Raw genomic sequence first — 72,089 nt, forward strand, 5'->3', positions numbered from 1 at the left:
GCGACATATCAGAATGTTTTAGAAATTGCGATTTCCTGATGTTTGCAGATGATTTGAAATTATTTAAATCCGTAGATTCAAATGTTGATATAACATTAATTCAAGAAGATTTAGACCGGTTGAGTACTTGGTGTGAGAATAATATTTTGCATTTAAATGTTGCTAAATGCTGTTATATAGGCTTTTTTAGAGGTAATAAAAAATATGATACTTCTTACACAATTAATGAAAATGAATTGTCTTATGTTAAAACAATAAAAGACTAAGGGCCGGTTGTTCGAACGCTAATCAACAATGATCATTATCAAATATTTAATTACTGTCACCAAAACTGTCAATGTCAACTTTGTTTGGGTTGCTGAAAACATAATTAATTACAATTATGAGATTTATTATTAATTATGTTAATAATTATTGTTATATTAATTGATTATAGTCTCAGAATTGTAATTAATTATGTTTTTAAAGTTGACATTGACAGTAATTTATTATTTGATAATGATCATTGTTGATTAGCGTTCGAACAACCGGCCCTTAGCAGTCACATTTGATGAGCAGTTGCGTTTTGTGCAATGGCAAAATTGTGCAAGCATAATGTACATTATGCTTTGGTTGTATCTAAAGTGGAATATGCATCTATTGTATGGTCTCCACAATACCAAGCTCATTCTACTACGTTAGAGAGATTGCAGAATAAATTTTTGAGATATTGTGCATACAAATGAAACATACGCATTACTAATCAAGATTATACCTATATCTTAAAAATACTCAACATGAATTTATTAAAAACTCGACGAGATAACTCTGATTTGGTATTTGTGTTTAAATTAATAAATGGTTTAATTTGTTGTTCTGAACTTCTTAAATCTATTAATTTATATTATGTTCCCTCCAGAAGTCTCAGACATGTTGTGTGTGTGTGAGATCCTGGCATCAGACAAAATCTATTTGCCACAAAACATGTAAATTCTTAATTACATTAAATGATTTCATATTGTCTATTTCTAAACTATACCGCTATTTTTGAATTTCTGATAAAATTAATGATGGAATCTAGTACCGCTTTATCTGAGGAAGAAAGGAGAGCTGTAATATTTAGTGGCAATGGACACTCGTGATCAATTAGTTCTTGATACAGAATTGAAGAAGATTGAGAGTTCAGAGAACATTCTAGAAATATATGGTTTAGATCACCAATGGATATATTGTCACAACTACAGACAGGGGAGTTAAGTATTCCAATTTTATATAAGTGAGATGGAAAGCGAGCATGGTTCAATTTTAAACGAGTCAATACTGACATGTGTGCTCTATTAAAGGTAATTAAAGGTGAAATGAGGAATGTTTTTTGGAAGTGTAGGGTGAATTCTGAAATAATGGTTTGTAGATTTACTTGCAATTCTTTTGTAATCAGTTTTCCATTTCCTTCTGATATTAGGTTTGAGAGCATTATTCAAATCTTTTAAATTAAATACTTTGTCAATATGGTGGCAACTGTGACTACTTTTTGCGGCTATATCCGCAATTTCATTACCTTCGACTCCGCAATGTCCTTTCGTCCAAATAAACGAAACAGTTACATTAAGATCCATAATTAATTTTTTAATGTTCAAAATTATTAAGGCATTTCGGAATTGGTTTATTGGGTGACCGCTAATAGCTTGTAATGCTGATTTTGAGTCTGAAATTATTGCCACATTCGTGCATGTTTGAGTTGCACACCATTTTAGTGCCTTTTCAATAGCAAAGGACTCGGCGGTAAAAATGGAACAATAATTTGAGATTCTGTACTTTTCAATATGATTTATGTTTGAAACAAAAAATGCCGAACCTGTATTTAGGTCCGTTTTTGACCCATCTGTATATATTTTAGTTAAGTTCGACCCGAGACCATTCACAATGGATTTTATCATGGCTTGGTTTAAGATATTACAATCTGAATACCGAGGGAATATGGTGATAGGTTTGTCAATTATAGAATCGAAACTGTGTGCATACAATGGTATTTTATTGTTTAACAATATCATTTTGAAATAAGTTTGTATCAATAAATGCATCTGCCAAAGGAGGAGAGTTTTCTTTTTCCAATAATGATTTGTCAAATTGTCAATTACAAGAAAGTTAATTTTTGCGATCAAATCACTGTTGTAACATCTATATTTTAACAGACTTTTATTTGCTAAAAACTGTCTTCGAAAACTAAGAGGAAGTTCTTGAGACTCTGCCAGAATGGCATGATTTGGTGAAGATGCCATGGCTCCCAAACATATTTTCAGAGCTCTATATTGTATTCGATCAAGAGTAAGTTGGTTCGTATTGGAGGTAGAACCATAGAGAGTACACCCATAATCCAAAATCGAGCAAATATAAGATTTGTAGAACATTAAGGAAATTTGTTAATCCGCGCCCCAGCTCTGTTTGGAGAGGAAGCGCAGAAGATTAATTCCCTTTTCACATCTTTGTTTGACATACTTAATGTGACTGGTCCATAGAAGTTTACTATCTATAATTATACCTAAATATTTATATTCTTTTACGATAGGAATAGTGTATTTACCTATAGAGAAATTATCGACTAACTGATATCTGTGCCTTGTGAAACACATCACAGCTGTCTTTTCTGGTGAAACACTAAAACCCATATCGTCGAACCAGTTTTGTAACCTGTCAAAAGTACGTCTTAAGTCTATCATGCAGCGATCGTAGGTATTATGGGTGACATAAATGCATAAATCGTCCGTGTATTGAATAATTTGTATGTCATCGCTCATCAAATCATGCAAGTCTGCAGGGTCATTTCATATCAAATCAACCAGGGGTTTGGCAGACACCCTCTCCGATTTTGATAATTTTTGGTACACTTATTTTATCCATAAAGTAGATGAAAAATCTAAATTTTCAAAATTTTTGGTCCAGTAGTTTTTTTGTTATTAATTTTTGAAAATGATAAAATTGACAAGTTTTGCCTTTACATAAGTATAGAAAAATAGGAATATCTCTAAAACTACTTATCAGAAATTCATTAGCGATACCTTGTTTAAAAGGTCTTTTAAAAACCTTTTAAATAATGTATAACATGGCAAATTTTAAAATTACATTTTTTTTTCAAAAAAATTGAAAAAAGTATTTTTTATTTTTTTTCAAAAACACCATATTTTATTTTTTTGAAAAAAATATACATTTTTTTTTCAATGTTTTACTAAGACACACACCAATTTTCAAGATGGAGAAATGATGGGTTCCATATGAAAAAAAAATAAAACAATATTCAAACATGTAAAAAATGGTAGCTTTTTTAAGTAAAACACATAAAAGTCAAAGATACATGCTATAATATAGAAAACAATAATTTTTTATAAGTAACACAAACGCTTCTCTAAATTTCAAATAAATTAAATATTTTTTAAAGTTATTTTTCTTTCCAAAATGTGGGTGGAATCTGACATTTCCTCCTTTGTCAGTGTGTAAGTCCGACCTGTAGCGGTAATGGGTTGAACTTTTCTTAAAATCATTTTTCTTTCAATAATTAGAATATCTGATTTAGGTTTGGGGTAATAAAAGGAGGGGGCTGGCCCGTTTGGATGCAAGAAACTAACTTTAATTTCATTTGTCTCATCATTTCTGCCTATAATACAAGCCACCCACCAAGCATTGTTATACTCTACCGTTACAAATCCAGATTCAATTAGTTTAAGTTCCATTTGATTTAATTCTGACAAATCTTTCTGAATTAGTTGTTTTTGTTGATCAGAACTTAATGAATAATTTTTGGTTATGATTTGTGTTTCTGAAAAAGGAATAACCGCATGCACTTTTTGTGTCCCTTGTATTGTTTGGGCTTTAGCAAATCTTGGTTCTAATTTTTGAGTATGTTCATTATATTCTTCAGTTGAACAGTACTTAAAAGTGATTCCGTGAATATTTTCGGTGGCAAATTGAAATAATTGCTCTGGTGTTAGTATCTGATTCTCGTAAGGCCTTTGCAAACTGGCCTTAGTGGCCAATCTTTTGACTGTGCCTCCTAGACCATCACAGGCACTTTTACCATGTGATGTGGCAAAAAAATGCCACTCAGCTGTAAGACCAAAATCTTTTTCGTGGTAGGACAGATTTAAAAATTTTTTTTTGTTCTTATATTGAGCGGCACATCCGTCAGAAAAGTAGAATATTTTTGATAGATTCATAATTTCATTTTTCAATTCCGGTATCAACACAGTTAGAAATAAATGAAAAGCTATTGTATTATGTATTAAACAATCAGATATGAAAACATAATTCATATGCTTTATTTCTCCTTGCTCATTTCTGTAGTAAATCACAAATGGGTGCAGGGTGGCTTGCGAATTATTCCAATGGTACGATTGTACCTCATCTTGTAAAACAAATGAGTAATTCTCTGCAAAATCTAACGTAATGAGCGCTTCTCCATTTTTTAAATTATTTTTGGTCTCATTATAAAATTCCTTTTGAATGTTTGAAATAAATGAGTGTGTTTTTAATTTTAAAAGGTTTTCACCAAAGTCTTCAACAAAATCTTCTGTAGATTTAATCACCGTTTCCATATTGCACCAGTCAACAGAAATCCACTTTTTGTAGGAAACATTATCAATGAAGGATTCATTGAACTTTTCCATAAGATGATTTTTCAAATTTTCTATGCCAGGACATGTTGAGCATCGGTCCAAATAACAATCAATATTTGGGGGATTACACATTATTTTGGTTAAGCAAGCATAGTAATCCGGATAGCTAGGTTTGTTATTTTCATTAACAATTATTTTATTCAGTTTTGAACCATTAATCATTAATTTAATGTTTTGATGAATAGTGCAAACACATACTGAGTGTGTTCCACTTTGTCCTGCTAATATGCAATTTTTTGGTTTTAACTCATAAAATTTTGTAAATCCAACTTTAACTTCAGAATTCTCTTGTTTAAATAGGGCATAAATTTCTTTTAAGTTGGCTAAAAGTAAGCGTTTTTGAACGTGTTCTTTCTGGTTTTCTTGCTTGACCACAACACAGTCTTTTTTCCTGGCATCATACGACTTATGTCATCTCTTAAATAAAATTCTGTAACTAACTTGACTATTTCAGGGGAAACCGTTTTTCCTGGCTTTGGATTTGGGGTGGACAGAATCCCTTTTTCTTTTACCATCTGCTTAACAGCCCTTGCCATATACTGACTGACTCCGAATTCTTTCACTATTTTTGATCTACTCCAACTAATAGGCAGGCAGGATAGCAAATGCATTTTCTCGCTCCTTTTTGTAAGTTCCCTAAATTTCTTCTTTAATTGCTGTACCATCTCGCATTCATGTTCTTTTACAGCTTCAACAGGTGGCTCTTCAGTTTCAGCTCGTCTTTCCTCTCTTAATTTTTTCTCAATAACAGTTTTAACCTTTTCCGCTTTCTGCATTGTCAATCTTTTCTGTTTAATTGGTGATTCTCCTAAAAGCTCAAGTGATTGGTTAAGTAGCTCTAAAGACAGGTCTGGTCCAACCTTAGGTTCGGCTTTAAAATTGGGGGATGGATTTTCTGTTGAAGGTCTGAAAAAAAAAGAGCTGAATAAGTGTTAAAGTTACAAAAAAATTATAAAATAAATAAAAAATATTTTTTTAATATAAATAAATAAAGTTCATGTCTATATAATAAAAAAATCCAATGTAGATGTTTACTTTTGTAAAAAAAATAATAAATTAAAACTTACCCGGCTTCAGGAGATTCAGCATTTTTTAAAGTCTTCATGTACTTTAGCCTACACCCATCACAAATCTTCATTCCTTTTTTTATGTCGACGCGATTGCACATGGCTTTAGTAACATTTCTAAGTTTTCCTGAATGTTTTCCAGTTTTAAATGGATCACAACACTTAGTTGAATACTTGTACCATTCTTTTGCCTGGTTTTCAGACATTGTTTTGCCGTAACCCCTAAATCACTATTTTTCAAAAAAACAACACTTGCAATTTTTTTACAGTTTTAAACACGTACTCTTACACCACAATAGATACGCCAACGTCTATTTGTTGAGCTCAAATAAATTAAAAATGAGTTTACCCCTGTGCTTCTTTTATGCAGGATTTTTCCTGCAAAAACATGCATTCTAATTTATTTCTAAGACTGACCAATCAGGGAAATTGAGGTGTGGCCTAGCTAAAACGTGAACATGCAAGTTTTTGTATCTAGTTTAAAAAGTGGTTCATAGAAACAAAATAAGTTTTACAAAAACCAAGAGAAACCAAATTAGCTTTAATAAAAAGTTAACTTTTTAAGGTAAAATCATGTGTATTGAAAACTTTATTTATTTTTTGTACCTAAACCCATGATTTCTCCATCTTAAAATTTGGTCAGTATCTCACTAAAATATTGGCAAAAAATATATATTTTTTTGAAAAAAAATAAAAATGGTGTTTTTGAAAAAAATAAAAAAAAAATTTTTTCAAAATTTTTTTCAATTTTTTTATTTTGAAAATGTGTCATGTGACACATCGTTTGAAAGGCCTTTAAAAGACCTTTTTAACAAGGTATCGCTCATGCATATCCAATAAGTAGTTTTACAGATATTCCTATTTTTCTATACCTATGTAAGAGCAAAATTTGGTAATTTTGTAATTTTCAAAAATTAATTACAAAAAAACTACTGGACCAAAAAATTTGAAAATTCAGATTTTTCATCTACTTTATAAGTAGAATAAGTGTACCAAAAATTATCAAAATCGGGAAGATGAAAATCCAAAGTCACCATTTTATTGGTTGATTTCATATGAAATGACCCTGCAGTGTATAAGTTAAACAAAAGGGGACTTAAAATAGAGCCTTGTGGAAGCCCGTTGTAAAGTACTCTTGGACCATGTAAACCGTTATGACTATCTCGCAAAAATATTTTTCTATTAGCAAACAAATTTAAAATATTTATAGAGACTCTTTTATTGATACCAAACGTTACCATTTTTGAATATAATATTTCCAAATCTACCACATCATAAGCCCCTTTAAGGTCCACAAAAATACACAACATGTAATTATTTTTTGATAGACACAATTGAGCATCTGTAACTAAATGGGAGATTGCATCAATTGTACCTATACCTCTACGAAATCCATACTGATTTTTTGGTAAAATTGATCCGTTTTCGACAAAATGTTCGAGTCTAAATTTTATAAGCCTTTCGAAAGTTTTTGTAATACACGATAACAATGAAATAGGTCGGTAGGACAAAGGTAAGTCAGGTGGTTTCTTAGGTTTCGCTAGAAGACACACAATTATATTTTTAAGACTATCTGAATACTTTTGTTTCAACCACCAATCATTAAAAATTTCTAATAGAAAAAGTTTACCACTTTCAGGCAATTTATTTATTATCGTATAAGTGAACCCGTCAAGTCCAGGTGCAGTATTTTTTGATTTTTTTAAGGCTAATTCTAATTCCGAAAAGCTAAAATTTTTTGAAAGGGTGTCTGAGTCTTGATGGAAGTGAAATTGATTAATGTTGTCGTTAAAAATTGGACCTGCAGCAGATGAAGGAGCCAATGTATCAAGAACTTTTTGAATAAGGCTTTCGTCTAATTGTGGTTTTCTTTTTTGATGGTGTTTATTGCAAATAGATCTTACAGTGTTCCATATCTCAGTCAGAGGAGTGTTTTTATTCAGTTTATTCAAAAACATTTTCCAACTGTTTTTTTGTTTAAGTTTAAACGTACGTTTGACATTAGCAGAAATGTTTTGATATTGTAGATAACTGATAAAATTACCTTGTTTTTTAAACTCGCTGAGAGCTTCTTTTCGTTTTTTAACAATCGCAGAACATTCCTCATCCCACCAATAAGGTCTTGGTACAGAAGGTGTGAAAGATTTATTAAAAGGCATAGATTTCGATGCTGCGATTGTGATTGCATTGAGGAAAAATTCGATTTTGTCTACAGAATTTGAATTCCGATCTAAATTATTGAGCTCACTAATTTCTAAATCAAAAATATTTCCAAAAACAGACCAGTCAGCACGAGAGTCATTCCATTTTGTTGATGGGTTGATGACAAAGGAGGAGGGATTGATTTGAATTTCTATATTGATTGGATAGTGATCTGAACCTAATGAATCTGAAGCTACTGACCAAGCTATACAGTCGGCTAAGAAGGGGGATGTTAGAGTTAAGTCAACGGCTGAATGATTACTAGTTGGGGATATTCTTGTTGGTGTTCCGTCATTTAATGTAATTATTTCACAATAATCCATGGCCTCCACTAATATTCTACCATTTCTGTCGTCTGCAATTGGCCCCCACATGCCGTGGTGAGCATTAAAATCTCCCAGAAAAATAGTTTTTGCAATATTAAACTGAAGGAATAAGTTGATCCAGTCATTTATTTCTATTCTAACATCTGATGATCTATAGATTGATACTAATGAGAGATTAATTTTGTTCAAAAAAACTGCGCATGCTTCTATACTGTCATCGAAATTATTATTAATTTCGGATTCTTGGTAATCTATTCCCTGTCTGATGAAAATACCTACGCCACCGTAACCATCTTCACGACATTTATTGATAAAGTTATATCCTTTAAGTCTAAAATGATGACCGGATGTGAGCCATATTTCTGATAGAACTATTACATCTGTATGGTAGTTGTTAATATGATGCATAAGACTGCCTTTGTTACTATAAATGGATCTACAATTCCATTGTAATATGGTTAGTTTTTCTGTTATATTTTTAATAGCCATTTTCACTATCTGTGAGAATGGATTCTAAATTATCTTCATTATTATCGAATATTGTAATGATATTGTCCCTGATCTTATTTAATTCAAATTTTCCTTGATTATTAATTATATTTGTAATTAATGAATATATCTGTGAGATAAGTTTATCTCGACAAAACATGAAATTATTCTGTTGTGGAGCGGGTGTATATGGGGGAAGAGAAATTTGTCTTTTTTGATGGGAATTTTCTAAATCTGAATTACTAGTGCTTGGAGTCTGAGAAGAAGTCTCAGTTCTTCGCCTTTTAATTGTTTTTGATTCTAATGCGGTTGAATTTGATTTTGGTTTATTTAAAGGAGCATAATAAATTGTTTTGTTTGCTGGTGCTAAATCGGGAAAGTTTTCAAGATTATTTAATATATCAAACCTATAGTTGGTATTAATTTTGGCATAAGCTGGATTGTTAATCGATAATTCGGCATCTTTAAAACTTTTATTTTCGAAAGCCATTACTTTTTTTATGTCTTGTTGTTTTTTATACATTGGACAGTCTCTTGAAATTGAAGGATGATCAGAAGATTTACAGTGAACGCACATTTGCAACTCGGAATTACATTCAGCGGAAGAATGCTCATTTGCACATCGAGAACAACGTGATTTGCCTTTACATTGAACGATATTGTGACCGTAACGTAAACATTTTACACATTGAACAACGGGATGGATGTATGGTTCTACAGGAAAATTAACCATATTTATATTAATAAAGGACGGAATTTTATTACCTTTAAAATTTATTACTACCAATTGTCTATTGACAAATTCTTCTTTTTTGGTTTCAGCGTTTATAATTTTTCGTTTCATTCTTCTCACTTCCGCCACTGGAACTATGGAATTAATTGCTTTTTTCAAGTATTCTTCAGTAAAACAGGTATCAACGCCGCGTATTATGCCTCGTTTATGCGTGAAAAATTTTGGAATATAAGCAATCAACTTATTTTTTGTTAATATTTCGTGATTAATTAATAAATTAGCGATTTTGTATGTTCTAAAAATTACCTTAACACGTTTTAAACCTACAGAATGAATATCAATAACATCATTTCTAAATTCAATTACTTGTTGTAAACAAAAGCCAATTCTGACAGGAAAAAGACGACCAAGATTCTTATCGGTATGTTCCAAAAATACCTGATACGGACCTGCATCCGTCGGTTGATATTTATTATCAAAGTCATATTTTTCGAAATTTGAGGATACTGTATCCATTGAAGAAACATTAATTTGACTATCATTATTATTCATTTGATTATTATTATTTAAATTAACCGAGGGCGGGCCAGGACCGCCCCCGTTACCTGACATTTTCTGTAAAACAAAGCGTCTTCTAGTTTTCCACAAAGTACCACAAAACAGAAACTATTGATAACACTCTGCACGTGGAAACAAGGCCGGAATGTACCAAAACACTGCCAAAATTAATAATTCTTTGGGACGAACTCCAAAAAACGAACACGACTTTGACAGTTATTTTGACGTTGCTCAGACATGTTGATTTGTTTTATATAACTTTTCATCGAACAAACTATGGTATGCATTTGCCCATTGAGCGAACACTAAAAATTATAAACAAGAATAACTTGGAAATGTTTGGTGTCTCCTTGGCTGCTTTTAAGAATCGGATTAAAAGAGCTTGACAGGTACTTTTTTGTTTTTTGTTTATTTTAACTGATTTGTGTAATAGATGTAATATGTGTAATGGATAACTATTAATATTTCGTTTTTGTTTAATGTGTAATTAAGATTTATTTTACTCTAGTTTAGTAGATATTACAGAGATTGATTTTTTACTGTATGTTTTGTAATGGGGGTGATCCCGTATATAAATAAATAAATAAATAAACATGTATAAAAGATAAAAAAGTTTTGTTTGACTTTCGTTTGGCTTTATATGTTTACATTCTTCCAACAAAGTAAACAGAATTTTAAATTAGACGTTATAAATGTCAGTAGAAAATACAGTTATGTGGCGTTACAAGTGTTTTTGATCATTTGAACTATTCATAGAAAACATGTACTTTTACAAAATGGTTTTATTGTCTGTAGTAAACCTTCTTTCCTTTCGTTCAATAACTATATCAAACACTAATGTCAACAAACTGGTATATATTATTACAATGACATAGGATAAATGTTAATAGAATATAAATATTTTTCTTTTATTGTGCGACGAGGTAAGTATACCCAAGTAGGCGGAGGCCAATAAACTAAAGAAGAAAAAGAATATACCTAATTATAACTATAAATGGAACCATATAGTTAAACTGTGTGACTTTACGGGTCATTTGAACTATTTTAAAATACAGAAGACTTTAAATTTGTACTTCTAAGTTATTATGAGTTTTTGAAAAATCGTAAAATTTTGGAAATCTCATTTTTATACAAAACTGAACTTTATTATGTAATAAAAAAATAATAAAAAAAATGTGCAAGTTGCCTATTGTGAAAGTTAGATATCAACATGTCTAGTTCTAGCAAAAATCTGAGTCAGAGCAAAAAAACTAAAGAGAAAAAGGGAGTCTCAAGAAAAAACAGTACCTACTTGTTGATGAAAAAACAAGTGAAGAGTGCTCTGAAAGTACAGAATTGGGCTTAACTAAACATAACAGCCTAACAATAACATAAGACAGGCACTGAAGATAGACATACATCTTGGCTGGCCAACGTTAAGAAGTGGACTGGTCTAAAGTCAACTGATCTATTTTGAGCTGCTGTGAATGCAATAAGAAAATGATTACAGATGATATAATTTTGAATTATAGATAGCGTACAAAATTAACCTGACATCATAAAATGAATAAGATTGGGCATTTACTGTAGATGGGCCTTGTAACTGTAGATGGGTTTTTAGATTAAAATAATAGCCTTAATTATTCCTTAATATCAATAATCATCAGTTTAAATAAAATTTGTAAACTAAAAAATTACCATGTAAATTGTTGAAACATAGCATAGCACGCGAACATAGGGGGGCCCGAGCCTGATCCTGGTTACAGGGCCCGCAATGGAATGTGGGGGCCATGGCCTTGTTCAATGGATGCAGAAGGAAACACCAAAGAAAATAATGTCTGCCATCAGTGGGAACACAAAAGAACCGAGGACACAAACTTAAGTGCATGGAACAAGAGTGAAAACCTTAAAAATTACAAATGGAAAAAGAAAACAACAGATCAGAATCAAGGAAAATCATGAAAGAAAACAAGGCTGATAAAGGATTACCCAGCTAATGATGATATGTGTATAATAAAACAGAATATGTAACAAATAAACTACTAAAAGAAACCTCATAAGTTTCTAATCTGGTCTGAAAAAATTAATGAAATCTTGCAAATACTTCACTCAGTGGTCATGTACAAAGAGTGAGGTTTATAATAGGAAACTTGCATAAAATTTTAAATTAAAAGAAAATGTTATAAATCACAACAGAACATAATTTAGAACCTGTATCAAAGATAAAAAAGTTTTGTTTGTCTTTCGTTTGGCCCCTAAAGATGACTAAAAATTCAACTTATACCAGCCACCCCAAAACGCGTCGTGACATCACAGGGTTGTATGTTTACATTCTACACCAATTGTATATATAATTTTAAATTAGACATATAAACGTCAGTAAAAAATACGGTTATGTGACCTTAAAAGTGTTTTTGATCGTTTGAACTATTCATAGAAAATTTGTACTTTTACAAAATGGTTTTATTTTCAATAGTAAACCTTCTTTCCTTTCCTTCAAAAACTGTATCAAACTCCAATCTCAACAAACTGGTATATATTATTACAACGACATACGATAAATGTCATTAGAATATAAATATTTTTCCTTTATTCTCCGACGATGAGCTGGCCAAATACCCAAGTAGGTGGAGGCCAATAAACTAAAGAAGGAGAAGAAGAATATACCTAAATATAACGCTGTGTCTATGTACACGCTAACGTGTACGGAAATTAAAAAATTAAACTGTCAGAGTGTTGGAATTTGTTTAATCTCGTTGTGTTTACACTTTAATTTTAATATTGATTAGTGAAGAGATTTCTTATTTTTTATTCGTTTAGGTTTGTTTTTAAATTAACTATGCAGTGTGTACAATTATTTAGTTGTTTTAATGAGTTTAACAATATTTTAAAACAGTATGAAAAAGTTAAGAGACTATAAATTAATATATATTTTTTTAGTTATAGTTTAAGTGAAATAGTATTACCATCCAAAATTAAAATAAAAGGAAGACCTAAAGCTTTCACAATAATAATTAACTTGTTCTGAAGCTATTTCCTTGTAGCATTTTTGTAATCAACTATTCTAAATGGGAACTAAGCCACAATTTAACTAAAAAAATGATTTTATTAACGTTTCGACATCTAAATCAGACATCGTTGTCAAAATACAAAATATTATTAAATTAAACAAAAATGTTGCTTAGTAAAAAATTTTTTCTAATAATTTATTTAATCTGACTAATTTTGGTATTTTGACAATGACATCCGATTTGGACGTCAAAACGTTAATAAAATCATTTTTTTAGTTAAATTGTGGCTTATTTCCCATTTAGAATAGTTGATTATAATAATTAACTTACGTATACAAATTATTTTAACAATATTTTGTACGTGTTATGTCAACTAAATACATATATTTATTTTGCTAACCTAAATATATTTATACTTTTATATATATTATATAATTGATTTATTACAATTAAGTTTGAAACATCTGAATAGTTCTGCTTTCCTTCCCTTAACAAATAATTTTCTATCAAACAAACACTAAACATATCTAAATAGCTTGTACCAAAATATACAGTCACTGCGCACGCTAAATAATGACGCCGCTGGCTTGATAAAGTTTAATTCGCGTGTACCTGACTTTTTTATTTGTGTACACGTTAGCGTGTACCTAGACACAGCGAAATATAACCATAATAAAAACTAATGTAAAACTATGTGACGTCACGGGTCATTTGAACTATTTTATACCGCAGAAGACTTTAAATATGTATTTCTAAGTTATTACGAGTTTTTGAAGCGTGAAATTTTGGAAATCTCATTATTAAACAACATTGAACATTATTATGTAATAAAAAAAATGTGCAAGTTCCCTATTATGTGAGATAAATTTTAATCACTAGGTCTCTTAGCTAGACAAGAGTCTGGATTAATTTACTCCAGCAACAAAATCCGGATTTAACAACAATATAGTAGGGCCTCCAAGTTTCATAGATTTATTTCCACAAACTAGTATGACAACCTTGTAGGCCTGGATCCTGCGTAAACAAAAAAGTGTTTATTAATAGCATGCTGAAAATTTGATAATAGCTAACAGTGTCTAGTCCGGACAAACTTTGATGTATGGGAACACTGGAACAGGGGAAGTTTTAATTGTGGAACTTGTCATCCTGATAAGTTTACGATTGTGGAAACTAGCAGGTAATTTTTAAGTTTATTCATTAGCAAACTTTATTATATGCGAAAAAATGTTTGTAGGACAAATATGTTGGGCATTTTAATAAGGCTGACACGTAGAACATGTCTAATGATACGAATTATGTTGGTGGTAAATAGCAGTCTGATTTTTGCATGAGAAGTTAATGAAATGGTAACAGATCAATTGGAAGTTCTGTCAGACAAAATACATGGGTAGTTTTCCTAGTCTGATGTTAGAAACCTGTAACCTGTTCCACAACTAAAACTTTCCCTGTTCCAGTGTTCCTGTACATCAAAGTTTGTCCGACTAGACACCGTTAAGCTATTTAGTAACAAATTTACAGCTTGCTATTAATAAACTTTTTTTTGGTACGCGGGATCCATCATAATTTGGTAAATACATGCGCGAGAGTGAACAGTGCATATAAGCTGAAATAAGCTTAAATATTTATTATGTATGACTTTTACTCACTTTATAATGCTCAAAAAATGTCTGCTTGTAGAATGTCTTGGGAGAATACATCTGCAGATGTAACATTTCCACTTTTAAACAGCTTATTATTATATTATCTTCTCTCATCAGTAGCATTCTAATCACGCCATTCTACACAAAAAGTAAAAACAAAACCAAAAACCGATTGGGAGTGCCCTAAATCCAAATAAAACAGTAAAAATAAAAAGACAAACAAAACATCATCATGGCCGTAGTGCCGTAGTTGTAGTTACATTTCCGGGACGCCACCTGTCAAGGATAGAATTATGGTACGATGTTGCCAAAACTATTTTTTTTAAGAAGGTCAGAAAGTTAGCTAAACGGTTTTTTCAAAGTCGTTATTTTGACTTCTACCATAGCTAAAATAATTCCACCTCGTGTGCGGATAATTGCACCATTTAAAATTTCATTTGCGGATTTTTCGTTTTCGAGATATAAGCAAATCAAAAGTGGAGATTTCGGCGCAGCGCTAAAAATAAATGTCGATTTTCAGGGTATAAAATGCCGTAAAGTCACTAAATAACCATATCACCTAATTGCACCTCGTTTGCGGATTATGAATAAACTTGTTTAATTGAAAATTGGGAAAATTTAAAATGTTATAAAGGAAAAACGATTTTAATGTTGGTTGCCTATATTGTAGGGGCAAAGGAATGCCAGAATAATTTTCACTTTTGGTAAACCTAAACTGTTAGGTTTTAGGAGAAATTAAATGTGTTAAGTTAAAAGTGAAAATTATTCTGGCCATGGTGTATATAGTGACGTTGAAAAAGTAACTATTCGTTACAAAGTACTCGTTACTTATGAATACCGAAAGTAACGATTACTATACAGAAAGGCAAATCGTTACTTTGATTACTCTGATTGCTTCGTTACTTTGTACCAATCGTATCAGAGCTGGTAACGACTATTGTACCTACAACCAGTACACTTGATTACTTTCTATAAAAAAAATACCCATCGTATCCCAGCGAGTAACGGACGGGACCGGTATTTTACGAGTGTTATGGAATATCGCTATCGGTATGAAGCGTTTTAAGGGTGTGACAGAATACCTATACAAAATACCTACCTACTGAGAAATACGATTCTCGATGTGATTATCGGTACTCGAATACAAAAGTAACAAAAGTAATCATAGTAATCAAAGTAACGAATACTGTAAATGATTACTTTATACAAAAGTAACGATTTATCCCTTAAACAGATCGGTGAAGGTCGTTGTTATATCGGAATGATGTTTTGCAGAATTGCGTGGATGTTAATTAAACACCGAAGTACTTCTAGTCAGTTTTATTTTAAAAGAAAACTCAATAATTCTACAAATAACTTAAACATCAAAATCAACATTTTTTTTTCTTTTAACACTTATTTTTGCTTACAGTTGACATCTGACACTTATATAACATTGTTTCCAACTACATCATACAATAACAAAAATCCCCTAGATTTGCCGTTGCTTATTTTTACTGGGTATTCAACACCCCCCCTCAACGGTAAATCTCCTAGATCTAAATTAATTTTTTATTCTAAACCTAGCAACTCTCTAAATTTTTTAAACAGAGTTAAACCTAATGGTTTTGTACATATGTCAGCCTGTTGGTCACTTGTATTAAGATATTTTAATACAACAATATTTTCCTTAATTTTATCTCGTACAAAATGAAATCTAATATCAACATGTTTTAGTCTCTTATGAAATTCCGGATTTCTACTAACCCTTATAGCGCTTTGATTGTCTGCATGAATTAGAACCGCTACATAATCAGGTTTTATTTTTAAATCATACATTAAGTATCTTAGCCAACATGCTTCACTCACACATACACTTAGTGCAACATATTCAGCTTCAGTAGAGGACAAACTGACTGTAGACTGTTTCCGTGATGCCCATGACACCGTGCAATTAAAAACTTTGAATACATATCCTGATGTAGATTTTCTATCAGTACGGTCACCTGCCCAATCTGAATCTGAGTACCCTACTATCAAATTTTCCTGTTTATATTTATGTTTATAGTATATCAAACTCATAGTAACTGTGCTTTGAATATATCTCAATACTCTTTTTATTGCTACCCACAAATCGTTACTTGCACATGTTTGATACCTGCTTAATATACCTATAGCTATACACAAATCTGGTCTTGAGCATAACATTGCATACATCAAACATCCTATAGCAACTCTACATTTCTTTTCTATCTCTATGCTCTCAGATTTTTTTCGTTTGAGAAAATCGTGGTGAAAATTATTATCCATTGGTGTTGTTGATGGTTTGCAGCTTGACATGTCAAATTTCTTCAAAACATTTTTTAAGTAAACAGTTTGATTAATTTTTATTTTGCCTTCAGACACATTTTGAGTTATGCACATACCCAAAAAATGTTTTATTTGACCTAAGTCGTTCATTTTGAAGTTTTTGTTTAAAATGTATTTTATTTTCTCAACTTCTTGATCATTTGTACCTGCCAACAGCAAATCATCAACATACAGCAAAATGTATATCCTACCTTTTTCATTTACTTTAATATAAAGACAATATTCATATTCAGATCTTGAAAAACTCAAATTTTGCATCAAATTATGAAATTTGTCATTCCAATTTTTAGGTGAACTTTTCAAACCATATAAGGATTTTCTTAATTTGCAAATAGTGCCCTCTTTTTCTTTAAATCCCTTTGGGAGTGAAATAAAAACATTTTCTTTAATATCCCCATTTAGAAATGCACTACAAACATCTACTTGATGAATTTTCATATCAAAAGTATTACACATGGCTAAGAAAATCCTTATTGATGGTAATTTTGCTACTGGACTATAAATATCATTAAAAAACATACCAATTTGTTGAAAACCTCTAGCTACCACACGAGCTTTATATTTCACTACTTTACCATTTTCATTTTTCTTTTTCTTGAACACCCACTTGCACTCAATGACTTTTTGACCATCACTACTTTGCACAAACTCCCATGTTTCATTTTCTAGCAACGCATTTATTTCTGATTGCATAGCTTTCTTCCAATTTTTACACTCACTACTGGCCACTGCATCATCATACGTCTGGGGTTCTTCATCATCACTAAAAGTCAACAAACTCATTTCGTCATCATCCAGAACATAATCATCATATCTTGAGGGTCTTTTTATATGTCTTCTCAGGTCATATCCATGCTCCTGCTCTATTTCATTCACATCTTCAACACTGCTATCAGTTTCGAGGTCACTCTCACTGCTTTCTTCTCTATTATTTTGAAGTTCTTCTGCTTCACCGTCATCTTCTTCTGACTTTATCTCCTCACATATCATCTGTATGTTTTTATTCATGTCTGTCTCCCCATTTTTTATTTCTATGGTTTTCTCGGGCAAAAATATGACATCTCGATGAATTTCAACTTTATTTTTGTCTGGGACAAATATTTTGTAACCTTTTACATCCTCACTGTAGCCAATAAAGAAACCAAGCATATTTTTTGCATCCCATTTTAATCTCTTCTCTTTTGGGACATGCACTGATACTCTAGAACCAAAACTCTTGAGTGTAGAAATATTATTGACTTTCTTTTTGTACCATAATTCATAAGGTGTCACATTTTTTATGCTACTAGGGCCTGTTCGGTTTAAAACATACACTGCTGTATGTATGGCCTCTGCCCACAAGTTTTTATTCAACTTTTGCCCTTGTATCATAGTTCGGGCTGATTCAACTAGGGTTCTATTTTCCCTCTCAGCCCTACCGTTCTGCTGAGGCGTATACACTACTGATCTCTGATGTTTTATGCCTTGATAGTCAAGCATCTCCTTTATTTCTTGGTTCATAAACTCTAAACCGTTATCTGATCGTAAATTTTTCATCTTGCAGCCTGTCTCTCTCTCGGCTAATGATATAAAATTTTTAAGGTGTTTCTTAACTTCTGATTTATTTTTCATGAAATACGCGTACCTATAATTTGTATAGTCATCCTTTAACAACAGGAAATACCTATTTCCCCCTAAAGACTCTTCTTCCATAGGGCCACATACGTCTGTATGCACTAATTGTAATGGCTCACTTGCTCTTGATTCACTTAACTTGAATGGTATTCTGTGTTGTTTACCTGTTAAACACTGTTCACACACGAATTTTTCGTCTATAAAATCAATGTTATTTTGCCTTAAAAAGTTTCTCACATATGTAGTATTTTGATGTGCTAGTCTGCAGTGCCAAACTCTCAAACTTTCTGTTGTTTTTGCAGAATTACACTCTGATAAAAATACATCTACTAAACAGCTGTTTTCTTGAACTTGACCGTCAGACAAGTTTTCGTTAGGGGTGCGTTCCGAAATTAAAATATTTGCAAAGGTTTCAGTGTTTTGTTCTTGTGAGAATAACATTTTGTATAATTTGTTATCCCGTGTTGCCAATGCTCTTATTTCTCCTTTGTCATTATAAAATTCACATTTTTCATTGTTTGAAAACATCTTATAACCTTTATCTAAGGCACATCCAGCTGAGAATAAATTAAATTGTAAATCTGGCACAAATAATACATCTGACAGGGTTGACTTTATAAATTTCTTACCATTAAATGCCCATAGAGTTATTTTTCCAATACCTTTAACTGGTAATTTTTCTTCATTTCCGACTTTTACTTGTTTTTTATAGCTTATCTCTATCAATTCTTCAAACAGATCTTGATTCCAGCACATATGTTCGCTAGCTCCTGTGTCCAAGCACCATTCATTTTTATTTTTCTTACTCCCAGTATATACCATGAATGCATTACTGTCAATTTTATTTTCTTCTCTGCTTGTCTGTTGTTTTTCATTTTTATTTTTATTAAACCAACACTCTTGTAAGTTGTGTCCTCGTCTTTTACATTGACTGCATACTTTTATGTCTTTCTGGCTATTATTATCTCTCTCTTTCTCCTTGAAAAAGCAATTTTTCGCAATATGGCCACCTCTGCCACAAAAATGGCACTTTAATCTGGTTTTCTTTTGCCCTTTAAATTCTCTGCTTGTATCACTTTTCATCGCCAATGCTGTGCTGCCCTGTGCTGACTTACTTCTTTCTTCTTCGATAAGTAGTCTTGATGTAAGTTCATCTAGGGTTTGTTTATCAGATGGTACGGATTCCCATGCGGATCGAAAATGCTTATATTCCTCTGGCAATGCCATAAGTATTTTTGTCATGATCATTTTATCGGACAGCTCTTCACCAGCTTGCTTTAGCTTATTTTTTATCTCTTCAAGCTGTGATATGAATGAGGCAACATTTTTACCTGATGAAAACTCCAAGAGAAAAAACTTTTGTTGCATTAAATGAATGCTCACCTCTGACTCTTTGTCGTAGACAGACTTCAACTTTGTCCACATATCTTTCGAGGTCTCACAGGATAAAATGTGTGTCATAGGGCCTTGCTCTATTCTGGTTACTATAAATTCTTGTGCTTTTGAATCACTAGCATCCCATTTCTTTTGGTCATCTCCAGTAGTGCTCGGTCTCACAGACTTTCCTATTACTATGTCATAATAACCACGGCTTTTTAGCACTACCCTTGTTTGAAATTTCCAGGCTACCCAGTTGTCACCACCACTAAGTTTCAACGCAGCCGATGAATTTTCCATTTTTCGGATTTATGTTTTTCTTTTTTTATGTATATATACTCGAGCTTCTTTTTCACCTTTTTTTCAGCTTTTCTTTTTTTTTATTTTCGTTGGCCGCGGCAAACTACCGACACAGGCTCTTCAACACTGACTTTTTTACTGGCGAAATACTCACGAAACAAGTGATCTGGGCCATAACCTGATGTTTTGCAGAATTGCGTGGATGTTAATTAAACACCGAAGTACTTCTAGTCAGTTTTATTTTAAAAGAAAACTCAATAATTCTACAAATAACTTAAACATCAAAATCAACATTTTTTTTTCTTTTAACACTTATTTTTGCTTACAGTTGACATCTGACACTTATATAACATTGTTTCCAACTACATCATACAATAACAAAAATCCCCTAGATTTGCCGTTGCTTATTTTTACTGGGTATTCAACACGGAATACCTATACAAAATACCTGCCTACTGAGAAATACGATTCTCGATATGATTACCGGTACTCAAATACAAAGGTAATCATAGTAATCCAAAGTAACGAATACTGTAAATGATTACTTTATACAAAAGTAACGATTTGTAACGAATCCTCGAAAGTAACTATAATCAACATCACTACTATGGTGGACATTCCTTTGCCCCTACAGTGTAGGCAACCACAACCGACATTAAAGGCCCCGTCTCACCATCAAATAATTGACAGTTATTTCATCAAACTTGACAGTTAGTGACACAAACTATACATACTAACTGTCACTTTGTGTCACTAACTGTCAAGTTTGATCAAATAACTGTCAATTATTTGATGGTGAGACGGGGCCTTAATATCGTTTTTCTTTATAAAATTTTCAATTTTCATTATTTTCAATTAAAGCCAGTTTATTTATAATCCGCAAACGAGGAGCAATTAGGTGATATGGTTATTTAGCAATTTTACGGCTTTTTATACCCAGAAAATGAAAATTTATTTTTTAGGACTGCGCCGAAATCTCAACTTCTTATTTGGTTATATCTCGAAAACGGAAAATCCGCAAATGAAATTTCAAATGGAGGGATTATCCTCAAATCAGGAGGAATTATTTTAGATATGGTGAATAATAATTCAGCTAATACAGTTTAGGCCCACCAAAATGGAAATCTTTTTTCTTCGGAAAATTCTTAAATTTATGATTTTAAGTTAAAACCAGGTATATTCATAATCCTCAAACGAGGAGGAATTAAAAGATATGATTATTTAGTGGTTTTACAGCTTTTGATATCTACAAAAAGGAAATAAACACTTTGGTGCGGCGCCGAAAATTTTTATTTTTTTATAACTCTCAAGGCCGCGTCCCACCATCAAATAATTTGATCAAACTTGACAGTTAGTGACACAAAGTGACAGTTAGTGACGTCACATTCTGAGTGTTCATTGTGGATAATAATGAAAAATTTTAATTTTAAATAAAGTACAAACAAGTTAGACAACTCAATACAAAGAATTTGATCAAGCTAGACTGATAGTGAGAGCACAGATTTTTAGAATTTAAAAAAAAAACTGCAATTGTGACGTCACTTTGACGTACTTCCGGTGTTTGCTCAAACTGTTTGATCAAATTATTTGATGGTGAGACGCGGTCTTTAAACGGAAAATCCGCAAATGAAATTTCGAATGGAGGGATTTTCTTACGTCAGAAGCAATCATTTTAGATATACATTACAATGCAGATAATACTTTTGCAAATACAGTTTAGGACCACCAAAATGGAAAATTTTTTTCTTCGGAAAATTTTTAAGTTTTATGATTTTTAGTTTAAACCAGGTCTATTCGTAATCCTCAAACCAGGAGAAATTAATGATATAGTTATTTTTATTTTTACAGCTTTTAATAAATATCCCGATAACGGAAATATATACTTTGGCGCTGTCCCGAGAAATTTCATTTTGATATATCTTGAAAATGGAATACCCGCAAATGAAATTTCGAAGGAGGGATTACCTTGAAGTCAGGAGGAGTTATGTTGACTATGGTACATACTAACTACTTTTAGCCTTATAGTTTAGGTTTACCAAATGTGAAAATTATTCTGGCATTCCTTTGCCCCTACAGTATAGGCAACCAACATTAAAATCGTTTTTCCTTTATAACATTTTCAATTTTCACAATTTTCAATTAAAACCAGTTTATTCATAATCCGCAAACGAGGTGCAATTAGGTGATATGGTTATTTAGTGACTTTACGGCATTTTATACCCTGAAAATTGACATTTATTTTTAGCGCTGCGCCGAAATCTCCACTTTTGATTTGCTTATATCTCGAAAACGGAAAATCCGCAAATGAAATTTTGAATGGTGCAATTATCCGCAAACGAGGTGCAATTATTTTACCTATGGTAGAAGTCAAAATAACGACTTTGAAAAAACCGTTTCGCTAACTTTATGACGCTCATTTCTTCAAATAATAAGACGGCAGGAGTGTGACGTCACGGCCAACTGCGGCTATATTCAGTGTTATTATCACTTTCCAAACAAAGATTGTAAACACGTTGAAAAGATAGGGTTTACCGAATCTCAAGAATTTTTAATTAGTATAAAGTTAAAATTTTGCTTCCTGTGCTATTTTTTATGTTTAATTATAGAGTTTTTTTTTAATTTCACTATCTTAATTCGGTATCCTAAACGTTACTTCACCCATACATACATTTTATTGCTATTTATATAAAACATCATGCTTTATTATTTACAAAACATTGTAAAATTGTTATAGTAACTACAACAATACTTACATATTGCAAAAAACGGAAATATTCTCTGTAAAAACTGAAAAAACACACTAAACAACGTTTGTTTGGAAAGGTTTGGCAAAAATCTGACATATATGTCAATAAAAATTGACACTTCTACGTCAACACTCCGGTCGTCTAATGCGAGAATTATTATCATAACGAAAACTTTGTTTATTAAGAGGATGGGTACGTATTTTCGGCTGCAATGCTGTTCAAATGGGGATTAACTTTTTTTTGGAATCTTGAGAAAACTAATAAGTATTTTTGAAAAATTTAACGCACAATGAAAGATTACGTTATTAGCGAGGGCCGAAAGTCCCTGAGAACTTCTATAATGTTGGGTAAAAAACTAAGAGAAAATTTAGTGTTATTTTAATTTCAAATATCTCATTCAAAATAAACTTTTTATTTATTCTACGGGACTTTCGACCCTCGGTAATAATTTAGTCTTTAATTCTGCGTTTAGATTTTTCAAAAATATTTATTGGTTTTTTTCAGAATTCGAAAAAAAATGAACACAATGACCGTGGTAATATTTTCCAAATCTATCTTTGTCGTATGGTTCTTTTCATAAGGATTTTTCAGTGCGTCACAAATGATAGAAAAAAAGGTAAGTCCGTGCTATGGTTCTTTTCATGAGTATTTTTCAGTGCGTCACAAATGATAGAAAAAAAGGTAAGTCCGTGATAATATACATTTATAACATTTATTCTAACATGACATTTTAGTTAAATCTGACAGTTGTCAAATTTTATTTGCAATTGGGCATAAAAACAAATCAATATTCTTTATTGCATTTATAAAATGGTATTTTCTTTGATTTGTATAGTCTTATAAATTGTACAGATTATATTCGTAGATATATTATATAATTAGTAAATAATTTTTTTCTATTATAGCGCCATCTATCTACAACTAGAATAATCACCGAACTAGAATAATTACCAAAGTAATCACCGACGTGCCTTTTTTTCTGTCATATACAATTTAATGCGTTAGAAAGAAATCGAAAAACTGTGACGCACTGAAAAATGCTCATGAGATAAAGCATACAACGCACTCAGTCGAATAGAATATTGTCAGTATATTGTCAGTCAGACACTGACAATCAGTGACAATTTTAAATATTTGACATGAATCGTGAATATTTTGAGTTGTTGATTAAATAATAGTGATATATAGTGTATTTGATAAATAATTGATTTAAGACGTGAACTTTATAAAAAGTTATTTATTGTGTATTATTTATGGAAGATAGAAGCAGAGAATACATCAAGATATATTCTGTGATCCAAGTATTTTGTTGTTAAAGATGTTCAAAATTTTAAGCGTTCCATAGTGGCAATATATTATTAAAAAATCACTTTAACACTTTTCCTCTTTTCTCGATCGAGTATTAGTTTTTGTTGTAGGTACATATAAATTATTACAATCACTGAATACATAGTTAGTGAAAAAATTATCACATTTATTAACTGAATTAATAATTTGCAACATAGAGTTATATATTAGCATAGAGAGAGTGTCATTCAGAGCGAAGTGACGACACCATCTTTTTTATTTGGATTAGTGCTGTTTCGCTCTTACGCATAGTAAAGCTGCGACAGTTGTCCTCCCCTTCCGTACCTATACTCACACTTAATTGCATCTTACTTTCTCGATAAAATGTGTTAGAAAGAGATGCCGCAAACCAGTCCATGAGATCTTGTCGTCAGGATCGTCAGGAAGCGCGGAAGGTAGGCTCACTCTATGTTATTATATACCTCTATGATTTGCAATTATACAAAAAATAACAGTGATCCAAGAACATTCAAAAGCCATCTCTTTAAGTTAGTTATGACATTGTCAAGTAGAATGACATTCTAGTGTGAATTTTACTACACATAATTTGTCATGTAAAGACAGAAAAGGTAGGGATAGCCGTAAAATATTTGCGAATTATGTACTCATGGCCTTAACTTTTTAAAATCACAATATAGATAATTACTATTGTGAACATTTGTTTAGAATTAAAAACTATGTGCAATAGTTACATACTTATAATCCTTCTATCAGTTCTTGTTTTCTTATATTGTATATATATATATTTATCATATTTAATAACATTCACAATAATTAAAGTTATATTCTCGCTGGTATTAGTATTATCTCTCGCTGTATATGCATCGTAACCTACTCTTAATTTAATAAATTTTAACCTATCGCAGTCCTAATTTTTGTTTTATTCGAGCTAGCTGGTAAATAAACAAACATCTCCTCAGAATCTATATAGTTCTGCTTATCACCAAGCCATGTAGCAAAAAGTGGCCCCCAACGTGTATAGGTCTGTGATATAAGCTTGGTTCCAACTCGATACAAAACCGTTCTTGAATTGTTACGCGCATGCGCAATAACGAATAATTATGCGCAGTAACACATTTTTCGTTACTGCGCATACTCGTAAGCGTTCAAGAACGATTTTGTATCGAGTTGGAGCAAACCTATTATAAAATAAGAAGTTGGTAATGCAAATTAAAAATCGTTGTAAATAAAATTGGATCCTTATTTGTATTATAGATAAAACAGTTGTGTTTTACTATATTACCACTAATTCTTTGATTTTTACTAAGTATTAGTAAATTTTTAGTAAATATTTAGTATTGTTTTATTGTGTTTTTCAAGGAGTACTTAATTACATAAAGTTAAATATTTTAAGGTTACTTGGTATTAAGGTTACTTGGTATTCACATTTCTTTAATTTTGTTAATAAATTTAAGTTCTTTATTATTTTTTTTTCTTTCTTTTTTAGAAGGAGTGGGGATTTGGTAAGTCTAGTGGTAAATATTACTGTATATACAGCTTGTCTACTTAAGTTGGAAACATATGGGAAACTTTTTTATTATTAATTTTACGAAAAAAAGTTATTCTTTATTAAAAGTTCTGCATGCTCTAAAACCCAATATTTAATCATCAAATATCATATTTTCTCAATATTATACGAGGTATGTCAAGAAATATGAATTTCGTTCAAGGGCAAAGTACCTTTATTTCTCTGAAAATCGAAAATTCCTATTATGAAAAGTGGTTTGGAATTAAAAACTAAGATCGAATATGCAAGTACATGCTTCTAATTGAAAAAAAAATATTTTACAAATTTTTCTCAAATTTATAATACCCAATATCGTTTTTATTTTTTACAAATATGATAACTCTTTTATTATTCATTTTACAAGAAAAAGTTATTCCTTATAAAAAGCTCAGCATGGTCTAAAATGTAAGATAAAGCCATGCTATATCAACTTTTATTAATTTTATACGAGGTGTTGAAAAAATATGAATTTCGCTCATGAGTACAGTACCTTTATATTTCACAATATTTCAATTATTACTGATACTATAATGAGACTAAAGTCTCATTGTAGTATCAGTAGTGTCAACATGCTGCTCTGTTTCAAATATGTTTTTATAATGGAATAATTTAAGCTATTACAATAAATTGCATACCAAAAGAAACAGCTAATTCTTATCTACAATTTGATACATCAGATAAGTACCTACAATAGGTAATAATTTATGAAAATTGGTTTAAATTGCATCTGTATTTCAAGAATAAATATCAAATATTTCAACTACCATAAACGAGGACTAGTTTTTCTTCAGTCTTTTGTTACTGTAATTAACAGTTCAATTATCTGCTTATAGTCCAGGAAAAAATCACGAATATTTTATACACAGTCGTTATAGACCAGTAAAATTTGAAACATGGCCGGCGATAATTGTGCGCATTGTGGTGATGCATTAGGTGACAAGCTAGTAGCGTGTGACAGCTGTCATATTACAGTGCACCCTAATGAAACCTGCACTGGTTTAGCGGCTTCAGAACTTCGTGCCGTTATTATACAGAAAAGAACCCTCAACTATTTCTGCAGTGACTGTCGATTATCGTTTAAGAGTGTTCCTAAATTAATCAGAGAAATAGAGAACCTAAGATCTGAAGTTTCCTCACTAAAATCCGAAATCAAGAAACTGAAGGAAAATAAAGATGCTACCCCTTTCTCGGCAGAAGAAGTGTTAAACGAATTGCACGAACGTCAAAAAAAGGCAAACAATCTACTGATTTTCAATCTTCAAGAACCAAATACAGCCACAGATGATATTAATCAGGTTAAATCTATTGTAAACACGATTTCAAACAATTTTATAAACTCAGATAATATCAAAATTTCTCGCTTTGGAAATAGGAATAAGAATGGACATCGCCCTCTTAGAGTCATAATGTCTTCCTCAATGGATGCCCATGCAATAATAAAAAAACAAACACAACATCTCTCGAGATAAAAAAATCTGTATTCAGCTGGATCAAACACCGCTTCAAAGAAAAGCTTTAGAGTCTGTGAAAACAGAGCTGCTGAATCGTCAACAAGCTGGTGAGCAGAACCTAACAATTAAATATTTTAAAGATGTTCCCAAGATCGTTCAAAAAACCGCTAAATCTCACTGACTTAGGCAAGCTCTCAATTTATTATCAAAACGTCAAAGGACTTCGGACCAAATTAACTGAACTTAGTCTAAGTGTATCAAATTGCTTTTATGATGTCATCATTCTCACAGAAACTTGGCTAACGGCTGATATCAATAATGCTGAACTAGGTTTATCAAATTTTAATGTCTACAGGCGAGATCGTTCACTGGAATCCAGTAGTTTTAGTAGAGGAGGTGGCGTGCTAATATCAGTTAACAAGAAGTTGTCAACAAGTCTCATCCAATCTAATTCCGCAGTCGAACAAGTTTTTGTTCAGTTAAAGAAAAACATCATTTCAGTATATAGTATATATTCCACCCAGATCTGAAATTAACAAATATGAAATTCATTCTGAACAACTACTAACCACAAGTGAACAATTTCCTAATTCTACATTTTATCTATTTGGTGATTATAATATTCCATCTGCTATATGGGAAATAGAAGATTTCTGTTCATTAGCAACCTGTCAACCGACCTCCCCATTGGCGGAGGCTGAAGCCATTGAAGTCGTCTCAAATATATGTGCCATTCGTAATCTTTTCCAATCTAATACTGTGCTTAACAACAGAGGGGTTCTTCTTGATCTTGTTCTATCTACACAAGAACTAATAATACACAAAGCGCACAATTTTCTGACCCAGCAAGATGTTCACCATCCTCCGCTAGTAATCACTTTACAACTTGCAGTTGAAAAAAGCACATCAGTTATGGAATACTACTACGACTTTCGCAGTGCAAATTACACAGCCATTCGCCAAAGTTTTGAATCTATTGACTGGGACAATCTTTTACATAATAAACAACTCAATGAAATGATTTCTATATTGTATGACTCTCTGTACTATATTATTAATCTGTATGTTCCACTAAAAAAAGTAAGTTCTAAAAAATTTCCTTGCTGGTTTACACCTAATCTTAAAGAATTAATACATAACAAAGAAATTGCTCATAAAATGTTTGAAGCTACCAGATCACCAGAAAGCTATCTAGAATTTAGTAGACTTAGAGCCCAATGTAAACTTTTAACAAGGGATTGCTATACTAATTATATTAGTGAAACTGAAAACTCCATTAAACTTAACGTTAAGTCATTTTGGAAATTCGTTAATAGCAAAAGAGAAAACAATATAATACCTGGCAAAATGAAACTAAACGATTCTATTGCCTCTCATGGAAATGATATATCCAACTTATTTGCCAATCATTTTTCATCTGTGTATACTAACCAAAGGCTAAATTATTACCATAACCAAATCCACTTCAACGTTAGTGTATCTTCCTACTGCATTCAAATATCAAGAATATATGAGAGATTGTCACAACTGAATATTAATAAGGGACCTGGACCAGATGGGATTCCTCCTATTATTCTAAAAGAATGCAGCTTTATACTATCTAGACCACTTTATCATATTTTCAATGTCTCTCTCGATTCTGGTGAATTCCCTGACTTCTGGAAACAATCTTATGTAACTCATATCTATAAATCAGGTGTTAAATCTGATATTAAGAACTATCGTCCCATATCTATTCTAAGCACTATCCCTAAAGTATTTGAAAGCATTATAACTGAATTTCTTACTTACGACTGCTCTAGTGTTATTACTAACTCACAGTTTGGGTTTTCTTCCGGTAAATCTGCTGAGCTAAGTCTACTCAGTTATACTGACTACCTGTCTGAAGCCCTGGAGGAAGGCTTGCAAGTTGATTCAGTGTACACTGATTTCTCTAAAGCCTTTGATAAGATAAACCATGACCTTCTATTACATAAATTACGTTCTTATGTTATTGATGGTCTGGTATTTAGCTGGTTATGTAGTTATTTAGAAAACAGAACTCAAATGGTTAGAGTAAATCAATGTTATTCTAACATTCTTCCTGTAACTTCAGGTGTTCCTCAATGTTCACACCTGGGACCGCTACTATTTAATCTATTCAGTAATGATATTACCACTTGTGTTTCCCATACAAAAGCTCTCCTTTTCGCTGATGACCTTAAGTGCTTTACAATAATAAGATCTCATGATGATATTCTTGGACTACAATCAGATATTAATAAATTATTATCCCAGTGGTGCTCTCTTAATGGCATGGAATTAAATGTTGGTAAGTGTTATATTATGCGTTTCTGTAGGAATCACCATTTACTAACACATGACTATACTATTAACGATCAAGCATTGCAATCATGCACACAAATCAGAGACCTAGGCATAATATTAGACTCTTCACTTAGCTTTAAACACCACATTAGTACCGTTGCCCAAAAGTCTATGAAAATGCTTGGTTTCATTAAAAGAACATTTCGTGATTTGACAGATATAAATTCAATGAAAATTTTGTATTGCTCACTTGCTAGATCTCATCTTGATTTTTGTTCCTCTGTGTGGTCTCCATATTATCTAGTCCATAAAAATAAACTTGATAAAGTTCAGCATACCTTTCTCAGATACGTAGCTTTTAAACAACATATATATCGTAGCTACACAGATATTGATTATTATTGAATATTACTTCATTAGAAACCCGTAAAAAAAGAAAAGATCTGACAATCTTATTCAACATTATTAATGGTAATAGCAGCTGTCCCGATCTTCTGTCAAAAATTGGTCTTTTTGTACCTACTCGGTCAACAAGACAAACTCAAACTTTTCACATAAGCTTTCATAGATATAACTATACTTACAACAATTTTTTACCACGAACACTTAGACTTGCGAATTCTCTAAATGACTTAAATATATTCTGCAATTCCTTGGATATATTTAAAAATCATTTGTTGAACATACAATGTTAGTGATATAATTTCTATCAGCAATTTTTTAAGCTTAAATTTTGTTTGTTTTTTTTTATATCGTAATCTTCTTTTTTCTTTAATCTATTAGCTTTGTTATCCAATACATATTATAATGTTTCTTCTTTGTGTTGACACTGTTTATGGTTTTGCTTTTGTCTTTGTAATATTTTTTTTGTAATAATATTTTCTGAATTGGGCTTGCCCGTAAATAAATAAAAAATAAATAAATTATTAGAAGGATGTAATTGCATATTGAGACATAGTTTTTAATTCTTAACAACTCTTTAAATAACAATTTTCAATATTGTGAAAAATAAAGATACTTTACTCCTGAGTGAAATTCATATTTTTTGACATACCTCGTATAAAATTAATAAAATTCGATATCTGATGGTTGCATCTTGGATCTTAGGACATACAGAGCTTTTTATAAAGAATACCTTTTTTTCGTAAAAGTAATAATAAAAGCTGATGGAGTGGAGACCAAGAGAAGATAAACGAAGTAGAGGAAGGCCGCCTACACGATGGGCAGATGATATCAGGCGGATTAGTAAAAACTGGCAAAAATCAGCACAAAACCGTGAAGTGTGGAAACAATTGAGGGAGACCTATGTCCAGCAGTGGACGTGAATTGGTTGGATGATGATGAATAATAAAAGAGTTATTATATGTGTAATAAATAAAAACGAAGTTAAATGTCCATAAATTTGAGAAAAATTTGGAAAATATTTTTTTTTTCAAAGAGAAGCATGTAATTGCATATTCGATTCGATCTTACTTTTTAATTCCAAACAACTTTCCATAATAAGAATTTTCTATATTGAGAGAAATAAAGATACTTTACTCTTGAACGAAATTCACATTTTTTATATACCTCGTATAATATTGATAAAATTTGATATCTGATGATTGAATCATAGGTTCTAGAGTATGCAGAACTTTTTATGGAAAATAACTTTTTTTCGTAAAATTAATAATAAAAAAGTTACCCATATGTTTTCAACTTAAGTAAACACGCTGTATATATTGTAATTTTTTTTTTTTGAAAAAATTTAGAAAATAAATTTATATCAGAGGCCACGAAATTATAGATTTTCATCGCCCTGTATATGACCAAAAATTGTACTAGGATAATTTAATTAGTAAGCAGTGTTTTTGCGGAAGGTGAAATCGTTAGGTGTTTTGTTAATGGGTTTTGAACGGAATTAAAACAATGGTGCGGTCAGATTATAAAGTACATTTTATTTCGCTTTGCAATGGACAATAAGACATTTTGTAAGTTTTTCTTAGAAGGATAGCCGGTAAACAAAATTATTGAGTTTAGAATGTAAGGCTTTTTGTTTAGCATTTTGAAACAACGAAAAGTAATTTGGTATCTGAGAATTTAACAAATTGGAAAGTTGGATACAAAATTAAATTGGTTCTTAAGAAAGGATAATATGGGGTAGTGGGTAGAAAGGATGTTTTGTGATTGGTGGAAATGATGGATGGAAGGGATGAGAGTGTTGATTCTGATTTTGAGGAGAGAAAAATGGGCACTGTGTAAAAAATATCTGGAGACAGCAGTCCAGTTTTTGAAAAGTGAGAAGTCAGTGTAAAGTGGTGAAATTGGCCTTTGCGAGCAGAATCTAGTTGAAACGAAATCGTTGAGCGAGAAGTTGATTTTCCTGGGATCGAGGAAGATTCCTGTTTCTGTCTCGAACCAGTATCCGATTGGTATCTATTTGCACAAGATATCGAGCAGAGAGAAAACTGAGTCGAGAATTCAAGCGAGTCCTGTTTGTTTGTGAAGCAGTTTGGACGAGAGGGACCTTTCGCAACATCCAATAGTAAGTGTGGGAGAATCGAGAACGACGCAATCAGGAAAAAAAATGGTAGAGAAGAAACAAAAAGTTAGTCAAATCATTTGTGAAACGGAGAGAGTTTGTTTATATCCACAGCATATTTGCTTAATTTTTGTATTGAACAGTTCTATAACATAAGTAGTATAGCAGACGGGGTTCTAACTCACTTTGGTAACCTGTCCATCAGGGTCTCCGAAGCTGATGGACAGAAGAGCCTCCTTTGACCTTGGGGGTGTACAAGAATTACAAGAAGTGATCGTCAATGACCAGAGGGTTGTAAGAAGTGGTCGCTTATCTCTACATCTCTTCTTCTTTCCCGAAGAATTGTCACCTTGTCACCTGTCTCACCTGTATTTTCTTTGTCTTAAATGTTATGAAGAAGTAAAAGAAGCGGTCGGCAATGACCAGAGGGCTGTGTATTTGACCACCTTGTATATCGAGTGCAAAACTCATCGCTTATCGCTTCATCTCCTCTTCTTTTAGTTAAATTTGTACAGGGTGATCGAAATTTGAGACTTTAAAATTGTTTTTGTAGGTGTTGGTGAGTAAAAAAAAGAACTTGTGTGACTTGCTTAGTCGTATCCAACCCAGCCTAGCCTAGCCTAGCCAGATAGAAATGTTTTAAATTTAGAACTTAAAGAAAAAGCAACGTACCAAATCTAAAAGTTTATTATACAAGATCGATCAATTTACATTTTTTTTTTTTGAGGAACTGAAAGAAAAAACAACGTACCAAATCTAAAAGTTTATTATACAAGATAGTTTAATTCATAATAGTGATACACAGCTATGTCGTTCCATAAGGTTGTTTTAATATCCATCCAATACGACCACGTCACCTGATCAATGTACCGGGCCCAAATTAAGTCGTCTCTGTGTAGTGGATGGTCATCTGGTATTTGGGCATTGTAATTTTTTCTATAATTAAAATCTTCATCGGACAAAATCTCTTCTTTAATTTTAAGTACACCCACACCAGAAGCTGGTAATGGTCGATGGATTAAGGGCTGAAATAATAAAAAAAATTAATCACTAATAGATGAATATTTCGTACTAGTGTACCTTTTTATGAATCAGGCATAGTTTCATAACAATACATATTAGTGTCCTTGTGAATTTCTAAGGATCTGTCACAAAAACAAAAAAATCTCTTACAATCAAAACATGGTATTGTTCCATATGTTTTTGTATCCCAGAAGATTGTAGGTAGAGTTTGAGGTATTATGGTTTTTTCAGTCTTAAATTTTAATTTTACAAATCGTTTTTGGTCTATGAAAACTGTTGTTTTACTGATTGACGTCAATATAAATGATAACTGCATTTTTACGGGTCAAAAAGGTGAACAACTGATGTAAATAAGTATGCATTTTTCCAGGTCAAAAAGGTGAACTTTGATGTAAATAAGTTTTCATTGTTTATAAAATTTACATTTTTACAGGTCAAAAAGGTGAACTATGTTTCCGCTGGTGGTTTTGTTATCGTCCATGGTTGAATATGTCCTAGTGGATATGTTCTATCACTAATATGTAGGTTCTCTAATTGTTTAATAATTTTTCTTAAATCCTGATATACTTTAATATCTTTTTGTAACTCAATGACTTTCTCTTGAAACTGTGCAACTTTATGTCTATACTCACTCAAAGACATGATGCTACTAATAAATGAGTTGGTATCAAACTATACATTGTATTTTATTTTTTTATTTGGTTGGTTATACGTAGTATCATTATCATCACGTTTTCGTTTAGGGGTATTGTTCAATATTTCGTTTACATCAGTTTTTTGTTTTTTAGCATCAATAACGATATTTTCATCATTTATTTTTCGTTTTTCTCTTGTGTCTCCTCTGTTTATAGAGTCATTAGCGAACTCATTTGAAATGTCTACATTCATATCATCTAAAATTTGTTGTTTTGCTCTTTTGTGATTTAATAGCTTTTGTTGTATTTTCTGCTTATTTCTATGCTTGACATTTTGTGTGCGTTTTCTTGATTTTGAAATAGTTAATCCCTGTAGTAATAAGGTACAGTGGTTTATACTTGCAGCTAGTTTTTCTAACATATCTTTAGATTTATTTAATTCTTTAGTACAACTTTTTGTTACAGCTTTATAATTAACAGAACTAAGACCCATACCTAATTTCACTTTTGCTTTCATTGCTCCAGCTACACCAAGTGCTGCCAACTTTTCAGAAAATGCTGTATTTTTTGATCGAAACTGTTCAAGAGCTTTTTCAGCTAGAATCTTATCAGCTTCATGTCGTTTTGATAACTCTTTATTTTGAGAGTATGCAATATCATGTTCACGACACGCTTCATCTAACCCATTTATTCCCCTATCTCCTCTTGCTAATCGTTTATGCAATTTGGTTCCTGGTCCACAAAACCTATATCCACCAGGGATGTGCAGCTCAAAAGGTAGTTTATTAATGGCAGCGTTTAACATCTTCATCAACGACTTACAAATTAGTAAATAAATAGTCTAAGATAAGTGTTTATATATATATTTTTTCTATTCTTTAAACAAATAACCTCACATTTCCCCAAACATACTACTTGGTATATTCTTAGCACCAGATTTCGATTTCAATAATTTTATGTACTCACAATTTATACAATTTAAATTAGGTATATCAGTCTCTCCTCCACACTTTGGACATTTATACTTCACAGGTACAGGCATAATTTTATGTTTTACAGGTACAGGCCTCACTCAAAATTTTCTTTATTGTTGTTGATTTTAAGAAAAATAGGATACACTCTTTTTACAAAAGTACAATCAGGACTGAATTTTTTGTGATCTCCGATTATATTGTCATTTGATTCCCATTTGTATATTTCTACACCACATTTGAAACACTTAACTATATCTTCTACTTGAAGAAAGTAAAATCCACAAGCAGCTAACTCTACTTCTGATTTCTTCCCCTTCCAATTGTTAAAAGTTGAAAGTCTTGAATAGAAATCTTCCGGGTTAAGCGTGTACACCTCGAGACACATATTAATTACTGACTGACAAAATGTCGCTGAATACGCTTATTATATACCCGTAGGACAGTAACATGAAATTTGAATATAAAATCAGATCAAATGCACAATACAGTTAGTTCATTAGAAACTGTTAACATGAATGCTAGTAAGAAAAAGACAAGAAAGACCTCTAAAAGGAAGGTCTCTAAGAAAAAAGGTTCTAAAATTCCAAAACAAAAGTATTTCAGTTTAGTTAAAGTAATTCGAGACATTAGAAAGAAACTATTGGAAAGCAAACCAAGAACGTTAAGGGAAGCTATTCAACAAGCATTGCGAATTGTGAAATCTTACAAGAACATAAAAAAACCACGTGGTCGAGTAATTCAGGTTCCGAAAACTGGAGGTATATTACCTTTAATACCCATATTTGCAGGATTAAGCGCTTTGGGCACTATTGCCGGTGGCACCTCCGCCATCGTGAAGACGATAAACGATGCAAAAGCAGCTAAAGAAGATTTACTTGAAAAACAACGTCATAATCGTAAAATGGAAGCATTAGCAATTGGAAAAGGTTTATACTTGAAACCATATAAAAGTGGAATGGGTATTTTTTTATGAAGAAGGCGGATCAAATAAATATTCCAAAACATGCTTTGACAAATGTAGAGTTACAAAAATACGCAAAATTAATGAAAATTCCATATTTCAGAGGTGTATTTATGAGAAACGCGTTTCCGAAAAAAATTTGGCAACATGAGAGTGGAATTATTAATTTAGATAATAAAGACGGTCCTGGAACTCATTGGACAGCGTACAAGAAGAACAAATCTAAAGTTGTGTATTTTGATAGTTTTGGAAACTTGAGACCGCCTATGGAAGCTATATCATACTTTAATTCAAATGGCTATTGTCACATTGTATATAATCATAAAATTTATCAATCTTATAACACTGTAAATTGTGGACAATTGTGTTTAGATTTTTTAAATAAATACCTGTTTTAAAAGAATAATTTTTATTTACTGTATGATCTCCGTTTGAACATGTCGTTCACTTTTGTGTTATCTGGAAGAGAATCGGTGTTATCAACAAAAATTTATCCACCAATTATTTTAAACGAAAATGAACAGTATGTACTGGGTTTAATTGATTTTATGACATACAATACAATTCCAAATATAGACCAAACAAACAACAAGTTTTATATAAATGGTCACGATATAACGATTCCACATGGTGCTTATGAAGTTGATGATCTTTCAAAATATTTAACTGAAAAAATAACTGAATTAGAATTAAAATTAGATCAAACACCAGGTAAAGATGATACAGAAATTGATAAAAATATAATACAGAAACCACTGCAAGGAAACGTAGTAAAAAGTGTGGCTAAAAAACATCATCATAGTGAACAACCTACAAGTCTGGAAATGAGAATTAATAACAATACACTCAAATGTGAAATAAAAAGCAACAAAGTAATTCATTTTGAAAAACCACATACAATTGCCTCCTTATTGGGATTTACATCAAAACGGCTTTCACCTTCAAAGACTCACGTAGCCGAGAATCCTGTGCATATCACAAAGGTTAATTCTATTTGTGTGGAATGTAATCTAATCACTAATTCATACGTCAATGAAAATCAAGGTCATATCATTCACATGTTTTATCCAAATGTCTTACCGGGATACAAAATTGTTGAAATTCCAAAAAAAGTAATTTATCTACCTGTCACAAATAGATATATTGATGAAATTTTCATTAAAATAGTTGACCAGGATGGTAATCTTGTTAATTTCACACGAGAAGTTATTACGTTAAGACTACATTTAAAAAAAAATGGTTGTAATTTATAACTCTAATCCAGGTGTGAACAGTGTATATAATACTAAAAGTTTTGACAATAATATTAGTGATAAGCAGACGCTCAAACAGTTGACAACTGAAAACAAAGTATTTTTAACCTCACTGGGATTTAGAATAAAAAACAACAACAACAACGTCAGGAAAAAAGAAAAGCATAAGAAATACTTGGTGCAGAATTAGATTTTTTATAAATACTAGAATACTTAGGATTTTCTTGAGGTGTACTTGTAAAAAGAGCGAATATGAGTTTTAACATTTTGAATATTGGAGGTCATGTATTGGTTGATAACTCAGTTGTGAGTCGAGAAATGCATAGTCATTTACCCTATGCCAACGCAACTTTTAACCATTGTGATGAAATAAGGATACCTATTCAGACTCAAGATATATACACCTTACCTTCTGAGAGTTATCTGTATATTGAAGGGCGTCTAACGGATGATGGGAAAGAAAGCACTACTTTGCGTTTTGTTAATAATGGTTTGATGTATTTATTTGATGAGATACGATATGAAATTGGAGGCTGTGTAATAGATAGAGTGAGAAATTTAGGTATAACAACGACAATAAAAAACTATGTTTCGTTTACGCAAAGTGAATCTAACCGATACAAAAGTATAGGCTGGAACTATGAAAAACCATCATCAATAACAACTGACGCAAAAGGAAATTTTAGTGCGTGTATTCCACTCAAACTGTTACTTGGTTTTTCAGAAGATTATACTCGAATCCTGGTTAACATCCGCCAGGAACTTGTATTGATAAGAAGTTCAACAGATTTAAATGCAGTGACGTCTACAATGGAAAATGCAAAACCAAAAATTGAAATATTTAAATTTATATGGAAAATGCCGCATATTCAAGTGTCAGATTCGGAAAAGTTACGTTTATACAAATTTATTGAAAATGGATCTAATTTAGAACTTGCATACAGAAGTTGGGAATATCATGAAATTCCGCTACTACCACAAACAATGAAATTTAACTGGAACGTAAAAACTACTAGTCTACTAGAAAGACCACGATTTGTTTTGTTTGCTTTACAGACTGCCAAAAAGAATGCCATAAAAGAAGATGCGAGCCATTTCGATCATTGTAATATTACAAACTTAAAACTATTTCTAAATTCTGAAATGTACCCGTATGACAATTTGAACTTGAACTTTGATAAGAAACAGTATGCCATTGCATATGAAATGTATGCACAATTTCAACAGTCGTACTATTATAAAGTTGGAGATCCATGTCTTAGTTTGGAGCAATTTGGTTCTTTTGCCCCCATATTTGTTATTGACTGCAGCAGACAAAATGAATCAGTTAAGTCGGGAAGTGTTGATATGAGAATAGAAATTGAAACCAATAAGAATATACCAGTTAATACAGCAGCTTATTGTATAATTATACATGACCGTATTGTTAATTATAATCCGCTAACTAATGTAGTTCAAATGTTTTAACTGTATTTTATCTATTGTGAAATAAATATGTAATTTTTTAAATAAAAAGTTTAAAAAAAAAAATATTGTTTTTTTTGCTGACACTACAATTTTATGATATAAAAGCCGGTAACAATCTCATAAACAGTTAAATGAATAAAATCCATCAAAGATGTTACTACACAAAATATTTTGGTTCGTCGCATTGTTAAATGTGTGTTTTGCGTTTAACGTTTTTAGAGAACCATTTATTATTAATAGGCAACGAATAACATGGTGTACTTTAAATGCAGACTCTTCAATTACTAGAGTAGTCCATAAAGCTATCAATACATGGAGCAATGCAAGTGGAATTAAGTTTAAGCAAGTTAATTGTACAGCAGAAGAAGCACCAAAGCTATCAATTTTATTTGATACGCATACCCATAGAATAACAGGTTTATGTTTACCAGCCGAGGAATGTAAGTTATTTTTTGACATTCAAAATGTTAGAAATGAAATAGCCCATACAATAGTTCCTACGTTGAATAATCAAATTCCATGTGGGGAAATACATATATTAAAAAATGTTTTATGGAACTTAAAACTAAACGACTTTGAGACACCAGGTTTTAATTTGCAATTGGTTTTAACGCACCAAATTGGTCACTATTTAGGGCTAACCGATAACCGAAACTACAATTCGATAATGAATAAATTATATCTAGAACGCCGTCCTCAAGAACTGAGCAACGATGATATAAGTGCTATAGAATATCTTTATAAAAATGGAACGGTTAAACCCCAACATAAACTAAACTTTACCTACGTTCCTAATCATCATCATCGTTCTTATGGAATCTCAAGGATCCGTTATAGGGCATTAAAAATGTATTCATTTGTATAAATAATTGTTTCTCAATAAAAATATTTACTTTTTTTTTTTTTTTTGTGTAATACTTATTTAACACCATGTACACAATAAATAATTTCATAACTGTTCTGATATCGAACAAATATATTTAGACCAGTTTGAAACCTGTTCAAACCTGTTCAAACCTGTTCAAGACCTGATCAAAACCTGATCAAACCTGTTCAAGACCTGATCAAGACCTGATCAAAACCTGTTCAAACCTGTTCAAGACCTGATCAAAACCTGATCAAACCTGTTCAAGACCTGATCAAGACCTGATCGAGACCTGTTCAAGACCTGATCGAGACCTGATCGAGACCTGTTCGAGACCTGATCGAGACCTGATCGAGACCTGTTCGAGACCTGATCGAGACCTGTTCGAGACCTGTTCGAGACCTGATCGAGACCTGTTCGAGACCTGATTCAAAGCTGTTCAGAGGTTGATACCTACAATGAATAAGGATATAAAGAGACAACTTATAACTAAACGAAAAAACATTCAAAGTAAATTGAGACAACTAAAGCAAGGACAAATAATCCAAGAAGATTTATTTAATCCAATTACAAAACACTTAAAAAATATTGAGACCAAGTTGAATAAGAATTCAGGTTCTGAAAATGAAACAACCAAATATGAACCTTTAAGGTACATTAAAAATGATGATGACATCAAAGAAGACAACATTGAAGTGGATGATGAAATCAAAGAAGACAACATTGAAGTGGATGATGAAATCAAAGAAGACAACATTGAAGTGGATGATGAAATTGATGAAGCAGAAGGAGACAACATTGAAGTGGATGATGATGAAATTTATGAAACAAGTGATATTAAAAACTCTATATTAGAAAACATTGAAGTGGATGATATAAAAGAACAGATTAAAAATGATAAAAACTCTGAAACTCGATTTGAAGCTAACCAGGAACGTACACTTTTTTTGGATCAGTATGATCCATTACCTAGGAAATATATTACAGAGATGCAGGCTGATTTTTTAAATAAAGAATTTGATCATAAATATGGAGTTAGATTTGATGAAACATCTGAAAAGCTGCTGATTGGGAATTCCGAAATCAACATAGATGGTGCTGATGTTCTTTTAAAAAACAAAAGATATAAAGGTACGTCTGGATTATATGAGCTTTTGTTTAAGAAACACCCAGCTAATTTTACAGATCAAGATGTAAATAACTATGCAAAAATAGTTGTAGCTACGAATGCTCACAGAAGACATTATTTATCAAGTAAACAGATAGATGGTAGTAAATTAAAAAAATATAAAAAAATAATTGCACCAATAACAGAAGGTAAAGGACTACTTATGGAAGTAAACAACAATAAAATAGATTACGTCCACTGGGATGATCCAAACGAACTTGTAGCTAGATTGAGGTTATTACTATCATCACAGTTAGCTGGGCATACAGGACATACAAATGAAATAAATTCAATTATTGAAGAACTAAAAGAGGCAAACATTATAGAATAAATATCATGTCTGTTAAAAGAGATATTGTTAATGAGTTACACAAACCTGCAAGAATTAACTTTAAAAGACGAAGAATTATTATAAAATCTCTTAATGATTTATTCCAAGCTGACTTGATTGATATGCAAAAGTATTCAAATACAAACAGAGATTTCAAATATATCTTGGTTGTAATAAATTGTTTCTCAAAATTTTTATGGGCTTTACCTCTGAAAAATAAATCAGGTGTCGAAGTAGCTAAATGTATGGAGCATGTGTTTAAAGAACAAACACCAAATAATCTTCAAACAGATATGGGAACGGAATTTTTTAATCCATATATGAAAACATTGTTGAAAAAATATAACATTAATCATTACAATGTATACAGTGAGAAAAAGGCTGCGATTGCTGAGCGAGTTATTCGCACGATTAAATCAAAGATTTGGAAACAGTTTAGTTTCAATGGTAACTACAAATGGATTAATAATTTACATCAAGTTGTTAATGAATACAATAACAAAGTTCACACAACAATAGGCATGAAACCGGTTGATGTTAAAAATAAACATGAAAAATTATTGTTGAATACTGTATACAATCACATTAAAATGGTTGATTTGGAAAGTCAAAAATTTCATATCGGTGATCATGTACGCATTTCAAAATATCGAGGAGTTTTTGACAAGAAATACAATCCAAATTGGTCTAATGAAATTTTCATTGTTTATAAAATAAAACTTGGGAACCCTATTACATACTTGTTAAAAGATTATAGAGGTGAAGAAATTCTAGGAGGATTTTATAAAGAGCAATTGCAGAAAGTTAAACACAAAGATAGTTATTTAGTAGAAAAAATATTGAAGAAAAAAGGAAACAAAGTTTTTGTCAAGTGGCTAGGTTTTGACGATTCTCACAACTCTTGGATAAATAAAAGTGATGTAATATAAGAAGTGGGGATAGAAAAATATTTAAAAGACATTCCACTTGCAAGATTTTGTTGGTTGTTAAAGAATATCGAGAGTGAAAACATGTTCATTGTAGATATCCAAGGTTTCTCTTTTCCTGCGGAAGATGTCTTTCTTTGCAGGGAAATTGCTATTTTAGATCCTACTACAGAAAAGATGATACACAGAATGGTTGTGTTACCAGTAACAGAAGCTATGGTAAATAAATCGTATATGAAATGTATCGAACAACAATTTGTTCAAAACCATGGTTTAAGTTGGCAATCGTGGCATTGTGATACTCATCTAAAATATGAAGACATCTCAAAATTTTTACACGACAACATACTGGATGAAACAATATTGGTGAGAAATCATGAAACAAAGAAATATTTGGAACAATTCATGGAAAACCGCATTGATTGTGTAGAAGATGAACCTAATATACTTTCAGATGAAACTATGAAACATATTTTTAAAGCTCATACGTGTTTTCAACATACCAATGAAAATTTGCAATGTGCTCTAAACAATGTATTTAATATTCATTATTGGTATAAATATTGTAGAAAATGTTGATAATAAATAATAAAAATTAAAAATGGTCTTTTATTAATAGATGCACAACACATTTATTTTCAAATTGATACCAGACATGAAGCTTGTAAAACAAAAGACTACGCTTGATGTGGAGAATAATTTATTGGAGCCAATTGAGAATAAATTTAAAAAGCATGGAGTTTTGTTTCCTTCAACTATTAGATGTCTTATAGTTGGTCCTTCAAATTGTGGTAAGACCAATGTGATGATAAGTTTATTGGAACATGCTAATGGAGTAAAATTTGAAAATGTGTATATTTACTCAAAATCATTAATGCAACCAAAGTACAAATATTTAGAAACTTTATTAGAACCAATTAAAGGAATAGGATATTATACTTACAGTGGAAGTACTGATATAATGCACCCATCTGAAGCGAAGCCCAATTCCATTTTTATCTTTGATGATGTTGCGTGTGACAACCAAGATGTTATTCGGGAATATTTTAGCATGTCTCGACATTCTCAGGTGGATCCATTTTATTTGAGTCAGAGTTATGCAAAAATACCTAAGCATCTTATAAGAGACAATGCAAATATTTTAATTGTATTTAAACAAGACGATTTAAATCTAAAACACATTTACAACGATCACGTTGGAACAGATATGACTTTTGAAGATTTAAAAAAAATATGTTCAATATGTTGGAATGAAAATTACGGATTCTTATCCATTTTCAAAGATAGCGACATAAATGATGGTCGATATCGCAAAAAGATTGATCACTATTTTTTAATCAAGTAAAAGGTGTAAATGAGAAATAAAAGAGATAATAATTAAAAACGCATTTTATTTAATAAATCTACATACTTTTTCCCAATTTTTCTATTTCTGACTCAGGAAATGATCTATATTAAGTTCGTCAAGATCTAGTACCTCCTCTGGGTTTTGTGATGTCGTCGTCCTCGTCATTTTTCGTTTTTGTTTTTTTGCTGGTGATTCTGCTGATGTTGTTGCCCAATTCGTTGGTGGAGCAGTTGAATTCGTTGGTGTAGAAGATGAAGTCATTGGTAGAAGAGAAGAGTGACCAAAATGAGAAGGAGGACGAGGAGGAGGAGGAGAAAGAAATGGTCGCTTTATACCCACCAGCTGTTTTTTTTCTTGGTACCTTTCAAATTCCTCCACCTCATCGTCCAGAAGGTTGAAGCGGTATCTTTTGCAGATATCTTCCAGTACATGGAACTCCTCCTCGTTGTCTATTTTAATTCTCATATACCTTATTGGAAGGTATCCAAACTTCTTTTTTAATGTCTTATTATTAGGTGAGTACGATAGTTTGACAAATATTTTATCTCCCTTAAGTGACACATCCTCTACACCATATCTGAAATAAAAAAAAACAGAATCAACCAACAGTCTTTCAAAGAAAATCAGAAATCAAATCAGAACATAAAATTTACAAATGTAATGATCTGGAATAACTTATAATGCTCCAATAAAATATTCATAATAAAAAAAAAATTAAACAGTCAGACGAAATAAAATCATGTAGAACAAATAAAAAATTAAATAAGTAAAATACTTACATAAATAACTGCTTTACAATAACAAAGGCGTCCTTTATTGGTAAGTTATCTGGATCCTCGGAAATAATCACTAATTGACAAGGTACTCCGGTCATTTTGCTAGTGTTTAGTTATTCGTTTACTGACTAACTGATGGATTCATTTAAAATTACACGAGTTTAAGTAGTAAGAATAAAAAAATAAATTAACGTCAGTGATATCATTGACCTATTTGATCTTTATTGAAATGCAGAAAACATGTTTATCATTAAAACGTTTATTATTACAAACTTTGCTTATTTTGAATAAAATGTGCTTATCTGCATATAATGTATTTTCGTGAACTATTTGACTTAAAAATGTATTAACGTCAGCGTTAACCTTCAATGTGTTTTCGATAATATAATCACGTTGAATAGCGTGTTGTAGAAATGCGTCACTGTATTTTTTTTTCTGAAATGCATAAATACAGGATTTTATTGGTATAACGGTTTGGTCTGTATAACGTTTTGGTCAACATGAGTGCTAAAGTGATCGATGAAATTTCCACTGAAATGGTGAAGAAGATTGAAACAGTAAGTAGATTAATTAAAACTAAAACTGATTTACAAAAATATATAAAATATTTGAAAAAACAAATTTTACTTTTAAAAAAATGTATAAAAAATAGGGCTACCTGTATTAGAAATTTTCATTGTGTAGAGGCGAACATGTCCATCCTTAAAACCTATGTAGAAAATTTTAAAAACAGATTACATGTTAGAAAAAATAGTAATAGAGGGTTATTGTGGCAGGATTTGGAATCTTGTTTTAATAGCAGAGTTAAGACAGGCGTTATTATAAATTTAAAATATAAAGACCCCAAACTATTTATGGAAAAGGCTTTTAAAAGTTTTTCAGTTCAAATTAAGAAAAATTTAGTTTCATGTATGTTAAAAGTTAATGTAATTTTTTATGGACTTTTCATCAAACCTCAAGATGGGGAAACGTCTGTTAAACATTTTTCCACGAAAAATGAAATAATTGATCAAAATACAAACATAAAGGATTGGTATAAAATCAATTGTATAGATCGAGTTTTAAGAAAGTTTGAAGATTTTCAAGAAAAAGACAGTGGATGGGCACTATCTCACATTTTAAACTTAAAAGTTAATATAAACAAATATGATCCATTACTTGGTGGTATTTCAACATACGTTGAGCTACCTAAGTCTATAAAAAATACTAGAAGTGTAATTAATGTTAGGAATTCTGATCCTTATTGTTTTCTTTGGTCCGTTGTTGCTGCCTTACATCCTGCCACAAAAAATGTTGACCGAACATCATCCTATCCTCACTTTAGTAAAATATTAAACTTTAATAACATCAGTTTTCCCATTGATCTTAAAGATATTCCAAAATTTGAAAAATTAAATAAACTTGCTATAAATGTCTTTACATTAGGAACAAGAAACGAAATTCTACCTTTGATATTTAGCCAGACAAATTTTTCTCCTCGTATAAATCTACTTGTATTAAATGCCATGGAGAATAGTGTAAGTGATGATAATGATGAGGAGGAGGACATAAAACAGAGGGTATTTCATTTTGCTTATATTAAACATTTTTCAAGATTATGTGGTAAAAACATTGGGAACATTCGAAATAAAAAATGGTTTTGTGAGCGATGTTTTAATCATTTTAGTAGTGAGACATATTTACAAAATCATTTAGACGATTGTTTTAAGCTAAATTCTGTTAAAATGGTTTTACCTACCGAAAAAAATTATATAATGAAATTTAAAAATTTTAATCACAAAGAACGTGTTCCGTTCGTTATATATGCAGATCTTGAAAGTATTCTTACCAAATGTAATAATAATATTAATTTGAAAACTTGTTTCACTGAAAAGCATGAAGCTTTCAGTATAGCTTATTATTTTAAATGTTCTTATGATGATTCTTTATCCTATTTTAAAATATATACGGGTCGTGATTGTCAAACATGGTTTGTAAAAGAACTGGAAGAGATTGCTTGGAAAATATATAGAGAAAATTTATTTCAAAAATTTCAAAAAGTTATAACATTAACTGATAAAGAACAGAAAGATTTTAATTCCAGTAATTATAGGACTTCGTACACAATTCCTGTCACATTTCATAATCTCTCTGGCTACGACGCCCATTTTTTAATTAAAAGTCTTAACTCTGATATAAAAGGACATCTATCACTATTACCGATAAACAAAGAGAGGTATATATCATTTACCAAATTTATCCATGGCACTAATATTAGTTTTAGATTTATTGATTCCTTTAGATTTATGTCTTGTTCATTAGATCAACTTTCCTCATATCTAGATGATAACCAAAAAAATATTACACGCAGATATTTTAATGATGATTCGAAGTTTAATTTGGTTAAAAGAAAGGGTATTTTCCCTTATGAGTATTTAGACAGTTGGGAGAAGTTACAGGTCACTTGTCTTCCATCTATTGACGATTTTTATAGTAAAGTCAATAACGAGGGAATTACTAAAGAGGACTATCAACATGCCTGCAACGTTTGGACTAGATTTCAGATAAAAAACCTGCAGGAATATGCAGAATTGTATTTAAAAACAGACGTACTACTTTTGACTGATATTTTTGAGAATTTTCGATCTATGTGTTTAAAAACTTATGGATTGGATAGTCTTCATTATTATACTTTACCAGGATTAGCCTTTGATGCTATGTTAAAAGTAACCAATATCGAATTGGAATTATTAAGAGAGAGTGAGATGGTTTTGTTTTTTGAAAAAGCAAAACGAGGAGGAGTTTCACAATGTAGTAATAGATATGGAGAAGCTAATAATAAATATATGAAAGATAAATACAATCCTGATAAAGAAGTCTCTTATCTAATATATTGGGATTTTAATAATCTTTATGGTACAGCGATGAGTTACGCGTTGCCATATGCAGGCTTTGAATGGATTAATTTGACTGATATTTATAAGGAAAACATATTAGATTGTCCCAATGATGGAGAATATGGATACATACTTGAGATAGACATCGAATATCCAAAAGAACTTTTTAATTTACATAAAGATTTGCCTCTTTGTCCTGAACACATAATCCCACCATCTTCTAATTCAACAATTCCTAAATTATTAACCACATTGTACGATAAAAAAAAATATGTTATTCATTATATATATTTGAAACAGATTGTTAGCTTAGGTTTGAAAATAATAAAAATTCATCGATGTTTGAAATTTAAACAATCCCCTTGGTTAAAAAAATATATTGATCTAAACATTGACTTGCGAAAGAAAAGCAAAAATGAATTTGAAAAAAACTTATTTAAACTTTTTATCAATGCCCCTTACGGAAAAAGTATTGAAAATGTAAGAAAACATAGAGAAATAAAAATTGTTAACAAATATAATGGAAGATATGGAGCAAATTTCTATATCTCACAACCTAATTTTCATAGTTGTACTATTTTCGATGAACAGACTGTAATAATTGAAATGACAAAACAAAAAGTCAATTTTAATAAACCAATATATATAGGGATGTGTATTTTGGATATTTCCAAAACCATTTTATATGACTTTCATTATAATTATGTCATAAAAAAATTTAAAGATCAAGCAAAATTGTTATATACCGATACAGATAGTTTAATATATCAGTTTTTTGTTGATGATTTATATAAACATATTAAAGAAGATATTGACAAATTTGACACATCAGACTACAAAGAGGATAATGTATATAGTATTCCATTACGGAATAAAAAAGTATTAGGTCTCATGAAAGATGAGAACCAAGGGGAATTGATGACACACTTCATAGGATTACGTTCGAAAATGTACACTATGCAAATTTTAAATCAGCAAGCGGAAATAAAAAAGGCTAAAGGAATCAAAAAATCTGCATTAAAAGAACTGTCATATGATGATTATTATGCAAGTTTATTTAATAAAGTAATAGTGGAAATTTACCAAAATTCAATCATTTCGAAAAAGCATGATGTTTATACAATGTCTCAAATAAAGGTAGCACTCAGTCCATACGATGATAAGAGAATAATAAATTATTTATCCCCTGACACTCTTCCATGGGGTTTCAATGATAAATAATTTATTATTATTATTTTATAAAATTTTGTAAATCGTTTTTTAATTAATCTACAGCCACTCAACACGAAGCTCAGCTGGTACGGTATTTATACATTGAATAAAATATGTTTTTAAATAAAGCTCCTTTTTATTTTAGTCTCAATTAAATAAATGGGAGGCAGTTTTCATAGACCAAAAACGATTTGTAAAATTAAAATTTAAGACTGAAAAAACCATAATACCTCAAACTCTACCTACAATCTTCTGGGATACAAAAACATATGGAACAATACCATGTTTTGATTGTAAGAGATTTTTTTGTTTTTGTGACAGATCCTTAGAAATTCACAAGGACACTAATATGTATTGTTATGAAACTATGCCTGATTCATAAAAAGGTACACTAGTACGAAATATTCATCTATTAGTGATTAATTTTTTTTATTATTTCAGCCCTTAATCCATCGACCATTACCAGCTTCTGGTGTGGGTGTACTTAAAATTAAAGAAGAGATTTTGTCCGATGAAGATTTTAATTATAGAAAAAATTACAATGCCCAAATACCAGATGACCATCCACTACACAGAGACGACTTAATTTGGGCCCGGTACATTGATCAGGTGACGTGGTCGTATTGGATGGATATTAAAACAACCTTATGGAACGACATAGCTGTGTATCACTATTATGAATTAAACTATCTTGTATAATAAACTTTTAGATTTGGTACGTTGTTTTTTCTTTCAGTTCCTCAAAAAAAAAAAATGTAAATTGATCGATCTTGTATAATAAACTTTTAGATTTGGTACGTTGCTTTTTCTTTAAGTTCTAAATTTAAAACATTTCTATCTGGCTAGGCTAGGCTAGGCTGGGTTGGATACGACTAAGCAAGTCACACAAGTTCTTTTTTTTACTCACCAACACCTACAAAAACAATTTTAAAGTCTCAAATTTCGATCACCCTGTACAAATTTAACTAAAAGAAGAGGAGATGAAGCGATAAGCGATGAGTTTTGCACTCGATATACAAGGTGGTCAAATACACAGCCCTCTGGTCATTGCCGACCGCTTCTTTTACTTCTTCATAACATTTAAGACAAAGAAAATACAGGTGAGACAGGTGACAAGGTGACAATTCTTCGGGAAAGAAGAAGAGATGTAGAGATAAGCGACCACTTCTTACAACCCTCTGGTCATTGACGATCACTTCTTGTAATTCTTGTACACCCCCAAGGTCAAAGGAGGCTCTTCTGTCCATCAGCTTCGGAGACCCTGATGGACAGGTTACCAAAGTGAGTTAGAACCCCGTCTGCTATACTACTAACATAATTAGTCATTCCAAATTTTAAAGAAGAAATAAGTAATCAATTTAAAAGGAAAAAAGTAAAATTTATTAAATTTTGTAAGAATAAATAACGAATTATTTAAATAATTTTTTTGTTAAAACAGAGGAGATATCAGAATTAAAGCTGAATTTATTAGAAGAGAAATAGTTGCAACAAATTCAGATTTTAGCATATTTTTTAAATCCTACGTTTATGGTATATTCGATAAATAAATAATAGTTTTTAACATTTATATGACATTGAGTGTGTTTAATTTCCCTGTTTTGTCCTGGATAGAGTACGCAACTAGAGATACCAGAAACCACAAACCAAAGGTAAAGCATCAAAAATAAAATAGCCCTGTGAATAAATTTTATTAGAAAGTTTAATTTAGATTTGGTTTTGTCTTACATAAGCAGTAATTAAATTAATTGAGTAATTAATTAAATTAAGAATTTGCTCATCAATCTCATAAAAGGACCTGACCGAACCGAACCGGACCTGATTCCGAAACACAAAGTGTGCTTAATTTCAGCAACGATATATTCGCAATTTTATATGAGTATTTTCACCAATGTAAATTAACAAAAGTGATTTACCTGTTCAATAAAGTTAGTGTTATAAGGAGACCTAAAACGTGAGTAGAGAAGAACATTAATTAGATTGAAATAATATATTTATTTTGGAAATCTAACCAAATAAAATCTTGAAATCAACACAACACCGGATTGGTTTTTTATTAACAACAATTAAAACCAGGGCCGTACTTGAATATGATATTAATTAAAATAAATGGTTCAAGTAAAATTATATGATGAATAATAATTTATCAACAATGGAATCTCCTACCACTTCTCAAAACACTCCAATGTACTCTACTATTGCATCTTAACAAGCTAGTCCAAAAACTCCACTAAAAGAAGAAGCCATCATCTTCAGTTCAATCAATGGCGCAAAATTGCAAGATTATCTATTGCAACTAGGACCACTCGTTCAACCAAAAAATATTATTTTTTCGTCAAGAATCTCTAATAACCGAGTATGCATTTATCTTTCAAGTAAAGCTGTAGTTGATGACTTTCTAAATAAAACAGGATCCATAAAAATAAATAATATAGTACTTCTAGCACGTAGATTAGTACTCCATCAGAACGTCTTCTCTTATCTAATGTTCATCCAACAATACCACAGGAAATGTTGAGCAATCTTCTCCAGAACCTAGGCTTGAAATTGATGTCACCAATAACATGTTTGAGAATTGGAGCTACAAATCCTGAATATAGCCACATACTCAGTTTTAGGCGTCAAGTATACATAGAACCCCTAAATAATATAACCATACCTGATTTTATCATGGTTAATCATGATAATATTAGATACAAAATATTTTTGTCCAACGACCAATTGCTTTGCTTCAAATGCAAACAACATGGCCATATTGCCTCACAATGTTCATCAGAAACCTCTCCCCTGACCAATTCCGATATGTCAAATACTACTCCAACTTCTAATCCACCTCAAAGTATCACTTCACAGGTTACCACAACAGATCACCAAGAAAATAATTCAACAAGTACCCCTCTTCCAGTAAATTCGATGGACGTGTCAAATATGGACCTTCCAACAACAGAAACATCAACATCAACCAAAAGACATTTATCAGAAACCCCATCTCCAACAGAGGAGCTAGCATCCAATATATTTAACACAGAACGTAATAAAAGTCATCCTACATCCAAAAAAATAAGAACCGACACCAATTCTGAACTCGAAAAAAGCATAATAACATCCATTCAAGACTCACCCCAAGAACAGCAGATACAAGTAGACCAGAAATCACAAAATCAAATTCACACAGCAGCTAAAGTAACAATAGAAGCCGAAGAAGCTGCTAAAAGATTTATCAATAAACATTCAAAATCATATGTCTTAAGTTACAATGAATTTCGGGATTTACTAAATGAGACATACGGAGCTACAGATGTCTATAATATTGTTAAGGATTATACACCAGATTTAACATCACTCATTAAAATGCTTACAGACACTCATCCTCCTTTTACTGACTCAAAATTAAAAAATCGGATCACACGACTACGCAAAAAACTAGAAAAACTATTACAACTTGAAGCGTCTGAACCCGATAGTGATTCATATGCTTCAACTAAATAATAAATCACTTTCAATAGTATATTACAATGGAATTTGAATGGGTATTACACCCATTTAAGCATGTTACAACTTCTTATCTCAGAATATGCACCAGATTTTATTTCGTTACAAGAAACCCACTTCAAAAATAACTCAACACACAACCTGAAAGGTTATACCGGATTTTACACTAATCGACCCAATCAAAACTATGCCAGTGGAGGAGTAGCGATATATATAAAGTCAAATATACCTGTCCAAGGTATTAACCTCACAACCAATATTGAAGCAGTCGCTGTAACACTACTGGCCCCACTAAAGTTCAATATTTGTAGCATTTATGTTTCACCAGACAATACTCTAACTAAATGGAATCCACACCATCAAAGCTTTAGGAGGTAAAAAATAAGGTTGGACCATGGCAACCACCCGAGGTATCCAGACGACAGCAAACAATTATTTCCCGTTTACGACTAGGATAAACACAGTTTTCTCATGAACATTTGCTTAAAAAAGAGGAATCTAAAATTTGTGATGAGTGCGGTTCACTCCTTGCAGTCAAGCATGTGCTAGTGCAAAAGTGTGAAAAATTCAATAGACATAGAATTAAATACCATTTAGCAAACAATCTTAAAGACATTTTAGACAATAACTACTTTTGTATCTCAAAGACTGTAATTATTTAAACAAAGTGTAATAAACTGTTAACTATCCCGCTAATAACCTTATTAGGTTGAAGCGGATTGTTGTAAATAAAAAAAAAATCTCATAAAAGAGAGAAATACAGACCATAACAATATTTTGTTTGTATATTTTTTCTTCTCAATTATAATTTTAAAATTTTAAGTTAACCAATTACTAGGAACCGAACTAACTTATGAGTTATATATTCGGGGTATTCCAGTTCCTGATAAAGTATCGGAGAAGAGAGTATCTTTAACGAGATGCATTAATACGAGAAAAAGAAAATTTTGGATCTGTTGAGGTAAAGGTAATACTCTATTGCACAGAAGAAATGAAAATATTTTTTTAATTTATAATTGGCTTTGGCATAAACCAATTAGCCAGACTTATTTTTTATTTATAAAATATAAAAAAAGCATTTTTATGATGCAACATAAATAAATTAATTTTTCAAATTCTCACACCCTAGGATAAATGTTATTATGTTAGTAAACGTTGCGTGTTTTTGTTTAGTGCATTTTTTTATATATATATATTTTATTTATTTTTTTTATTTATATTTTTTTCTTTTTTTTTTAATGCTTTATTTATGTAGTCTTTTGTATAGTTTTAATTGCTGTTTTTTTTTGTTTTTTTTGGTTTTTTTATTTGTTTATCATTATTTTACTTTTTTAACATATTTGTTTTTATATTTTTTTTATGTTAATTTTTTCGTGAACACACTTACAAAAATATTTTGTATCGCATAATTGCTTCCAATGGTGTTAGTTTTTTTCAATTTCATTTTGCAACGAATTAAATGATTATACAAACATTGATATAAGTTAATATTATTACTAAAAATTATACAATTTAGATTGGTTGGCAAACACAATTTAAGATTTACCATATCTACGGAAAATGATTCAATTCTCTTCTTATTTCTTGAACATTCTAGGATTACATGGTTCATATCACCAACTTCTCCTCATAGACAATATGGGTTTTCATCCAGTCCTATTTTATATTTCTACAAAGGAGTCATAGCATGATTAGATCATATTCTGTTTATTGTAACAATGAAGTTTCGTTTTATTAATCCATGAAACCTTTTCGATGGTATGTTATTTTGGTGGCCGACATAGTTAAGCCCTGTCACTGATGAATTATATTCCTGCTGCCACAATTGTTTTAAATGTGAAGTAAACTTGGAGGTAAGATCTGTAGATGGAACAATATTGGTGGTTAGATCGTATCTTGTGTCAGTGGCTGATTTGGCTAGTGTATCCACTACATCATTACCTTTTATTCCTGAGTGTCCTTTAATCCACACTAAAGTTATTGTTTTCCCTTGTCTTGTTACTTTAAAGTTCAGTTTTAACATTTCTGCCTCTATGTTAGTAAGGTTTTTCGATGATTTCAGGTTTGTTATTCGGTCAACTGCACATTTACTGTCAGTGAATATAACATGATTTTGTGTGTTTCTGGACTGGACGTATCTAAATGCTTTTGCTATGGCAATTGTTTCAGCGGTATATATGGAACACTCATCTGGGAGCTTGAACTTATAATATTGGGAAGAGTTTGCGTCATAAATAGCACAGCCTACTTTTCCATTCAACTTGGATCCGTCAGTATATATGTATTGGTGTTCAGGCCATCTTCCATTAATGGTTTCTAGAAAGTTTTCTTTTGTCTTTAATTTTCAAATTATTTTATTTTCGATTATAGCGCCATCTATTGACAACTAGAATAAATGTTATAAATGTCACCGACGAAATGTAATCACCGACGTGCGTTTTTTTCTGTCAGATACAATTTAATGCGTTAGAAAGAAATCGAAATACTGTGACGCACTGAAAGATCCTCATGAGAAAAAGCATAGTATGTTTTTATAAGTTTTGAAAAGAAAACGTAGGTAGGTATAGTTTTATTGATTGACAGGGAGTTAGAGATTTGTGTCATTGTGGTATAGCTGTTTACTAGGAGTGGAGTTGCTTTTGAGTGCCAATATGGATGGGTGAGTACTAGCACAGTGAGGTCGTGAATATTACGAAGATAGCTGGCTTCTTTGGATAAGGCTTTAGCCATAAATTTATGACTAATTAGCTGCCTTCTGAAAGATAGTGGAGGTTCTACAGCTTCGACTTCTATAATATTTATTGGGGTAGATTTAAGATAACCGAGACATATTCTCAAACTTGTGTTTTTCTGGGTCTCTATTTTGTTTCGGTGAGTATGTGCTGCTGTTCCATATAGATGACTGCCATAGTCTAATATACTTCTAACCATTGTTTTATAGAACAGTAAAGCGGTATTTGGATCTGCTCCCCATTTGGTATTGCAGAATGCTCTCAATATATTCATAGTGTTCTCGGTTTTTTTATTGCATGGTGGATGGTATCTTTCCACAGTAATTTTCTGTCTAAATAGAGTCCAAGGTATTTAACACAATTTTTGATTGGAAGAGGATATGGTCCCAGTTGTAACTGTCCTTGAGTTATGTCCCTTTTTTTAGTAAAAATACACACTTCAGATTTTTTTTAGAAAGAATTAAGTTGTTTGAATCTAACCAGTGCTTAACTGTCCATAGGTTTGTGATTAAAATGTTCTGACAATTTGGAATAGTAGTACAGTTTGCCCAGATATATGCCAGATATTTGCTGTATATGCCCAGACGGCATACAGACGGAACTACTAAAAAAAGGGGGAGACAAACTACATCTTGAGATATATCATCTTATAAGAGAAGTCTGGGAAAGAGAAGAAATACCGAAACACTGGCATGAAAGCCATATAATACCTATTCACAAGAAGGGAGACAAACAAATATGTCGGAACTATAGAGGAATATCGTTAATTAATACAACATACAAGATTATATCCATAATATTGTTTAGAAGATTAACTCCATACGCAGAGGAAATAATAGGCGACTACCAAAGCGGATTCAGACCGGGAAGGTCGACTATAGACCAGATCTTCGTCCTACGCCAGGTGTTGGAAAAAAACTGGGAATTCAACCGCGATGTACACCAAATCTTCGTGGACTTCAAACAAGCTTACGATTCTGTTAACAGAGAAGCATTGTGGGAGACTATGGTAGAAATGGGAGTACCTGGAAAACTGGTACGATTAGCAAAGGTGAGCACGGAGAACGCTTCCGCACGAATCAGAGTTGGCAGTAACACGTCGGAGGAATTCCTCATTGACACCGGACTTAGACAAGGAGATCCTCTCGCCCCCCTGCTGTTTAACTTCGCACTGGAACATGCAGTAAGGAAAGCTCAGCCACAACTGACAAACGGATTTGCCACCCAAGGATCAAAAATACTATTAGCCTTTGCGGATGACGTGGACACAATTGCACAATCCACCAGAGATGCAAAAGAAGTTTTCACCCTATTCGAGAACGGAGCCAAGGAAGTTGGTCTTAAGGTCAACGAGGACAAGACCAAGTACATGGTGGTTACGAAGAACCCAAGACCAAGGGTTAGACAAAACGTAACAATTAATGAATACAATTTTGAAGTCGTCAAAGAATTTAAGTACTTGGGAGCGATCATAACATCTGAAAATAACTATGAAAAGGACGTGGCAGCCAGGATTATTGCAGGAAACAGGGCATATTACTCGTTAAGGACCCTACTTAAATCAAAAATACTCTCAAGACCAGCAAAAATAAGAGTATATAAGACAATAATTCGTCCCACAATAACGTATGGAAGCGAAACCTGGACTCTGAATCAGCGGGAAACAACAAAATTACTGGTACTTGAAAGAAAGATACTGCGGACTATCTATGGGCCTTGCAGAGAAGAGACAACAGGAGAATGGAGAAGAAGACACAATGATGAACTCCAGACAATATACGGAGATGAAAACATAGTACGCTACATTAAATCAAACAGAATACGATGGGCGGGTCACGTACTAAGATCAAGTGACGAAAGACTTCTAAACGCCACATTCTGGGAAAGGCCCTATGGAAAAAGGTCAGTTGGTCGCCCAAGAAAGAGATGGAAGGACGCAGTAGCCAGCGATCTACGCAAAATGGGAGTACAGCAATGGGAAATAGCTGCTCAGGACCGACAACAATGGAGGGAAATAGTAAACGCGGCCAGGACTCACATAGAGTTGTAGAGCCAAATGATGATGATGAGTACAGTTTGTGTAGATAACTATATCATCAGTAGACTTAGGCAAATATGCAAATAAAAAAGTATGAAATATGCGCATAAATATGCAATATTTTATGCAAAAATATGCAGTATTTTATGCAAAATATGCATGTAATAAAAAATATTTACAATATTTTTTTATTTAACGTATACGTTTTATAAAAACGTATGGCTTTTATCTGAATACATATATTTGTAAATAGAAAAACTTCTTTCGACATCAACTGATGTAACTGGGGCATTTTTCAAATTTACTATAATAGATGGTTCTAAATTAAGTGGTTCGGAAAATGTCCCAGCTAGTACTTGAATGTCCCAGCTAGTACTTGAACCACTATAGAAAGAACCTGGTAACCACTATATTTTTCCATGGTTACTTAAAATTTTTGAAAAATTTTCTTTCCAATAGTACCCTTAACGTTTTGACACAATGACTCAAATTCTTTTATTAGAACTGTACTCTATAACAATGATAATTTGGAGGATTCTAATTGAGTTATAGTTTTCTGGACAAAAATATAATTTGATTTTATGAATGACAGTTGTTGTTGGAGGATGTTATTTTGGAATGCTTGCTTAGCTTCCAATAAAGATTGGCAACTATCATCCGTTAAAAGGTTATTATTTTTTTAAATCAACCTATAACAATATTCTATAGTTGTATCTATTTTTAAAATCTAAGATTGTAGAAATAAACTAAAAATGAACGGTTTTTGCTTAACAATTAAATTATTTAAATTAAATCAAATAAAAATCGGTGTAGTAATCTTTAAAATGTCAAGAAATGACTGTGCAAGAAGGAAGAACCCCCAAATATTTACAAGAGGCTCTTGGTCTTTTCTGTTTACATTTAAAGAAAAAATACTGTGAGCATAAATTAAAAGCACTTAATTAATTAAGTCCAATATATGATATGTTTTGGTTTTTAGCAAAATTAAAGCAAACAATGATATTGTTAGAAAAAAAATGTTAGCGACCTTTTAGTAGACTATTGAATGATTTAAATTTTAAATAGGTATCCTATTTTTTATCGCAAGGAGTTTAAAAAATGCTTGAAAAAAGAAAAACTACATCGATTTATTGCGAATTAGCCTTGTGTCGGTATTTTTCTTAAATAATCAAATTTTCTTAAATAATCCAAATAATCTCCAATTTTAAAATCTTTGTCTGTACCACAGCGACCGTGTAAATTTTTAAAATAAAATTAAAAATAATACGTATATCCTTACGGTTTTGCCACAACATGAGCAATAAACTTTATCCATATCCATAGATAGTTCATAGCCCTTTGTAAGGTTTTATCCAAGTTGAAACATTGCTTATTTTCGGCATTTTCAAAGCACAGTAATTATTCACAATTAGAAATACACGTTGTTTACGCCTCCAACTTTACAACAAAAGTGAAACCAAGAAGTGAAACTGAACGTCAAAATAAAAATTTTTACCTAGAGACATAAACTGGCAAACACAAACCCTTAATTCCAGGACAAAACGTGACAAAACTATAAGCCGCTGTCTTTTGTTAGTTACTATCTATAACCAAGAATTTGAATACAAAGTGATTATAAAACAAAATTAAATATTGGTATTTTCATGCTATCTGTAAGTTTGAATATAAAAATATATAGTTAACACCAAATTTTCAAATTATATGCACTTTATTCTCACTTTTATAAAAATATGGAAAATTTGACATTTTTCATTTTTATGCATTATATGCAAAAGTCGAATCATCAGCAAACTGTATCATATTCACGTTATTCAAATTTAGTTCGAAGTCCATTGTATATAGTATAAAAAGTAGCGGGCTGAGTATGCTGCCTTGAGGGAGTCCTAAATTCGATGTTCGGGATCCTTGAAGATTTTGGATTAATTTTAGTGAAAGCCGTCTATCGGAGTGTAGTGAAATTAAAAATGAACATATTTGATGGGGTATTCGTATTGATGTCAGCTTATGGTACAAAATGTTTAGGTTTACGTTATCAAAAGCCGAGGAAAGATCAATAAAAACTGCAGCTGTATGTTTCGTTATTGTATATCCTGTCAGTATATCTGTAACGAGAACAGTAATAGCTTCGACAGTGGACCTACATTTCCGGAAACCATATTGTGAGTTTGGTAGGATGTGTTCAAATTCTAGCCATTGTTCCAATCGATTCTTTATTATTCCCTCCAGAGTTTTAAGAATACAAGATGCCAGGGATATAGGTCTGTACGAACTTGAGAGGTCTAACGGTTTGTCTTTCTTTTTAATGGGTAATATTATATAGTTCTTCCAGCTATCCGGAATAGGACTTTCACCAGTCCAGTTACTATTATATATTTCTAACAGCGACTTTTTATGATTATATGGGAGGTGAAACAGCATGGAGTAAGTTATATTGTCCTCGCCTGGTGAAGTATTATAAGATAAAAGACTAAGTTTTCACTCTAATGGCATATAACATATCCCACCAGAATGAAAACAATGGGAACCTTCTCTGGTTATATGCCATTAGAGTGAAAACTTAGTCTTTTGCTAGCAGTTGCCGCTAGGGCATCTATGCCATTTCGTTCGTTGCAATTCGGGACTGCACGCTGGGGTTTGTTTTGGTTGGATCAGGGAGAGCAGCATATGTGCCTCCTGATGAGAGACTAATAAGTTTCGAAACCGGTAGAGGTGCTTGCAGCACTCTCTGATTGGACTGGAATATGGTTCGGCTGTATTTTCGTTTTGCAACGAAATTGAAAATGGTTATTCATTTTTTATTATAAGATAGTTTCAACCATCTCTCTAATTCCCACATCTCAAAACGTTCAAGTAGGTGCAAGTTGTTTCTGGGAACAGTTTTTAACGATAACTTATTGTATTCTATGCATTCTTTTGCCCAGTCTGGTGAGATTGTGGCATGGAATTCTTCTATCCAATTCGCTTCCGGATCAATAGGTAACTTATTCTGTTGCTTACGATTCTTAAAACTATTTACCTTTTTCCATACTTCAGTGATGATAGTTGTCTGATTTAGGCTCTCAACATATTTCCGCCACTGCGTTCTTTTTGTTTCTTTGAATGTTTTTTTTTGCGATGGCATCAACTCGTTTGAATGCAAGTAAATTTTGTATGTTTGGGTTTTCTTTCCATAATCTAAAAGCTTCTTTTCTCTTACGAGCAATGTTGTTGCAAGTCTCATTCCACCATTGTTTTGGTTTGTGCTTCCAGTACTTATTTCTTATTATTGTTCTTTTCGGGATACAAATGTTTGCAGCTGAGTTTATCATGTCTATGAAATTGTTGTAGTTACATATGGTGCTCATTTCCTCTAGTGTTGTCGTGTACAGATTTCAGTTGGCTTTTTTAAGAACCCATATGTTGTGAACTGAACCAGAGGTTTGTAAGCCTGAGTCAGAGTTATTAAACTTCATATATATAAGAAGGTGATTGGATCCATGAGGATCCTGTATGACTGACCAAGGTATTAAATGTACTATGTCTTGCGTACAAATAGACAGATCAATGGCACTTTTCCTACCTGACGTAACAAGTGTGGGTGCACCATCATTGAGATACACAAGATTGCAGTGATTAATAACATTGAGCAAAGAAACGCCATAAACATCATTAACTTCACAATCCCAAGAAAGATAATGAGCGTTTAAATCTCCAGCAATTATAAAAACTCGTGGTAGGTTTTCGAAAAATTCGAGTCTTTGGTTTAATGTACATTGACAATATGTACACTACTTTGTTATTAGGTAGAAGTTTCACTTCGATGCATGTACACATCATTTCTGCTGGTTTCTGTACTACGACTTCTGAAAATAATCTATTAGATTTTACTAGTATGGCTACCCCACCGTAATTATCCATACGATCTGACCGAACAATATTATAACCTTGGAAGTTATAAAACCTTTCCTGTTTGAACCAGATCTCTGACAAAGCTGCTATGGTAGTTTCTGTTGTATTTAAAAGACATTCTAAGTTTTCTTTATTGGCAAGTGCAGATCTGCAGTTCCACTGTAAAATGTTGACTTTGTTTATAGCTGAGAAGACGACGAAGCAGTTGGTATATTGTGCATGTTTAATAATTTTTTATTAATTAATGTTTGTTGTCTTGTCTTGTTAGTCTTGTTTCGTAACATTGGGATTATTAGTTTCCCTAAAATTTTTAAAAAGTTCGGTAACAATAGTAAAAATTATATCTAAAATATCAGAGTTTGACTCCATTTGTAGCGTGTGAGAATTTGAATTTAAAATATTTTTATATGAAGGACTATTTATAATTGGAAGATTAGTTCATGATTGTCTAAAGTTAAATGTGTATTCTGGATCTGACTATGTCAAGGCAGAACTATTTGGTATCTGCCTTTTGCTACCTGTAGAAGATTTGACGACTGTATATTTATTATGATTACTATTGGCCAAAAAAGTGAATGGACGGGTAACAGAAGAACTATTTAAACTTTGGTTAACATGGGGGTAATTAGAAGAAGGCAAATTTTGTTGATGAGAATCTTTAATAATGTTATTTGATGTTACGTCTGCATAAGATTTGCGGGGAATTTGTTTATTGGCATCATAATAATTGATATTACATGCATTCATGCATTCTTTAATTAATTTCTGTTTTTTAAATTCTGGACATGACTTTGTTGTGAAGTGGTCACTCATACAACTAAAACATTTTGGAGTTAATGTTGTTTCCTGACCCTCTTTTGTATTGTGGTCTTTCTGGCAATTGTTACAACGGGGACTGCCACTACATTGCTTTCCCTGATGACCGTAACGCAAACAGTTGAAACAAAGTAGGACCTTTTGTTGATACGGTTCAATTTCTTTCAACACCTTATTTATAGTAACGTATTTTGGAAGTATGGTATTTCTCATGATCATCTTTCAGTGCGTCACAGTTTTTCGATTTCTTTCTAACGCATTAAATTCTATGTGACAGAAAAAAAGGCACGTCGGTGATTACATTTCGTAGGTGACATTTTCATTACATTTATTCTAGTTATTCTAGTTGTCGATAGATGGCGCCATAATAAAAAAATAATTTTTTTTAATTAGATAATAATATTACATATATAATCTGTATAATTTATAAGACTATACAAATCAAAGAAAATACCATTTTATAATTGCAAGAAACACATTTGATTTGTTTTTATTCCAAATTGAAAATAAAATGTGACAACTGTCAGATTTAACTAAAATGTCATGTTAGAATAAATGTCATAAATGTGTATTATCACGGACTTACCCTTTTTCCTATCATTTGTTACGCACTGAAAAATGATCATGAAAAGGACAATACTTGTGTTTTAAAGCTTACTACACACGTTTTTCTATTTATTCTAGAAACGTTAACTACCTCAAAATTAGAATTTATTTCGAATTTTTTAATTTTATTTTTAAGATATTCATCGGAGAATTCCGGTGAGACATCCCGTATAACACCTTGTCTAATAATAATAAATTTAGGTATATAAACCTCCAAATTGTTTTTAACAAAAACCGGATCGTCTTTTTTGTCGATAAGGTAATTAGCGTTTTTAGAATCCGTAAATTTAATTCTTAATTGATTTCTACCAATTGTATCGATACTAATTATTTTATTATCTAATTCTGGGAATTTTGTAAGAATAATGTCACCAATTTTTAATGCATTAAGTTTACCTTTAAAATCGCTATCCTTATTTTCAACATATATATGAAACGGGCTACGATCATTTTTATGGTATACTTACTTATGGGGGATTTAATAGGATCGGAAGTACTTAGAGTTTGGTTGAGTTCAGCCTTACTAAAACCTTTAAAATTTCTAGGGGATTCCATTTCAACATCTGGACTACTAATGGTGGTATTGGGAGGTCCATCAGGTTCAGGGGGCAGTTTACCGCCCGTGTCCGCACTCATTTCATTAAAAAATAGCAACAAAAACGTGAGTTATTAGTCTATATATTATTTGAATAATTATCGATACTTAGTATTCGTATTAATAAAGCCTTTAGATTACTCGTCAGCACCGGCTATTGACACGTCCGAAATGAAAATATGTGAGGCAAAATATAAAGAACTAGAACAAGCGATTGAATTAATTAATCCAGAGAACGTAGAAAACGATTTTAGGAGAATCTACAGCCGTTTATTACATTTAACACAGAGACTGGATATGATTCAAGGAAGAAATTCTGAAGAAGAAAAGGAACGGTTAGCACTACTTGGAAAAGTAAATAATTTGTATATGGCCCTTAATGTAGCCTATTAGACTTATACGTCGTAAGCGGTTACAAAATCAAAGAACGTACCCAATAATCCACCAGTTAAATAAAATGAACAACATATTTCATTACTCGATATGCCAAATCTAGAGGTAATGTCTTCAAACAATTTGAATAGAAGGGAAATTGAAATAAACAGCTCTCATGTTACTTTTCATCCAGATCTCGTTGATTTAATTTCACCTACTGAAGATTTGTCTAGAAGAGCTTTTCCAATATATTCTACAAGAACAATGCATCTTGGTGACAATTTTCTACGTCACTCGATAACCACTTTAAAAATTTAGCGGTCTCACCTATAAAAATAATTTTCAACAAAATTACGGTTTCAATGACAGAGATGTTCCTTTCCTTGACAGCTCGATGGAATATTCGGTACAATGGGCGTACGAGCATCAACGATTTTTTGGAAAGGATTGAAGAAATTCGTATTTCTCGAGGAGTTTCAAAAGACCAATTACTTCGTCGCTTGTATGAAATAATGACTCAAGATGTACTCTTGTGGTATAGGACGCAGTCAGTTTCACCTTGGAATGACTTTGTAAATAAATCACGTGAAGCCTTTCTCCCTTATGATTATGAGTTAAGTCTTTTGGATGAGTTACGTCTAAGAACTCAAGGGTCACAAGGGAAAGTACTTACGTTCATCACCGCAATGGAAAATTTATTTCGGAAACTGGACAATCCACCTTCAGAGATAGAGCGAGTCACTCTTATTAGGAAAATTTACTGCCCTATATACAAAAACAACTGGCTTTGCAACATATAACTTCGACACAAGAACTTTTACGTTTGAGTAGAATGGTTGAAGAGGCAGACAATCGATCTCAAAAATTCATTCCACCTCCTACATGTTATAGAAGCCTTTTGGAACCAGAGCTGGCATATAAAAAGCCTTCAGGCTTTCAGGCGTATCAACAGCTTACGGTGGCAGCTGTTAACTAGACCTGCTGATTTAACAGATGTAACGACCATAACAGCCTTGGAAACTCAGAAGGCCTCTACTTGTTGGAATTGTGGCAGCTCAGCTCATAAATTTCACCAGTGTCCAGAACCTCGCACTAAGAAGTTTTGTTACAATTGCGGAGAACTAAGTGTAACGATAGGAAGTTGCACCAAATGTACAAAAAACTCGAAACGGAGTCGTCAGTAGGCCGTCTAGACGATTTTTCTGTAACATTGGCCGAGCAACAACATCGTGTACTCTTAAGGCCGCGTCTCACCATCAAATAATTTGATCAAACAGTTTGAGCAAACTTGACGTACTTGAGGAAGTACGTCAAAGTGACGTCACAATTGCAGTTTTTTGAAATTCTAAAAATCTGTGCTCTCACTATCAGTCTAGTTTGATCAAATTTTTTGTATTGAGTTGTCTAACTTGTTTGTACTTTATTTAAAATTAAAATTTTTCATTATTATCCGCAATGAACACTCAGGATGTGACGTCACTAACTGTCACTTTCAGTTTGCTCAAACCAGTTTGATCAAGTTATTTGATGGTGGGACGCGGTCTTTAGATTTTGTGATGGCGCATGCCAAGAATGATTCGCTACTGTATTTGGAAGTTAAAATCCATGGTTTTAAATTATTGGGATTGTTGGATTCTGAAGCCACTAATACTATTTTAGGCGGTCCAGGTTGGGATTTATTGTAATCCTCTACAGAATTTAAACTCAGTATTTAACAACCCTCTTGCTCTGTCGCAAGTGGAGAAACTTGTAAAAGATTAGGTCAAGTCACACTTCCAATTCTGTTACATGACAAACTCAAGTTAATTGATGTTCTGGTTGTGCCTGCGTTGCAACATGTTCTAATTCTCGGAGTGGACTTTTGGAGATCTATGCAGATTATTCCTGACTTTTTCTCATGACAATGGTATTTTAAGGATCAGCAATCGTTACCATCTGCGCAAGTAGCTCCTATATCTTCTGAGCACTTAACCGAAGATCAAAAACAAAAATTAAATGCTTTAGTGGATTCTAACTTTGCCTCGATGGAGAAGTCTCTGGGATGCACGGACATGGTATGTCATACTATTAAAACTTGTTTTCCTCCTATAAAACAGAGACATTATCCTCTGTCCCTTCCTTTACAAAGGCAAGTTAACGAAGAACTGTAGAAAATGGTTAAGGATGGCGTCGTAGAACCTTCAACCTTACCATGGGCGTCTCCAATAATTTTAATCAAGAAAAATTATGGATCGTACAGTTTTGTAGTTGACTATAGACAACTTAATAAAGTGACAGAGCGGGATGCTTACCCCATACCTTTCGTCAGCAGCACTCTCGATAAATTGCGTGACGCACATTATCTCATCACGCTAGATATTAACGCTCGGTTTCATAATCAGTTAAAGTGGACTTTAAATTTTAAGTTGGTACCTTTACCAATGCAATTCATATGGGTAAATGTCAACTTTAAAGTGAACTTTAGTTAATGTTCACTTTGTGGATTATGGCGTATTGTGGCGTATTGGCAAATTAAGTTGTCTGAAGAATCTAAACCTTTAACCGCGTTTGTGGTCCCAAATCATGGCCTTTTCCAATTTTGTAGGATGCCAGTGGGACTTCAAAATGCACCGGCCACATGGCAAAGGTTCATTGATAGAGTGCTTCGAGTGGACTTAAAAAAGGTATGTGGTCGTTTACTTAGACGATGTAATTATTTGCACTGATAGTTTTGAGAAACACTTAGAAATCCTTCAGGAAGTTTTCAATCATCTAAGTAAGGCTGGCTTGACTTTGAATCCAGCAAAATGTCATTTTTGCAAGTCAGAACTCAAGTACTTGGGTTATGTAGTTGGGGCGAGTGGGCTCATGGTTGACCCTGCAAAAGTGGAAGCCATTTTAAAATCACACCACCGAAAAATGCTACTGAAGTGCGCAGGCTGATAGGCTTAGCATCTTGGTACAGGCGCTTTGTGCCTAATTTTTAGACGTTAACTACTCCCCTTTGCGATCTTCTTAAAAGGAACAAGAGATTCGTTTGGGATTCAGCATGTAAGGAATCTTTCAAGACCTTAAAGGAACACTTCATGTCTGCTCCTATCCTTTCATGTCCCGACTTTGAACGACCATTTATCGTCCAAACGGACGCCTCTGACTCCGGGTTGGGAGGAATCCTGTCCCAAATTGGAAACGATAGTCAAGAAAGAGTAATCTGTTACCTGAGCCGCCCTCACTAAAGCAGAGAGAAAATTCAGCACCACAGAAAAGGAGTGCTTGGCGGTACTGTTTGCAGTGGAGAAACTCCGACCTTATTTGGAAGGATCCAAATTTACAGTGATCACTGATCACTATAGCCTGAAATGGCTCAATAGCATCAAAGACCCTGTCGGTCGTATTGCTAGGTGGGCAGTAACACTCGAGCAATATGACTTTGACATAGAGCATCGGAAAGGTAAGGATCACGTTGTTCCGGATGTTATATCTCGTTCCGTTCCGGTTGTTGTCGATGTACCCGTTTCAGAGGCTGTAAGGGATCGTTGGTATAAGGATATGATCCAAAGAGTCGAAGCTAATCCCGCTAAGTGTCCCCTTTGGCGAGTTCAAGACCATCAACTATACAAAAAGGTCGACGTTCCTTATCCTGATTTATCGGAAAATGCAGAAAGTTGAGAAAACTAAGAAGATGTAAACCTTCGAGATGTTGAATCGGGTTTATGTCTTAGCGTATTAAAAAAACAATTAAAAAAAGGATAAAAACAAATTAAAAGTATAATAAAAAAAATATACAAAAAAAATAAATATATACAAAAAAATATTTACATCCAAAACAGTGTATTTTTTAGATAGTAGTATGTTAGTTTGTTATGTACAGCTGGTTCCTAAAAAACTGATACGACTCTTAAAGCGTAGTTTGTAGAAAATTGAGCAGTGTATTTTGAAGGATAAATACTTATTATTTACATACTGTCACTGCCAAATCTTAAAATTTAATATATTGTTGGATTAAGTCGTTTGTTTTATTCCTTAATAATAATAAAAATAATAACAACACCCCATCCAGGTGCGCATTTTTTCGTCTTTAGTGAGGTGGTTTATGCGCACTTCTGGTTCCCTCAGTTTGATCGGTGTTGTGTCATCTACTGCGCAGATAGCGCGATGTAGAGTAGATGTCTCAGCCTGCATCTGAAAAATAAGTTCTTCAGTTAGCAATTTGTTGGACAACATCCCTATTTTATGTAAAAAATATCATTTATATACTGTATCAAATTCAGGAATTCAAAATAATATCAAAATATAGACCTTAATAATTATTACAATTTATGAATTACTATATGTAATCAGTAGTTTGTGGTTTGTTTGTTTATCTTTATTATTTAATTGTCATAATAAATATAATATAATGTCAGATCAATCAATTACACTGCTCAAAATGATCAAATCTTACTAAGAGTCGTATCAGTTTTTTTAGGAACCAGCTGTACATATATTTAGAGTTAAAAATACAGAAAAAATTTCTCTGATTGAAAAAAATTGTTTGTTTGTAAAATAAATTTTCTGGCTAATTGGCTCAGCCAAGGCCATCAAATTCACACAAAAAAATAGTTATTCTGGTGTATCAAAATCTTTTTGGTTATTATTTCGACCGAAATTTTTTAATTTACATTTTAATTATTGCTAAACTATTGGTTAGATTGTCGCCGATCTTCTGATATACAGAGAGGGGCTAAATTATAGAATAAATTAATTTTCTCTAAAATGGACGATTTTAGAGAAAAAGCCCGAAACAGGTCGATTTTCATTTTTAAATTAAATTTTTTTGGCATATATTTCAAACTAGTGACGTCATCCATCCGAGCGTGATGACGTAATCGATTTTTTTAAATAGGAATAGGAGTCGTGTGGTAGCTCATTTAAAAGGCGTTAAATTCTCTATTCAGTATTATAAATATTAATATCATTATTTATACAGGGTGGCCAAAAAAATTTTTTTTTAATTAAATTACTTGATGCAAAAAGAAGAATGTATGTAATTTATTTAACTCAAAATACATTCTATTGCTGTCAGAAAATAGAAAAAATGTTTATTTGGCAAATAAATATTGCTTTTAGCTTAAATTAAATGTTCAAACTGCCAATAGGTAGGAGGGAGGCTGTTTGTGATTTAATTTAAGCGAAAGAAATGTTTATTTGTGAAATAAACCTTTTTTTATATTTTCTGACAGCAGTAAAATGTATTTTGAGTTAAATAAATTACATACATTCTTCTTTTTGCGCCAATTAATTTAATTCAAAAATTATTTATTGGCAACCCTGTATAAATAATGATATTAATGATTATATTACCGACTAGAGAATTGGACGCCCTTTCAAATTACCTACCAGACGACCCCTTTTCCCATTAAAAAAAATTATTGATTACGTCATCACGCTCAGATGGATGACGACACTAGTATGAAATATATGCCAAAAAATTTTAATTTAAAAATAAAATCGACCAGTTTTGGGATTTTGTTCCAAAATCGTCCATTTTAAAGAAAATGAACTTATTCCATAATTTAGTCCCTCTCTGTATAATCTACTATAAAAAATCTTTCATGTCATCAATTTATTTAATAATTGATAAATAATTACTTCCCTAAAATTTTAATTGAAAATTGAAGATTTTTTGGGAAAACTCGAATTTTTTTACCCAAGGAAAATTTTTGTTGAAGGAAATCTGAAAAAAATAACTTCGTGCAGAACTAAATTACAGTGAATTTTTATTTGAGTGTTTTTGGCTTAAAGGAAAAATCTTAGGAGTTACAGAGCACTAATTGAAAAAAAAGAAGATTTAGGAGTGATAATGTGTTTATAAATAAAATAACACACTTTCTGCGGACTTGTCACCCCATATTACTAATATATGCAATCTTAAGATTCGATTTTAGCAATAAAATAGCTGGTAAATAACTTTTCACAAAAATGGAATTTTTTCGATAATTTTCCCAGACTATCAACAAATGTTGCGGTGGTTGCGTAGCCAATAGCTTTGATCGCGCAGGACATCCTGTGTATACCCAGAGGGAGAACGCCTGCGCATTACAAAATCGAGCGTTCGCGGAGGTCAAATCTTTCCCTCTGAACACCCTCCGGATTTTTAATTCGGTGTTCGCGCAGTACAGAAAAAATATCCTGAACGTGTCCGGAATACCCTCTCGACGTTCGAGGATTTTGTTTCGGATTTTAAGTTCGCACAGGCGCACAAAATATTTGGGAAGAATTTCTTGACATTATGTTCTTACTCCTTCCAATTCTTAACCTAAAATATTGTTTTGTTAAACAACTTGTAGATGTAGATTCTGGTTTTTAAAGTTTTGAAATTATATAAAGTGTATCATTTAAATATTCTTCAAACAAATTTTAATATTTTTTATATTGAAGCTTTTTTAGTTGTTTTTGTCAATGTTTTCCATTTCGTATGTTTATAAATAAGTAGGTACCTTTTCTAGTATTAGTTTCATTCGATATTAGATAATTATCTATTACGGTAGTATGTATTACAATAAATTGTACTCTGTTTTTACTTAATTTCTTTTATCTAGATGAGCTTATAAGTATAAGTACCTACATATTCTTGTGGTTTATTTTTCAGTTTAATTTATGAGTTAAATTAGTCTCTTATTGAATATAATGAAACATAAACAACACATCAAACTTATTCTGAAACTATTTCTTGTGTCTTGTTATATTTCATTATTTTTGTGGTGTAATAAATCACAACACAATGCCACAACCTATCAAATTCAATACATACATATCAAAATTGGAAATGATTGCTTTACTAAATTATTCCTTCCTTCAGATAATGTTTAACCCCCAGGAAGTTAAGGTAATTTTTATATCTAAATATCAACAATCTTTTACTCTCTACAAAAATGTAAGCCGGATTTCGGAGTGGAAATACCATACACCAATAATAAAGAAAGACGCTAATCAAATTTCTAACTTCTAAGAAAGGCATTGAATTATTGAATAGAAAGTTAATAGTTCAGAGAAATAAGGAAAAAAAATATCGTGTTGGTGACACAACCCCCTCCAGGCCGAAACCAAATTTTTTGAGTAGAATGGACATCTATAATAATAACCTATATGTTTCCTGCAGCCGATTTTGATGATATACATAGTTATAAACAAATGAAGATCAAAAAACCGTTTTGCTTTTTTCGTCTATAACCAAAAAGTTAAGTATTTTAAACAAATTTGAGAGTGAGAAACTCATATCGTCGTTGCGCGAGCAAAATCTGCTATGTGTAGAAAACTAAATTTTACAGGGGAGACATAAAACTGTTTTGTTTGAAAATGGTACGTTGTGTAAGATAGTTGTTTATGGAAGATATATGTAAAATAATCATATGGTTAATGTAAAAACGTATTTTACTAAGTCTGAAATAGGCACTAAGAGTTATTTTTGTTTTTGTGAAAAAAAAAAAATTACATAGCAGATTTTACTTGGGAGATTTTAGTAAATAGCAGATTTTGCCTAACATGTTCAAATAATTTTTTTCTTTTATTATTGATTTAAAAATAAAACAAATGAATATCAACTATGTTTATTGAGAATTAAAAAAACAGAAACAAAAATTAGAAACTTCTAAACGAAACATTAAATTTACTGAAACATTTTGTAGTTTAGTTTGAACTTATTTGTGTGTCAAACTGTCATAGAATGCATGACTTTCCCGGTCTATAAATCTTTTGAGATCTTGCAAATTATCATATTTTTGCTTGTCAATAGGTCGTGGACTATCATAAAGCCTGGGTATAGGGTTGAAGAGTGTGTTAGGGCGTCTTTGTGGCAGCAAAGCATAGTCCTTAGGATGTCGAAGTTTGTAGTATACACACCCATCAGGAGTGTATTTGAGTGCTCGTATGTCGACAACTCGTGGATCTCCTACCGACTTCCCCGGTCTTATGCTGTTGAAATTTGATGGGACACTTTCATAGTTTAAAAAAACTCGTAATGTACTTGATTCACAACATAAGGCTGACGCGGTCGTGCTGATTTCATTAGTGTTACATAGTGAGATGGCGTCCATATTGGAGCTATGAACACAGATTCCAGTGTCGAGTGAACGGAGTCTACTTCCATCATAGTATGACCGGATTCAAGTATGATCTGCTCAATTGTGACTTTCAATTCTTTGGCCAGATCACTTAGAGCACTGCACAAAACTTTGTTTCGGTTCTGATAATTGCAACCATCGGATACCAAAACGAACTCTGTATAACTACGCGGACAGTTACGAATGAAGTCCACAATACATGACGTAAATTCACTTGATGATACCTGGCCATCGGCTTCGTGCCATACGTACATGAATACATCTCTTGATTTCAGGTTATATAATGTAAAATTATGCAATTGAAGTTTATGCCTATAGTAAGCAAGAGATGCGAGCAGTTTTGGACTCAATAAAACACACTGCAAATCCATCGTTACTACAAGTCTTGTTTCTAAAGCAGACTCTTTTGCAGCCACCTTGGCTTCACGTGCTTCATTCTTCATTACAATGTGAAGGTCATACTCGGACTTGATTACATTTCCAGTTTCAAACTCAACACACTTGTCGCATCGGTCTTTGCGAGAATGATGTATGGAGATTTTCTTCTTTTTTAATATTTGGCACATAATCTTACGTGACACTGAATCAATATTATTTTCTACACACCAGTGTTTGTAGATTTTGTGCATATTATTGTATGATTTAAAATTACTTTCAACATACTGATATTCTGTCTGACTCCTGCAATAATGACTTGGAACTTTCGGTAAGAGTTCAATCCATCTTTCAACATTTTTACAATTAATTTCTGATTTTGATACAGGATCACTTTCTTCTTCTACAGCTGGCTCTGTTACGTCGTTTGTGCCTGTAGTGTTTGCTGGTGCCGTCCATCGTAAAAATGTATCACGACCAAGATTAAGTGTGTTTAGAAAAAACGTTCGACACACAAAGATTCGATTGCCTGACGAAGGTGATTTTAAATGGCAATCACGTGAACAGGCTTTCTTCGGTTCAACATTGTTTTGATTACCTCTTTTTCTTTGTTTCGGAGAGTGTATGTCAACATTACTTTGTACGAAAACTCTTTTTTGCCTTCCAACTTGTTAAATTCCAAAACATAATGTTAATCTGTTTTCTTTCGTCGTCTGTTATTTGGGCACATAAATGAGTTCTTTTTGTTTTCTGTTGGACATCGTCATGTTTACACCTTGGCAGTACACCTCTCTCCTGTCTTTCTACTGCCTGAGTTATCTTTCCTTCTTCATTTTTCTCGAAGCCAATGTATGTTTTTCCCATCAATCGATTCTTTTTAGCTGTCCGTCTCTTATAAGCTGGTGCTCTTTTCCTGGATAACCTAGTAATGGATTCCTCAGTTTGGTCGACCGCAGCTATGTCCTGGGGTTGGTCGACGGTAGGTGTGTCCTGGGGCTGTTCGACCGCAGCGGTGTCCAGGGATTGGTTTACCGTAAGCGTGTGTTTAGGTTGATTGACAGCAGTCGTGTCCTGGGGCTGATTGACCGAAGTTGTTTCCCCCATGTAT

At 32.1% G+C, this 72,089-nt stretch overlaps 3 protein-coding genes across 4 annotated transcripts; 2 read left to right on the top strand and 1 right to left on the bottom strand.

The window, feature by feature from the left end:
• Nucleotides 1–37,875: 37,875 nt before the first annotated feature.
• LOC126891337 (uncharacterized) lies at nucleotides 37,876–38,484 on the top strand. The gene has a single exon (XM_050660515.1). It carries the CDS (start codon nucleotides 37,876–37,878, stop codon nucleotides 38,482–38,484), a length of 609 nt encoding a protein of 202 aa, XP_050516472.1.
• A 4,664-nt stretch (nucleotides 38,485–43,148) lies between these two features.
• LOC126892388 (uncharacterized) lies at nucleotides 43,149–44,280 on the bottom strand. Its single transcript, XM_050661905.1, has 2 exons — nucleotides 43,902–44,280; nucleotides 43,149–43,699 (listed from the first exon to the last, which is right to left on the bottom strand). Exons 1-2 carry the CDS (start codon nucleotides 43,994–43,996, stop codon nucleotides 43,201–43,203), a joined length of 594 nt encoding a protein of 197 aa, XP_050517862.1. The 5' UTR covers nucleotides 43,997–44,280; the 3' UTR covers nucleotides 43,149–43,200.
• A 68-nt stretch (nucleotides 44,281–44,348) lies between these two features.
• Nucleotides 44,349–48,702, top strand: LOC126892389 (uncharacterized). 2 transcript variants are annotated; one of them, XM_050661906.1, is made up of 2 exons: nucleotides 44,349–44,455; nucleotides 48,428–48,702. In XM_050661906.1, the coding sequence occupies exons 1-2, from the start codon at nucleotides 44,399–44,401 to the stop codon at nucleotides 48,683–48,685; spliced, it is 315 nt and encodes a 104-aa protein (XP_050517863.1). In that variant the 5' UTR covers nucleotides 44,349–44,398; the 3' UTR covers nucleotides 48,686–48,702. The 2 variants fall into 2 exon arrangements, with proteins under 2 accessions (XP_050517863.1, XP_050517864.1); XM_050661907.1 differs by lacking the exon at nucleotides 44,349–44,455 and adding an exon at nucleotides 47,757–48,372.
• Nucleotides 48,703–72,089: the final 23,387 nt, after the last annotated feature.

Source organism: Diabrotica virgifera, chromosome 9 (assembly GCF_917563875.1).
Source record: "Diabrotica virgifera virgifera chromosome 9, PGI_DIABVI_V3a".
Classification (NCBI taxonomy): Eukaryota; Metazoa; Arthropoda; class Insecta; order Coleoptera; family Chrysomelidae; genus Diabrotica; species Diabrotica virgifera.

What these genes read in the sequence shown, in the direction of transcription:
- LOC126891337 (XM_050660515.1), top strand. Translation starts at nt 37,876, where the DNA reads ATGCCGCATATTCAAGTGTCAGATTCGGAAAAGTTACGTTTATACAAA.
- LOC126892388 (XM_050661905.1), bottom strand. Translation starts at nt 43,996, where the DNA reads ATGACCGGAGTACCTTGTCAATTAGTGATTATTTCCGAGGATCCAGAT. An exon ending in ATTGTAAAGCAGTTATTTAT is followed by an intron (nt 43,700 to 43,901) that starts GTAAGTATTTTA and finishes TTTTTATTTCAG; the next exon opens with ATATGGTGTAGAGGATGTGT.
- LOC126892389 (XM_050661906.1), top strand. Translation starts at nt 44,399, where the DNA reads ATGAGTGCTAAAGTGATCGATGAAATTTCCACTGAAATGGTGAAGAAG. An exon ending in TGGTGAAGAAGATTGAAACA is followed by an intron (nt 44,456 to 48,427) that starts GTAAGTAGATTA and finishes TTATTATTTCAG; the next exon opens with CCCTTAATCCATCGACCATT.